This window comes from Myotis daubentonii, chromosome 9 (assembly GCF_963259705.1).
Source record: "Myotis daubentonii chromosome 9, mMyoDau2.1, whole genome shotgun sequence".
Lineage (NCBI taxonomy): Eukaryota > Metazoa > Chordata > Mammalia > Chiroptera > Vespertilionidae > Myotis > Myotis daubentonii.
In genome coordinates, this window is record NC_081848.1 from 23,691,455 (window position 1) to 23,763,543 (window position 72,089).

Here is a 72,089-nt window from a genome sequence, read left to right on the forward strand (position 1 = left end):
CGTGCTTTCATGCACCGCTCACCATCTGATTCTCAAGTGCCCCCGTGAGGAGGGAGGCCAGACATGGCTGCCTCATTTTAGTAGGTGAGAAAACTCAGTGCCAGGGGTCAGAGGCACTTCTCAAGCACCCGAGGTGTAAGGGAGGCTGTAAGGGAGGCGGGAGCCTGGAGTGAAGCCTACCTCTTCCTGACTCTAAATGTCCTTCAGAGCCATCCAATTCCCCGGGGCATTCTACTATAAGTAATCAGGGTTTTACAGGTGGCTGTGAGGAGGTGACTAGACAGAGTTCCTGGGATCCCAATTCAGAGGCGTAGGGGGCAAAGGGATTTGGGTTTCACACGGACTTGGGAATATCCAGCTCCTGGGGACATGCTCAGGCAGCTTCCAGGGCTGAGAGCAAACCACACACTGGGCTGCATCCTACGAACAGCCCTACTAGCAGCTGACCATACATACACGCCCCATTTCACAGGGGATGGAGTCCATTAAACCGGCCATCAGGGACAGCCTCAAAGAGGAACTTAAATATCAAAGAGGCCGCGGGAAGGAGGTGGGGCAGGGACACTGGTAATTGTTTAAGGTCTGATGTCTTTTAAAACTGGCTGACTGGATAGACCATCCGTAAGCATTTCCCCGCCTGTGCCTAGAGACTCTCACCTCAGGCCCTTGCGGATTAGGAGGAGAGGGGAGGAGGAGCAAGGCTGAGCTGGGCCTGCTATCTGCTCTCCCCAGACTTCAGTGAGAAGCTGCCCGAGGGCCAATCTTGCTGCTTTGAGGATTTATTTTTGCAAATCAGAAACAAGTCAAGCCACAGCTCCCACGCCCCTCAGTTTATCAGAGAGAAAATCTCCCGGGCGAGGCACCTTTTCTGCAGCGTGGGTTTCCCCCAAGGTGGCAGCCCATCGATGCTGGCCATGACATTTAGTGCCTCCATCTCCTCCCCTCCATTCTTGCACAGTGTCTGCCAGGCTGGGCCTCAGACAAGAATCCAAAGTGGTTCATGACCAAATGAAAATGGCCAAGTACAATGCCTCTTTGTAGTCTACTCACACCTTTCATCCCAGAATTTCAAAGCACAGTGCAAATGTTAACTTGTCCTCAGACACCCCGGGAGAGACAGGTAGGTGGCATATGCTATCATCATCTCCTGTTTTATAGCAACAAACCAGGCTTGGAGCCATGAACTGTCTTGCTGGAGGCCTTGTGGTGAATAATTATATGTCCTGGGGACCTACATCTAGTCACTCACTATATAATGTTACTGCAGAAATACCACAAATATCAGACCTCTAATTGATAACCATGTTCTTTCCTCACTTTCTTCGTTCTTCCTTTGGAGTCTGAGGTCTCCTATCATTTTCTAAATAGGTCCCACAAATTGACACAATCAGCAACCATCTTCAGTTTCCCTTCTCTTAAAAAAAGCCAGAAGATAAATTACATCAGCCCCTTTGCTACATGCTTGGCATAAACGATCGCTTACCTAGGGAAACAGTGTTGGCTAGGTTTGTGTGTTATCTAAAGTTGACAGTCAATCACAGTATCCATTCTCCCCACTTTCCCCACCTAGGGGACCCACCACCTCTGCCTGGTTGTAACTTAAATGGGGTGACCATCTTTTGTATCACATGGCTGTACCCCCATCCAAGTCATATCTGATTGGATCATAGACCCAAGTAGAACTACTCCTGAGGCTTGTCTGTGACTTATAAGGGAGACAGGTAACAAAGTTCTATCCAAACTGGGAATTGGGGTGGGGTGGGGTGGGATGATGGGTTTCCATTAGGTAGTCAAATACAGAGACGTGGTCAGACTTAGAGGGGAAAAATACCTGGAGAGTAGTGAATCATGTTGATCGCAGAAAACCAGAGTCCAGAGCAGCCATGGGCAAACTACAGCCCGCGGGCCGGATCCGGCACGTTTGAAATGAATAAAACTATTGAAAAAAAAGGCCGTACCCTTTTATGTAATGATGTTTACTTTGAATTTACATTAGTTCACACAAACACTCCATCCATGCTTTTGTTCCGGCCCTCCGAAGTTTGCCCACCCCTGGTCCAGACCTTCGCTATTGTAAGAGCAAGAGTTTAAACGAGTCCTTAGAGCTGCTGTGGATTCCTAATGACCTTCAGGTCCTAGTGCAGCAGTTCTCAACCTGTGGGCCACGACTCCTTTGGTGATCGAACAACCCTTTCACAGGGGTAGCCTAAGACCATCCTGCATATCAGATATTTACATTACAATTCATAGCAGTAGCAACATTACAGTTATGAAGTAGCAACGAAAATAATTTTATGGTTGGGTCACAACATGAGGAACTGTATTTAAAGGGCCAGAAGGTTGAGAACCACTGTCCTAGTGTCTGTGAACCATGGCTGTACCATGGTCCCATTCCTCTTTACACATTCCTACCTCCTTTATTGGTCTTCTTTACAATACGCTCCCATTCTTAGCCTGAGATCAGAAATACCCAACTAAGGATCTCATTCATGTTCTGTGATTTATATACTTGAGTCAATACAAAGTTGAGCAAGCCACTTGCTCCTTATGCTTCAAATATTTCGTCAGCAAAATTGAGATAATTATTTCTTAAGCCATGCCTACAGAGTTGATTAGACTTCATAAATACCTAATTGATTTGAAATGAGGTTTCTCAAGCCATTATAACATCCAATCACTAAGCAATCACTGAATGTCCATCTGATTGGATTATTTAGAAGTTTGAAGTATTAACCAACCTTTTTAAGGCCTTTTGCATAATCCTTTTAAGAATAGAATAATGTCAGCTTTTCCAGGCAAAAGTTATGGCCAATCCTTAAGCGGCAGACCAGTAAGTATATTCATCCTGATGGCCCATAAAACCAGGCCTCTTGAAATACTGGGGCATGAGTTGTGTGATTATGGAAGACATCAATTATGCTGCCTGAATGGTACAAATAAAACTCATCAAAGAGAGAGGGAAATTCAAGTAGACACTGTGTGCTTAGGGGAAAAAATGCAACACACATAAAACATTTCTAAGAAACGAGGTAGCTGACATTTTGATCAATCAACCTTAGCTATTAAATACCACCATCTCTGCCAAGTTAATTACCTGCAAATGAAGAGCCAGCCCTGCCAAGAGCAGCGCCACCAGCATCCAGCTCTGCAATCACACGGTGGGAGGGAAAAATACAGAAACTGAGGGAGGCAGGGCAAAGCCCAAAGAAATGGAAATTGCTGGGTGTGCAGAGCAGCACTTCCCTAAAGGACGCTTTGTTCTTAGCAATTTCAGCACCTCTGCTGACTGGAGGAAAGCTGAAAGCAGAGGCGGGGCCCAGCTGTCAATGAGCTTGTCACCCTGCTCTCTGCACACCCAGCCCAGGTCAGCTCATCCCTCTGAGGAGTAGGTGGAAAACGACAGTTCCCCCAGAACTTCCCTCGGCCACCCTCACTCCAGTGGGCACCCTCACTCTGGGGGCATTCCCATGCTAATTTCAGAATCAACTGCCCTGGGACCAGCTGGCTCTACTAATCCTCTGAAGCTGCTACTCAGTGGGGTTGGGAAGTGAAATCCATAGATGGGGGCAGACGGGTAAGAGGAATAACTATCAGCCTTATGTGGGACTTGGTAGCCAAGATATTTTATTTAGGCAAGATACGGGGAGGCAAGCCCAGGGGAGCCATTTTTTCCAGAGTATATCAGGTCCTTGAACAATGTCATTTTGTTCAATGTCACTTCATTATAACGTTGTCAAGATGCTACAGGAACTTGACTTTGTTTGCATCTCTTAGCCTGTGATAAAGCTGGTTTCATGATACGTTGGTTTGCTTAATCACAGAACATAACAATGACGTTAAGTGAGGACTGACTGTTCACAAATAATAGGGGTAATTCTGACATCTCATTCTGAGCCACAATGACAGTCCAAATGTTCTTCTGAAAGGCAGAGCAGATAGAGGGTTTGAGGAGCCTGGATTTTAGGTCATTTGAGATCAAGCCCCTCTTTCCAAAAAGAATTCAAAATTAAGTATACAGGGTCTTAAAAGGAAAGCCCTGAAGCTTAGGTTTCATTAGCTTCACGGACAATCTGCTTCGACCTAGAAGTACATTTCTCTCTCTCTCTCTCTCTCTCTCTCTCTCTCTCTCTCTCTCTCTCTCTCTCTCTCTCTTTATTTCTCCCTTTCTATCTCCAGCATTTGCCCTGACAGGGCCGGAAACAGAGCAGGTTACATCACTATCCGCATGGGTCTTCTGGAATATTCCTAGCAGCTCTTCCTCTGAGATTCTCCCATAGCACAAGGAAGCCTTTAGGCACTAGGGGAGGGACTCCAGGCGAAGGGACTGACTTCACTGGAAATCACTTTCACTTCTGTGCTCCCGCCAGGCTGGCTTTAGGACTCTGGGTTCTGAACTGGTTGAACTGTGTCCCTCCAAAACTCATATGTTGCAGTCCTAGGCCCCACTACCTCAGCAAGTGCCCTGACTTAAAGACCAAATCTTTAAAGATAGAATTAAAGTGAGGTCATGAGGGTGGGCCCTCATGCAATATGACTGGTGTCCTTGTACAAAGTGGAGACTCAGAGGCAGACACACACCGGGGAGAACGCCATGTGAGCGTGAAGCAGAGAGCGAGGCGGTGCTCCTGCAAGTTGGGGAGCAGCCGGAGGGCCAGCAGACCCTCAGCGAGGCCAGAGGCAAGAAACAGATTCCCCTCGCTGCTCTCAGAAGGAACCAACCCTGCCCATACCGTGATCTTGGACTTCCAGCCTCCAGAACTGTGAGACATTAAATTTCTCTAAGTCACCATTTGTGGCACTATGTCAGGGCAGCTTTCTCAATCTAATATAGTCAACCCGGGTGCCTCGCTCCTACATCATTTGCCATAAACTTAAAACCAAAATAGTGGTCTTCACCATCTAGGCTGCAAGGGAGCAACCAAAACAGGAGAATGAAAGAGCTTTTCTCTGCACTATTTATAGGGAATAACTTATAACCAGAGAGGTTCTCTAAGTAAAGGGCCTCTTATTTGCCTGCCTGTGCTACTAATGGTTTCGTTCACATTATCATGTCAGAGAAATTTTTGAGAGGGAGGTTCAATATATTTTTCTTGAATGTACTCAGCTCTTCTTGCAATCTCAGGCCTTCATCCCAGGAGAGGAGGGATCGCCTCTGTTCATGAAATTTCAGCACGTGTTTATTGGGCACTTATCGTGCAGGTGCTGGGCTCGGGGCTGGGCGACAAAGCTTCATAGGATAGAGACAGGCTTTCAAGGTGGGGAAAGAAACATAGCAAGAGCCAGGAAGGCAGCTTGCATTGCCTCACTGTGATGTTTATAAAGTGCTATGGAAGCTCAGAGTAGAGAGAACCCTGCAGAACAGGTTTAGAGGAGGTAACTTTTGAGTTGGGCTTTGAAGGATAAATAAGAGTTTTCCAAGCAGAGAAGGAGGGGGGCAGAAGGAAACACATGAACAGTTGGAAGTATGTCGAATGAATCTGTGGGGCAGAGGTTAGATTAGAGGGCAGAATGTTAAAGAGAGGGCAGAAGAAGAGCCTGTGGCAGGAGGAGCCAGGAGAAAGGGGCAGGAGTGGGGGACAGAAACTCTAATGTCAGAATCTCTCTTCTCGATCTTTCGAGGCCCGACTTGGGTATCAGTCATAATGCCGAAAAGGTCCTTGACAAGGTGATGCTGTTTTTCACAGTTTGGACTGATCTGTAATGAAAAGACCCCTGAGCCAGAGCTGGGAGGAAAGTGGGAAAGGAGTGGAAGGAGGAGGGGCACAGGGCCCTGTGTTGTTCTCCTCACGTCTGGCTCCTGCTAAGTGCTGAGTGTTTGATTTTCACCTTGTAATTTGTTTCGACAGTTTCCCTTCTTCTGCTCTATTTTAGGTTCTCAGGTAACAGGAGACCTCAGCGCTGGCTCCAAGGCACCTCCGGTGGTCTTGCTGCTTTGGCCACTTAACTAGGTCAAATTAATCCAGTCATTTGCTCAGCAAACACTTCGGGCGTTGTGCTAGGCACCAGGCACACAACCAAACACGCAGGAGCACAAGCCCTTTTTTCCCCAGAGCCAGCTTTAGGGGCTGCGGCTCAGCAGGCAAAGAATACGCAACGGGGAGCCAGAGCCCCAGTTTCGAGGCCTGGATGTGCAACTTTTAAGCTGTGTGACCTCAAGCCATCACTTGGCCTCTCTGGTCTTTGGTCTCCTCAGATTGAAAATTAGGTTTGTGGCTTTATTTTTTTTCTCTGTTAAGAAGGCAGAATGAAATAATGAATGTGAAAATACTTTCTCACCTGAGAAACCCTAGACAACTCTTATTTGTTACTGTGACCGGACCAGTTAGGTGAGTAGAAGCTAAGTGTAGTCATCAGGACTCTCTCTGTGGCAAGTAACAGGACGCCAAGCCAAGCTGGCCAACGCAACAAAGGAGTTTATTGACTTGTTTGCCTGGGAAGATCCTGAAGAAGCTCAGAGTCAGAAGAAGAGCCGTGGGATCCCGGCCTCCAGGAGCCGAGCCCGGTGCTGTCTCTGATGGCCTTCGTTTCTGCTGCTACTTCCACGGAAGCTTCCTGCTCTCTGCCCGAGACCCGCTTTCTCCTTGTAGCGGGCAGCACGGGCACTTGCAGCTCTGGCCTGGAGAGTGGTAACACTATGCTACCAGGTGGAGATGGGGACGTGCCGGGGCAGACAGCAGAGCCACGGCCACCCACTGCCTGCCCTGTAACAGCCTCTCACTCTGAGAACATGGTTCGAGGACTGTCTGTGCCAGATGCTGTTCTAGACTCTGGGATAGAAGTCCGATCCTCTCCCTATGGCAGGGGTCCTCAAACTTTTTAAACAGGGGGCCAGTTCACTGTCCCTCAGACTGTTGGAGGTCCGGACTATAGTTTTAAAAAAAACTATGAACAAATTCCTATGCACATTGCACATATCTTATTTTGAAGTAAAAAAACAAAATGGGGACAAATACAATACTTGTATTTGCATGGGGCCCGCGGGCCGTAGTTTGAGGACCCCTGCCCTATGATATATCCGAGCTCCTCAGTGTGTTCACTCATGTCCCAGGGACATAGCACAGGGACATAGTCCTACCATCATGAACGTGCTCATGGTGTCATAGCAGCAAACGAGACAGATGCAGACCAGCTCCCATCTCTTCTTTCATTGAAGGGACAGAAAAACAAGCAATGAGGGCAAACCAGTAACAACTCAATGTCTGTCTGCTAATGAAAAGGTAAATCAAAGAGGGTACAGCCACACAACAAAACAGCATTTGGCAACAAAAAAGGAAAAAAGTACTCATATTACCTCATGGATGAACCTCAAAAACGTTACTCTAGATGAAAAAAGCCAGTCACATATTATGTGAATCTGTGTATTTGAAAGATCCCAGAGCACGCACATCTTCAGAGACAGAAAGCAGATGAGTGGTTTGTAAGAGGCTGGAGTGTGACGTGGGGGAGGGTGGGCACTGCTCCACTGCTAATGGCGCATGCAGAAACTGTTCTAAAATTAGATTATTGTGATGGTTGCACAACTCTGTAAATATACTAAAATCCATTAAATTGTGTACTTTAACCAGATGCATCTTAGAATGTAGAATCTATCTCAATAAAGCTGTTTTTACAAAGGACAAACAGAAGTGCTATGTAAAAAATGTAAATTGTGTGGTGACACGGGGAGTGACTTAATGGTTACTCTAGAATAAACGGAGAACTCATAAAGGCCTCTCAGCAAAGGCGACACGAAAGCTATGTATGGTCTGAGTGGCAGGATGGAGCCGGTCCTGGAGGTGGCTGAAGGAATACCATTCCAGGCAGCGAAGACGGCTGGTAGCCAAAGGCCCTAGTGCAGAAACAAGCTTAGACCCTGAGGGATGGGGAAGGCAGGTAGGGGTCAGATTACCTGACTTTGTATTCACCAGTGGGAGGAGTGGATTTCCTTCAAGTGCAGAAGAAAGTCATTGGAGGATTTAAGGGGAGTCACTTTTTTATTTTTTAAATCCTTCTGGCTGATTGTAAAGATCAGCTACATTCTGGAGAATAGATTGTAGCTGGGGGAGGGGTGTAGGACTAAGTTTTCATTGATTGGTTAAGGGCAAAGTATAGAAAAAGAAGAAAAAGTAAATAGCATTGAATCTCTGCCTCAAAGGAGCTAGCAGTATAGTGGAAGAAATTACGCATATCGGCACCCATGAACCTCAGAGGAAGCAGAAAGTGTTCAGAGAGAGAGGTGTAGAAGGGGTTATGGGGAGCCAGAGGCAGGCACAGTGGTATCTTGTTGGGGAAGAAGGTTATCAGTCAGGATGGTATTTACTTGGGCTGTGACTGTGATGAGTGAGTAGGAAAGGAAAGGGGGTGGCTTCCTGGAAGCCAAAATAGCATCTTTAAGGTGTGGTGGTGAGAAAGTACACGGAGTATTAAGAGGAAGTATGCCATCCAGATCATCTACAGAGTAGAAGACAAAGAAAGAAGTGATGGGAATACCTGAACTATATAATTTTCTATGTCAACGGCAATTAAAACATAAATTAAAAATTTTTTAAATGAAGTGATGGGAGGTAATACTATTAATAAGAATTAATATTTATTAAGAGCTTACTATTAAGGTAACAACTATTATCATTATACCCTGTATCAGTCAAGACACCCAAAAGAATGGCACACTCTACGTAGGGCAATCCAAGGGCTGTTCATTTTTAAAGGACTGTTTACAATGCTGTGGGCAGAGGGTAGGATAAGCAAAAGGAAGAATGCAGGAGCCTGCATGGCTAGCAACAATAGAGCACTCATAAACCAGGGCCTAGGAATGAGGAAAGAGAGGTGGCCAGAATCTGGAAGCTTAGGAAGTCATATAGAGGCCACCTCAAGATAAGCAATGACCTTTGGCCAAGGGGTATAGTCACCCTGCAGGGACCTTGAAGAGAGAAAACTAGAGGATAAATATCCTGACTTTACCTTCTGCCCTCCCTCTGACCTCCTGCCAGAGCTCCCAACTGGATGAACAGATCCAGAATTCAAAGTGCAGAAGAGCCTTGATGATGTGGTCCATATGCATTGACCTTCAAGGTTGGAAAGTCAAGATAAGAATGGAAAGGTAGGTAGTTAAGTACCTTGCCTTAGGAGGTCTGAAATTACAAGTAAGAGGAATGGTATTAATTCAGGGTGTAAAGAACAAAAAATGGATATATTTGACTAGAGGCCTGGTGCACAAAATTAGTGCACTGGGGGCGGGGGGGGTCCCTCAGCCCAGCCTGCACCCTTTCCAATCTGGGACCCCTTGAGGGATGTACGACTGCCTGTATAGGCCCAATCCCTCTCATAGTCCAGGACTGCTGGCTCCCAACCGCTCGCCCGCCTACCTGCCTGATTGCCCCTAACTGCTTCTGCCTGCCAGCCTGATCACCCCCTAACCGCTCCCCTGCCAGCCTGATTGACACCTAACTGCTCCCCTGCCAGCCCGATTGCCCCCAACTGCCTTCCTCTGGCAGCCTGGTCACCCCCAACTGCCTTCTCTGCTGGCCCAATCACCCCCAACTGCCCTCCCCTGTGGGCCCGGTCCCCCCCAACTGCCTTCCCCTGCAGGCCCGGTCATCCCCAACAGCCCTCCCCTGCAGGCCTGGTTGCCTCTAACTGCCCTCCCATGCAGGCCTGATCTCCCACAATTGCCCTCCCCTGCAGGCTATCTTGTGGCCACATGGAGGTGGCCATCTTTTACCACATGGGGGCAGCCATCTTGTGTGTTGGAGTGATGGTCAATTTGCATATTAGCTCTTTATTATATAGGATGAATTAAAGAAGAAAATGACCAAAAACAGGCAAACCAGTACAGAGACTCCTAATTGACATCTAGAGGTAATGACATAGAGGTGATGGAAGGAATGGATAGAAGGGACAAATTCAAAACTATATTTTTCAGGAGTAATATTGAAGATCAACTCAGTTGGGCATGGTAGGTAATGGGATATGATTGGAGTTGGGATGAGGTAGGAAAGCACTAAAGAGCATAGGGAGGTTTTCAGCCTGGATACTGAGACAAGAGAGTTCTTACTCTCAAGGGAAATAATGCAAAGAAGGTCTGGGTTTGGGGATGTTAGAGACAAGGCTCTTTCATTTAAAGCCACTTATGCTGACTTAATAGAAAAGGGAGCATTTGTTATTTAAAAACAAACAGACAAACAAACAAAAAGAATGGATTAGATCTCAAAAATTAACAACAGAAAGTATACCTGACCCTCATGGAGACCAGAATCAGGAATGAGCAATACATCAGAGGCTGCTCCTTGACAATGCTAAGTTAGCCCAAGTCTGTGTGGTCGCACATCTCTGCCTTTCTTTGTCCCATTTGTGTTTCTTTCACAAACCAGATTTCTCTATCTCCATGCACATGACTGAAGATGGCAGCTTCCCTTTGTATCACCTCCCAGTTCAGCCAGAGTAGCCTGGCGCCCACCACAACACCATATCCTTAGGAGACTGGATCCGTCAAGTTATGGCCAAAGGTGCAGGATCATGTGGTTCAAGTCCATCCTGGGCGGAGGAAGTTCTCAAAGGAGGTCCATGTGCTGGGGGGAAATGCCTAAAAGGTGAGGAAAAGATGAGCTCAGTGTTGGACATTTTGAGGGGGAGGTACGTGCAACATGCACTATCCAGCAAGCTGTGATGATTTCAATCCAAAATGAGAGAGCAAATTAGCAGGATGATAGTCGGGGCTAGTCCAAAAGAAGTGACAATTAGAAGGCAAATGCTGAAAGAGAAAAAAAGGCCAAGGAATGAACCTTGGTGAATGCTCCCTTTTCAGGACAGGCTACAGAACATCAGTAAAGGATACCAATAAAGAACACAGAAAAGCACCCAGCGGAGGGCATGAAAAAGGAAAGAGGAGAAGGCAGAGTCATGGTGTCAGGGAAAGAGCTGATCCACAGGCCACCCGCTACAGAAACCGTGAGCTTCGGTCTCTCTAGGAGTGGATACAATGCCTCGTGAAGAGCAAGGGGTTTGAAAATACCTGTTGAATTGAATAAAGATGGAGAAGAAAGAGAAAAGCTGTAAAGCTTGGCAAGAATGAGGCCCTTAATACTGGCTTTTAAGAAAGCAATTACATTAGCATATAAAGGCAAAAATCAGGATAAAAGGAAGGGGTTTTTTTTTTTTGTTAATTCCCACCTAAGAATATTTTTGTTAATCCCCACCTAAGGATATTTTTCCATTGACTGTTAGAGAGAGTGGAAGGGAGGAGGAGAGTCAGAGAGAGAGAAGCATCAATGTGAGAGAGACACATCGATTGGTTGCCTCCTGCCCGCACCCCAACGAGGGCCAGGGATCAAGTTTGCAACTAAGATATGTGCCCTTGACCGGAATTGAACCTGGGACACTTCAGTCCGTGGGCCGACACTCTATCCACTGAGCCAAAACGGCTAGAGTGATGGCCTAGTCATTTAGCCATTTTGATGACAGAAAGCAGAAATGACTTGAAGAGGAAGCAGAGTTAAAGGAACAGCTTATTATTTATTGTTGTTGTTGTTTTTGTGTTTTATTTTGAGGACAAAAGGGACTTGTGCATATTTGGGAAAAATAGCCAAGATAGGTGTGTTGAACATCCAAGAAATGAGTGATTCATGGAACTGTCTTCAAAAAGAAAGGGAAAGAATTCAAACAGAACTCGTCTCAGAGGTCGCAGTGGAGAAAGGGATCCTAAAGATACAAGGAAATTTGAGACAGAGAAGAGCAAAGTTGAGGAAGCTTCTCATGAGACTTTGTTTTCTCTGTAAAGGAGAAATCCTCTTGTTGGCTTGTCAAGAGCAGGATTGGAGGCTGAGTGTAATGGAGGAGGAGAGTCAGAGAGAGAGAAGCATCAATGTGAGAGAGACACACTGCACTAGTGAGCAAAATGCTGCTCCTGGTTTTTGAGAAACAGGTCCAGGTACGACCCAACAGTAAGAGGCCAGCTAAGTGTGGATTTGGTGTGACCTCAATTAATACAACTGAAAGACGTGCTTCAGTGCAGTTCAGCAGTCTGGGAGCTGAGGCAGAACCGGTGATGATCACCGGGGGTAGAGGGTGAAAGATCAAAAGGAGATAAATGCACCCCTATGTTCCCTGCAGCATTATTTACACTAGCTAAGATATGAAAGCAACCCAAGTGCCCATCAATAGATGGGCAGATCAAAGTGGTACATAGGTAAACAACCCAATCAAAAAATGGGCAAAGGACCTAAATAGACACTTTTTGAAAGAGGTCATACAGAAGGCCAAGAGACACATGAAAACATGCTCAAAGTCACTAATCATCCAGGAGATGTGAATCAAAACAACAATGAGGTACCATCTCACACTTTTCAGAATGGCTATCATCAACAAATCAACAAACCACAAGTGCTGGCGAGGATGTGGAGAAAAAAGAAACCTCGTGCACTGCTGGTGGGAATGCAGACTGGTGCAGCTACTGTGGAGAACAGTATGGAGTTTCCTCAGAAAGCTAAAAATGGAACTCCCATTTGACCCAGTGATCCCACTTCTAGGAATATATCCCAAGAAATCAGAAACACCAATCAGAAAGGACATATGCACCCCTATGTTCATAGCAGCACAATTTACAATAGCTAAGATTTGGAAACAGCCTAAGTGCCCATCAGCAGATGAGTGGATTAAAAAACTGTGGTACATCTACACAATGGAATACTATGCTGCTGTAAAAAAGAAGGAACTTTCACCATTTGCAACAGCATGGATGGACCTGGAGAGCATTATGCTAAGCGAAATAAGCCAGTCGGAGAAAGATAAATATCACATGATCTCACTCATTTGTGGAATATAATGAACAACATAAACTGATGAACAAAAATAGATCCAGAGACAGAGAAACACCCAATGGACTATCAAACCTCAGAGGGAAGGCAGGGGAGGGTGGTGATGGGGGGGAGGGGGGTAAGAGATTAAACAAAGGACTTTTATGCATGCATATTAGCATAACTAATGGACACAGACACTGGGGCAGTGGGGGCTTGTCCTGGGGGGTGGGAGTGGCCGGGAAGGAATTGATGGGGGAAAAAGGAGACATATGTAATACTTAAAACAACAAAAAACAGTCCCAAAAGACAGGATTTCCTAAAAAAAAACAACATAATAACTAGCTTCATTTTTTAAATTGGGTTTATAAGACATCTAGGTGCTGTTGTATAAAAGTATGGATAATTCAAATATTATTCACTTGTCTATTTAAAAAATAAATCCATCCATGCCAGAGGGGGAAAAAAAGTGGTACATATATAAAATGGAATAGTACTTGGCCATGAAAAGGAATGAAGTCTTACCATGTGTGACAGTGTGGATGGACCTAGAGGACATTATGCTAAGTAAATAAGTCAGTCAGAGAAAGACAAATACCATATGGTTTTATTTATATGTGGATTCTAAAGAACAATATAAACAGATTCATAGATATAAAGAACAGACTGATGGTTGCCAGAGGGAAAGGGTGTTGGGGGACTCTCTCTCTCTCCCTCTCTAGAATCAGTATGAATATATATTTTTTAAAAAAGATCACAAGATGATAGCAAAGTGCTGTGTTAAAAACACTTAGCCAGGTGTCCAAGTGGCAAATGAGGCTGATGACTGGAGAGCCTGGGGCACTGGTGATCAGAGAGGTAGGAGCACAGAGTGGGAAACATGTAAAGCTGTCCCAGCCCTACCCGGTTTGGCTCAGTGGATAGAGCGTCGGCCTGCGGACTCAAGGGTCCCAGGTTCGATTCCGGTCAAGGGCATGTACCTTGGTTGCAGGCACATCCCCAGTAGGAGATGTGTAGGAGGCAGCTGATCGATGTTTCTCTCTCATCGATGTTTCTAACTCTCTATTCCTCTCCCTTCCTCTCTGTAAAAAATCAATAAAATATATTTTTAAAAAAAAGAAAAGAAAAGAAAGAAAAGCTGTCCCAGAGGAGAAAGCATCTGCCCTCAAACTCAAGAGTCCAAAGTCATGGTGAAGGGCAAGGAACCAGTGTGCCAAGGAATGGCTCCAGCTGAGGTGTGGGGTGGGGGGGTGGGGGCAGGAGCGGGGAGACACAACTGTTCAAAGCACAAGGGAATGAGGAAGCAGCTAGTGAGCTTACCATCCTGGAGAGGCCTCCTCCTCCCCCCCAAAAGGCTGTTGCCACGGAGGCTTCTAATTTCTAGAGCTATTGTTCCCCCCAAAACCCAATGATAGGAAAGTAGATATTAAAGTTCGCCCTGGCATGTGATGAAAAGTGGAAAGGAAATAATAAACAAATAATATATACAGTGTGATTACAACTATGGGGAAATACTTCATAGGAAAAGAAGAAGAAAGAATTGGGGGAATGGGGAAAAATCACCAAAAGCTAATGCTTCTGGTCCTGGAGGGAATGGATAATTTGGTGATTTTCTTTTTCTTTTTCTTTTTATAATCCTTTTACATTACTGTGCAAGAGGGATTGTTGTTCCAAGGAAAGCTCAGAGGTTTGGAGTCAGGCAGCACAGTTATAATTGCCAGCAGTTAGACCACCCACCAGGAGCGGGAGGCATTGTGCTTGGTGCTTTACATATATTACTTCTAATCCTTCTAGTTACCATTATGCCCATTTCAGACGTGAAAATGAAACTCAAAGTGATAAGGAACTTTGCCCATCTGTATTATGTCTATTTTAACTCACAGCCACCTCGTTCTATCTCTGACTCTTAGTCAAGTCTAACCTTGGGCAAAATATTTAACCTCTTTGAGGCTTAGTAGTTTCAATTTACTATCTGCTCAGCATCTGTATTAGAGCCACCAAAGTAGAGGGGATTGAATCAGCTCCCGGCAGTGGGCAGCAGAAAAATGGGCTTCCCAGAGAAAATGAGAAGCCTTGTTCTGTGACCCTGATTATGCTGTTCGGCTCAAGAACCCGGAGAGCCCAGTGTTTGCAAACACTCTCTTTACTAGAAATACAAAGGTTGTTAGTTTAGGGTTTTGTTTTCTTTTTGGAGATGATGTTGTAAGCCCAAGTATAAAAGGGCAGTGGTGGGGCAAGAAATCAGCTGTTTTCCCAACTCAGAAAGGACCTAATTGTGCAGCGTGTCACTGGTAGCCGAGGTGTCCACAGGAACTTGTGGGCAAAAAGGAAGCTCAGCAAGGTGGGCTGCACCTGCTCTGGGGGTTCTGACCGGTTCCGTATCCAGGGTGAATAAATCACCCTGTGGTGGCGGAGTGCACAATGTCCTCCCACCAAGCTGTTAACTCACCTGAAATAGTACAGATGCCTGCCTCCCAGAATTGGACAGTTAAAAAGATCTCTAAAGTACCTGGTGGTGTCTATCGATGAGTGAAGTGATAAACAAAATGTGATATATCCTTACAGTGGAATGTTATTCAGACTTAAAAAGAAAGAAAATTCTGTTCCATGCTACAATATAAATGAACCTTGAGGACACTCTGCTAAGTGAAAGAGCTAGTCACAAGAAGACACATGTGATATAATTTCATTTCTCTGAGGTATCCGAAGTAATCAAATTCATAGAGACAGAGTGTAGAATGGTGTTAACCAGGGACTGGGGGAGTGGAAGAGGGGGAGTTGTTTAATGGGTATAGAACTCCAGTTTCGAGAGGAGAGAGAGAGAGAGAGAGAGAGAGAGAGAGAGAGAGAGAGAGAGAGAGATTAGGAAGAATTGGCTCACATGATTATGGAATCTGAAAAGTCCATGATCTGCCTTCTGTAAGGTCCAGCTCCAGGGAAGCCAATGATTTAATTCCAGTTCCAGGGTAGGAGAAGACCAGTGTCCCAGCTCAAGCATGTAGGTAGGAAGGAGACAAATTCTCTTTCTCTGTTTTTGGTTCTGTTCAGGGCCTCAACAGATCAGATGATGCCCATCCACATTAGGGAGAGCAGTCTATTACTGAGCCCACCAATTCAAATGCTAATGCCATCCGGAAACACCCTCACAGACACACCCAGAAATAATGTTTATTCAGGACACCCCACAGTCTGGTGAAGTTGACATATAAAATAAACCATGACACAGGATAAAAAGGTTCTGGAGATCTATTTCACAACCATATGAACATACGTAACACTACTGAACTGCACAGTAAAAAAATGGTTGATGGTAAAAAAAAAAAAGCTAACAGATACAATTACCAATAAATCATGTCAACAGATCTTTACAAAAAGGAAGAAATTGCCTTAAATATGTAAAAAATAAATTTGAACCATTAAAAAAAGATGCCAAAGTAATAAAACCACTAAGAGCAGAAAGCAAAGGAAGAGGAATTGGGGAGAAAGCTGTCGAAGCAGCCAAAGTGCTGCCCACATCACCCAGGTGATGATAGAAAGAGGATGTGTGGGGGCGGGCGCCACGCCGACCGTGAGTGAGAGTTCAGGCCTTTTTCAGAACAGTCAGCAGAGCACCTTCCCGTCTTCCTGCCCCTGACTCCGAGTTCCAGCTGCCTTATTGGTGTCTGTACAAGGCACCTGCAGCTCTTCAAGTGCATGGAGTAACCGGCCCTACTAGAATGTCAGCCCACAACCAACCCCATTTGCCTAAACCAAATGAGTCTTGGTCTTGTTTTTGTGCATCACTAAATATCACCTGCTGTCTCTGAAACTTGAGTCTAGGACAACTCAACCTATACTCTGAGAGTCCAAATGAAGAGTCTTCATCAAGAAAATGACTAAATATACCAGTGAAAAATGTTGCTGAGAAGATTGAAATAAGAAAGGTCATTAGCCAGGATGCTCTTGACTGCAAATAACAGAAAGATCTGAGTCAATCTAGTTAAAAGATAAGAAAATGTATTATTATGTAATAAGAAGTCAAGTCAACAGATACATAGGCTCCAGGTGTGGTTAATCAGAAGCTCAACGTTGTCACCAAAGACCTAGCTTGCTTTGATTTCAACTCTGCCATCTGGCATTTGCTTCATCCTCTTGCTGGTGGCAAGATGTCTCTACAGTTCCAGCCATCATATTCAGAGAGAAGATACCCAGAGGAAGAAGAGCAGCTGCCTCTTACTGTTTTCTCTTTCTCATAACAGGAAACCCTCCCCATAAATCCTTGGCATACTTCCCCTCTGATCCCATTGGCCAGAAATTGGGGCCACATGCTCATTGCTAAACCATTCATTGTGAGAATAGTTTTACTATAATTAGCTGATTTTAATTATTTAGGAAGACCATGGTGTTCACTATATGATGTAAGTAGGTCATAAAATAAACATAGCTATTATATCAAAAACTTGCCTCAGTACTTTTTAGAGCATAACTATGATCGTCCCTCTGACCCACCATCTCAACTCAGCTACAATGCTCTAAATTCTCAGCATTAAAATCACTCATCTGTGAGAGGAGGGAAAAAGATCTTGTGGTCAAGTATGATTGGGAAATGTACACTTGACATCTTTGTTAGAGACTCATGGTTATCATTAGTACATTTATTAAAAGCTCTTAGGAGTCCTGCAGATGACTTCATCTACCATTTTCCATATTAATCTGGCCAGCTATGCTTTTCCCCAGCAAGTGATTTAAAATTAACACTCTATGGAATTAATGCTCCTCAAACTAAGAAATCTCAGTTAAGACATGGTCTTTCTTGGAAACAGGCTATATTTTATTTCTCCTTGTCCCTAAATCTCAGTTTAAAGAGCAATTCTTGCCCAGCCAGTGTGACGCAGTGGTCAAGCATCAACTCATGAACCAGGAGGCCATGACTTGATTCCAGGTCAAGGCATATGCCAGTGGGGAGCATGCAGGAGGCAGCCAATCAATGATTCTCTCTCATCATTGATGTTTCTGTCTCTCTCTCCCTCTCTGAAATCAATAAAAATATATTAAAAACAAAACAAACAAAAAGAGCAGCTCTTCTTGTAAACACTGTGCCCACCCAGTAGGAAGGACTAAAAGCACTGATCCCACTGTGTTGTTATTCAAGTTTTCTCCCCCAAAAATCTGTGTGTTCTTTAAGGTCAGGAACCATGTCTTGTTCATGGCTATATATCCAACACCCAGCATTGTGGTCAGCACAGAGAAGAAAGAGATTGAAAGTTTCTTAAAAGAATCCAATGGCCTACCTACGGTGTTGCCCAAAGGTGAGGGAATGAATGAGCATGAGGACAAGACAGACAGATACTGATTTCAGCATTTCGAATCCACTTGGCCTCTAGGTGACCACGGAGCCTCTCCAAGGTTGCTGGGGAGCTAACTTTTCTCAGAAACTCCATTCGGCACAAAGGAAGCCTTTGTTAGCTAGACCACACCCCTGCACCCAGAGCCCTCACAGGGAGTCTCAGCCCTTCCAGGCCTGTCACTCCTGTTGGAGAACCAGGTTCTGTTTCCAGATTGGTCCTTCAGGGTGGGGTGACACTCATACCACCTCCACCAATAAAAGATAATATTCTCTGGGCAGAGTCTGTAAAGTGCCTGGAGCTATTGAAAGAAAGGCCTTTCCTAAATACAAATAAAGGTTATTAAAACTAGCATAAAAAAATAGGCCTCCAGCTGGCACACTCCAAATGTGTCAGTTGTGGGGGCCTCAGGGTAGGGCTAAGTAGGGAAGACACAAGGGTTACTCACTCCTCCTCTCTAAAGGTACAGATAATACTGAACCTGTGGGAGCCAGATGATAAGCTGTGGAGAACTCTCTTGGTTGCCTATGGGAGACCATGGCTCCCCTCTCTTCTTCCTTCGAAGTAGAAAATAAGTTTGAGTTCAGGTACCCACCCCCTTTCACATAGCTATGTGCTTCAGGGGAAGCTGTTGACAATCCTGGTTCCAGATGGTGACTCTGGTTTGTCTATAAGCCAATCCTGGTAGCCAACCACAGTAACCCAATTCCACTTGGCAAGGCTTTGTTTAGGAATGGGTATGTGACGCAGTTCTAACCAATTAAACTAAGGATGAAATCTGCTAGGAGTCATTTGGGAAAGTTTCCTTGTTTCTGAGAGAGAGAAAGAGAGGGGGGGGGGAGAGAGAGAGAGAGAGAGAGAGAGAGAGAGAGAGAGAGAGAGAGAGAGAGAAGTGAAAATTATTCTTCTTCCTCTTGTCAGTACTGGCCCAGGATTAATGGCCAGGACTGCAGCAGCTATTTTGTCACCAGTCTGAAGATGAAGCCAACGTCAATGTGGCAACGTAGATGAGAAAAGGAATCAAATATTCTAGGTCTTTGATGATATTGTCAAGCCTGGGTTATATAGCTATAGACCACTCCAGACTTCTTATTGTGTGAACAAACTTTTTGTCATTGTTTCACTTGTGGTTTTATATGTACCAGGCCAGGTGTTGAGCATTCCATGTTCAATAGGTTTGTGGGGGGTTTTTTCTCCCCAGTGTTGGGCAGTGGACACCGCCAACCAGTGTGAACTGAGGCCATGGCTCTAGAAGAAGCTGGTTGGGATGTGTTATGTCACAGGTAAAACCCTCAGACCGCAGATCCCCGAGGCCTGCACAGTGCAATGCAATCCCTCCTCCTGCCCAAGAGGTAAAAAGCTCATCTACCCCCTCTGCTTGAGAAAAGACAAAGCCTCCACCCAATGTGCAAAAACAGCTCTGTCCTTCTCAACTGACTTGGGGAAGGAGTGTGTTCAGAAAAATCTTAAGAAAATGAGCTAGACCAGAGTACAGAGACTGGTCCCAGCTCAAGGGTGGGCAAGAATGATGCATTTAGACTTAAGTTACTGTTGCTATTATTTTGGTTCATTCCAAGGACAGCTCATTTGTGTAAAATGTATAAACTAGGTAAAGTTTAAGGTAGATGGACAGGGCTCTCCACTGACCTCCTTATATCTTATGGACTCTTGACTGAAAGTTGGTGTCTTGGCAATTAACCAGAAATCAGGCATCTGATCAGAGCTGCATGGACCTGTGAATGCACTGCTGATACATCCCCGGTCGTGGAAGCATCCAGAAACTATATGCACTCTGGGTAATTCAATAATTCTGTCCCTCAGGAAGCCATACTTCCTGTCTACATATCTGTGTAATGGGCCTTAGAATTCTTATGTGCCAGCACCAGGCCATCTTTCCTCTTCTGTGCCTGCCTTGTTAGGGAGATTCCCACTGATGTCTACTTGGGGGTTCTTGTGAGCCTGGTCATGGCCAACCACGACAGGCACATTGCTGTCTGCCTCTCACTCCAGCGCTCACTATCGGTGTGAATGGGCAGGCTACCTCATCTCACTAAGTTCTAGTGTCTTCATTTTCGTTTCCCCACTAAAGTGTAACCTCCACAATAACAGGGGCTTTTTCTCTTTTTATTCACTGATATATCCTAAGACCCTAAAATAGTGCCTGCCATATTAGTCAATAAATATGGGACCAATGAGATAATCTCTATGGTGGAAACAAAAGTGCTGCCGATTTCATATGATTGTTCAAATATTAAATGAAATAGTGTGCAAATGCCTGGCACACAGTAAGTGCTAAATTATTGTTGTTGCCATTATTATACGTTGTCTTTTCCCTACTGCAAGGTGACTTGTTCCTCCTGAATCAAGAACTGGTAATTCAAGATCCATAAAAAAGATAATTTACTGACTAACTACTGTGTGCCCACGGGTAGGAACAGACAGAAATAGGGTTTTTGAAATATTTTTAATGATATTTTTAAATTTTATTTTCCAATTATAGTTGACATACAATTATATTCGTTTCAGGTGTACAGCATAGTTATTAGACATTCATATAACTCATGAAGTAGTCACATTGATAAATCTAGTCCCCATCTTATACAATATCCCGTGGGTAGAGGCCAAGGATACTGCTATATTATCACAATATTATTGACTATATTCTCTATGCTGTACTTTATATCCCCATGACTACTTTTATAACCATCAATTTATACTTTTAAACCACTCTCACATTTCTCACCCATTCCTCCAACCCCCTCTCATCTGGCAGCCATCAATTTGTTCTCTGTATCTATGAGTTTGTTTCTGTTTAATTTGTTCATTTATTTTGTTTTTTGTATTCTACATATAAGTGAAATCATGGTATTTGTCTCACTCTGCCTGACTTATTTCACTTAGCCTAATACCCTCTAAGTCCATCCATATTGTTGCAAATGGCAAAGTTTTGTACTTTTCTATGGTTGAGTAATATCCCATTGTGTGTATGTGTATATATTATATATATACTAGAAACCAGGTGCATGAAATTCATGCACTGGGGGGGGGGGGGCGGGGGAGTGTTGTCCCTCAGCCCAGCCTGCACCCTCTCCAAACTGGGACTCCTTGAGGGATGTCCGGCTGCCCAGTGGGATCGGGCCTAAACAGGCAGTCGGACATCCCTCTCACAATCCAGGACTGCTGGCTCCCAACCACTCGCCTACCTGCCTGCCTGATTGCCTGATTGCCCCTAACTGCTTCTGCCTGCCAGCCCAATCACCCCCTAACCACTCCCTGCCAGCCTGATTGATGCCTAACTGGTCCTCTGCCAGCCCAGTCACCCCCAATTGCCCTCCCCTGCAGGCTCGGTCACCCCCAACTGCCCTCTCCTGTAGGCCATCTTGTGGCCATGTGGGGGCGGCCATCTTGTGTGTTGGAGTGATGGTAAATTTGCATACTGGTCATGACTAATTAGCATATCCGGTCGTGATTGTTGAGGGTGTCATGACCAATTTGCATATTACCCTTTTATTAATATAGATTAGAGGCCCAGTGCACAAAAATTTGTGCCCTTGGGGGGAAAGGGGGCCCTTCAGCCCAGCCTGTGCCCTCTCGCAGTCTGGGACCCCTCGGGAGATGACCACCTGCTGGCTTAGGCCCGCTCCCCGGGGGATTGGGCCTAAGCTGGTAATCAGATATCCCTCTGGCAGCCCGGGAGCCCTTAGGGGATGTCCACTTTCCAACAGGGAGCAGGTCTAAGCTGCAGTCTGACATCCTTAGTGCTGCTGAGGAGGCAGGAGAGGCTCCCACCACCATCACTGTACTGGCAGCCATCAGCCTGGCTTGTGGCTGAACAGAGCTCCCCCTATGGGAGCGCACTGACCACCAGGGGGCAGCTCCTGCATTGAGCGTCTGCCCCCTGGTGGTCAGTGTGTGTCATAGTGCCCGGTCATTCCCAGTCCTTCTGCTGTTAGGGTCAGTTTGCATATTACCCTTTTACTATATAGGATAGAGGCCTGGTGCATGGGTGGGGGCCAGCTGGTTTGCCCTTCAGGGTGGGGGTCCCCACTGGGGTGCCACTGGGGTGCCTGGACAGCCTGGGTGAGGGGCTGATGGCTGTTTGCAGCTGGACACACCCCCTTCAGGGTGGGGGTCCCCACTGGGGTGCCTGGCCAGACTGCATGAGGGGCTGATAGCTGTTTGCAGGCTGGTCAAGCCCCCCCCTCCAGCAGTGGGGACCCTCACCCCATGGAGGTTTGGCCAGCCTGAGTGAGGGGCTGGTGGCTGTTTTCAGGCTGGCCACACCCCCTTTAGGGTGGGGGTCCCCACTGGGTGCCTGGCCAGTCTGGGTGAGGGGCTAAGGGCCATTTTCAGGCTGGCCAAGCCTCCCTGGTGACGGAAGCCCCCAGCCTCTCCTTTTCTTCTTTTTTTTTCTGGGTTTATTTACCTTCTATAATTGAAACTTTGTAACCTGGAGTGGAGCTCAAAGCCGGCCAGGGCTTGGCTTCCTCCATCACCAGGAGCAACCCAAGGCTCCAGCTCTGTGGCCACGGCCTGCTGAAAGCAGGTATCTGGGGTTTATTTACCTTCTATAATTGAAACTTTGTTGCTTTGAGTGTAGCTTAGAGCCGGCCGTGGCAGGCGGGGAACCTTGGCTTCCTCCATCACTGGAGCAAGCAAGCTTCCTGCTCGCTGCAGCTCCGTGGCTGCTAGCCACCATCTTGGTTGGTGGTTAATTTGCATATCTTGCTGATTATCCAGTGGGAGGTGTACCAAAGGTATGGTCAATTACCATGTTTGTCTATTATTAGATAAGATACACACACACACACACACACACACACACACACACACATATACACCATGTTTATCTGAAGAAATCCAAATGACTAATTCAAAAAGATATATGTATCTCTATGTTCATTGTAGCATTATTTACAATAACCAAGATATAGAAGTAACCTGTGCTGTGTCCACTGTTAGAATCTATTTTTTAAAATGTCCTCCTCCTCTTCCAAATCTCCTTATGTAAATCAATGATATGCTTTTTACCCAATAATCTCCCTCTCATTCATCTGATTCCTCTCTGGTTCCTCCTGACACATCCTTATTGTCACCATTTTAAATGTCCCTCATTAGTGTCTCTCACATCCAGCCTCTCCCATCCAATCTTACCATTTCCCTCTCCCTGAGCTCATGCCACCTCCCATCTTCTGCCCTTGCTCTCTCCCTCTTTATCCCAATCTCTATACTCCTGCCAGGTTTCTCTTTCTATCACCCACCTCTTCCCAAACCTCATGCTCTCCTAGTTACCTGCAAAATCAAGTCCAATTGATTAGCAATATGGTTAGCAAGGTTTTAACTTGGCTCTAAACTATTTCTCTAGTCTTTCTGCCCACTGTATCCCTCTCCTTACCATGCTGTGGACACCATTATCAGGCATACCTGGGCAGAGTCATGCCTCTGTATATTCAACCAAAGGAACCCTTTTTCCTGAAGCACGCTTTCCTCTTACCTCCAGCTGTGCCAGTGGTTCTCAACTGGAGGCAAGTGTGCCCCCAAGGGAGCACTTGGCAATGTCTAGAGACATCTGTGGTTATCACAACTGGGGTAGGGCATGCTACTAATACCCTATGGGGAGAGGCCGAGGATACTGCTACATATCCTACAATGCACAGAACAGCCCCACAGCAAAGAACTAACTGTCCCCCAAATTCCATAGTGTTGCCGGTGAGAAATCCTGGTCATGTGACTGCCACCCGTGCTTCAAGACCCATCCAAACGCCATGCAGCTTCTCTGTAAGAGTCTAAAATGGGAGTGCAGGGGCCTTCGCTCTAACTCATTACAGCTTTGGCAACCCCATCAGCTCAGTCTTGCCTTTCCAAAACCACAGGCCCATTCATTGGCTTTCAGAGAATATCTTCTGGCCTTGAGGAACTATTCCAAATTCACTCACACCAAATCACAGCCACTATGGAAAAAAGTATGGAGGTTCCTCAAAAAATTAAAAATGGAACTACCTTATGATCCAGCAATTCCACTTCTGGGTATTTATCTGAAGAAAATGAACACACTTAACTCATGTTCGTTACTGCATTATTTATAATAGCCAAGATATAGAAGCAACCTAAACGTCCATTTGTAACATGCATGGACCTTGAGGGCATTATGCTAAGTGAAATAAGTCAGACAGAGAAAGACAAATAACATATGATCTCACTTATACATAGAATCTAAAACAAACAAACAAAAACAAAAAACCAACCTCATAGATACGGAGAACAGATTGGTGGTTGCCAGCGGTAGGGGTTGGGAGTGGGTGAAATGGTGAAGAAGGTCAAAAGGTACAAACTTCCAGCCCTGGCCAGTATGTTTAGTGGTTAGAGCATCAGCCTGTGGACCAAAGGGTCACGGGTTCAATTCCCAGTCAAGGGCATGTACTTGGGTTGCAGGTTTGTTCCTGGGTTGCAGGTTCGTTCCCTGGCCCTGTGGGGGTGCATGCAGGAAGGCAATCAATTAATGTGTCTGTGTATCTCTCATGTTGATGTTTCTCTCCCCCTTCTCCCTCCCTTTCACTATCTCTAAAAACTCAATGGAAAAAATATCCTCAGGTGAGGATTACCCCTCCCCCCCAAAAAAGGTAAAACTTCCAGTTATAAAATAAATGTTATGGGATGTAACGTGACTAGTATAGTTAATAGTACTCTTGCAAATTTGAAAGTTGCTGAGAGAATAGATCTTAAAAGGTTTCATCACACACATAAAACGTGTAACCATGTATGGTGACAAATATCAACTATACTTATTGTTTTATATTTCATTTAATTTTTTATTAAATGTATTGGGGTGACATTGGTTAAAGGGACCATATAAGTTTCAAGTGGACATTTCTATGATATGTGATCTGTATGTTGCATTGTGTGCCCAGCACCCAAAGTCAAATCATCTTCCATCAGCATACATTTGGCTCCCTGTACCCTTTACTACTCCCACCCGCTTCCCTCTGGTAACCACCATACTATTATCTGTGCCTATGGGTTTCAGTTTTATATCCCATATATGAGTGAAGCCATGTAATGTTATGTCAATTATACATCAATATAAAAAAAGGAACCCACAATATTTGAAACTATCAAAATATTTTGTGAGACCAGCAGGATGCCAGAAGAAAGTCCTGTTAAAGGTTTTTTTTTTAAGCTCTGGCTGGTGTGGCTCAGTTGGTTGAGCATCAACCCATGCACCAAAAGGTCACCAGTTTGATTCCCAGTCAGGACCCACCCCCACCCCCCACAAAAAAAATTGTGTGTTTTCTAAAATCACTGCCAGATAAGATAGTCTCTGATTGTCACAGGTCAAAATTCATTGTAACTCTAGTTTTGCTGCCCAAACCCATTGTTTGCATGTACTTGATTCTGCATCTTGCTGGTGGTTAACCATTTTGTCTCTGCACGAGAAAGGGACTTCTCTGTCCCTCACCCTATGTACCAAGCACATTGCCTGGCTAAGATGGGTGTTCAGTGAATGTTCAGTGTCATTGAACAAGTCTTGACTATATGGTCTATATACCCAGCTTCCACCGAGAAGGTTCTGACTGAATAGCTTTTGTCTAAATCAAGCTGTCAGTTATATCCCCTGGGATATAACATAAGGAAGAATGAGTCATTTCTTGGGTATTCTTTGTCATTTTCAAAAAGGGAATGTCGGATAATCCAGCCCGTTCCACTCCTATGTCAGGTAAGTCCTACTTCAGAGTTAACACAGCTGCTTGCCTGACTTGCTACCTTTGCAGGACCAGATGGACAGGATACCTTTGTGAGAAACAGCCAAAATAGTAAAGAGCAGGGTGTTTCTAAAAGAGCCACTTACATTTAAACTGAGGCACAGTCACAACCAATAATTTGCTGTAAATGCCAGCTGACAAATACCCCATGTTGAAACCAAATGCCCCAATCATTTCCTCTAGATGCCACTGAACTGGACCATCTTTAGTAAGACAGCTTTAGACTTTGGGGCAAGTCCCTGAGCATGCATTCAGCCCCACTGCCCTCCTGGTGGCTGGTACAATCTGCTTCTCTCTTTGGAAGTGTCATGTTGGCGTGGCAGCCCAGCATTCTTCTTCCTGCTTCTCCTGCTGCTGTAAGTCAGTAAGCACAATGCTCACAAGAAGCCATTAAGAGACAATTTACTTGATGAAAAATAGGCATTTCGGAGTACATGATGATTACTGATAAGCAAATTATAATGTTCCCAGGTTAGTCACCAATTCCCTCCTGGCATGGGGCCACCCACCAAACTGGCTGGCCCTCTCAGCTGTGGCTTTGGGGACTTCAGGTTCTTTGTAACTGGGTTCCAAATGTGAATTCCCCATCCAAACCCAAACTATAGACCCCATAACCACAGTTCCTTGCTTGGCTGGGTTCCATTCCATCTACCCATAAACAACCTCAATTCCTGATGACTCACAGACAGACTGAGCTTAACAAATGATTCTTTTTAAAAAATATATATTTTTATTGATTTCAGAAAGGAAAGGAGAGGGAGAGAGAGATAGATACATCAGTGATGAGAAAGAATCATTGATTGGCTACCTCCTGCACTCCTCCTACTGGGGATCGAGCCCACAACCCGGGCATGTGCCCTTGACCGGAATCAAACCCAGGACCTTTCAGTCACCAGGTCAACGCTCTACCCACTGAGCAAAACCAGCCAGGGCAACAAATGATCCTTTAAGTCCTCTTTTGCCTTCTCTCTAGGCCAGTGGTCGGCAAACTGTGGCTCGCAAGCCACATGTGGTTCTTTGACCCCTTGAGTGTGGCTCTTCCACCAAATACCGACTTCTGCGCATGGGCCATGAAGTTTCAATCGCACTGTACATGCGTGCCCGCACATGGTATTTTGTGGAAGAGCCACACTCAAGGGGCCAAAGAGCCGCATGTGGCTCACGAGTTGCAGTTTGCTGACCACTGCTCTAGGCCAACAGAGTCTAACCTGTTTTAGGTTAAGAAAATGATGGTGTGTGCCTATGAAGTCATTTAGAGTCTCTTGCTTTCGTTGGATTCTCAAAGCCACTCTTCACTCTAGGTTTCCTGATCCTATCAGTTTCTTTGCTTTTTACCATTCAATATGTCTCCAATCCTTGCTGTTAGTCAGCCTGTCTTCTCTCAAAACTTTTCTGTTTCGTATCAGATCCACCATACTCCTCCCCAGTTTGCCCTGCCTTCTCCTAGTCCATTTATTGTCTGGCAACCCACTTCCAGGTCATTTCAAAATCATCCATGATTACTCCATCCATGAAGTAACCTTTGTCTGCAGTAGAAAAGGACACAATTCCTAAAAAACTGTGGTACCTCTACACAATGGAAAACTATGCTTCTGTAAAAAAGAAAAATCTTACCATTTGCAACAGCATGGATGGAACTGGAGAGCATTATGCTAAGCGAAATAAGCCAGTCAGAGAAAGATAAATATCTCATGATCTCACTCATTTGTGGAATATAATGAACAACATAAACTGATGAACAAAAATAGATCCAAAGACACAAAAGCATCGAACAGACCATCAAACTTCTGGGGGAAGGTGGCAGGGGGGTGCGGGGGGGGGGGTAAGAGATCAACCAAAGGACTTGTATTCATGCATATAAGCATAACCAATGGACACAGATACTAGGGGGGTGAGGGCATGTGCTGGGGGTGGGGAGGGCTGGGGAGAGGTCAATGGGGGAAAAAGAGACATATGTAATACTTTTCACAATAAATAATTTTTAAAAAAAGAATGGGACACAATTCTATTACACATAATTAGGGCAAGAGACTGTTCATTACAATCTTACATCTCTATATAAAGTCAATTCTTAACTTTACATTAGTTCCCATTGTGGACCATTAATCCATATAATTCAAGATAGCAAAGGGACCCTGTTTGGGGGCAGCATCCGGGAGGCGGTGTGGAGTCATGAGAGCCACCTAAGTGGCCGCTGGGTGGGGTTCAGTCCTCGATGGGTCTCCCAACCATGGCCACGAGGTCCCTGGGGCAGCCCCTCCATGGGAACGGCTTGCTGCTCCGCCTCCCCTCCCAGGTCCTGCCTCCGGAGCCCTGGGCACAGCCCGGCAGGACTCAGTGATTGTGGAGAAAGTGCAATAAAATGTGAAATGTGGGCCCTGCAAAAAAAAAAAAAAAAAAAGGATAGCAAAGGGATTTTTTTTTTCTAATTTCCAGATTGGTTTTTCCACGCTCAGAAAGGTGGCATAGAAAGGACACTGGATTTTGGACCAGAAGACTTGTATTCAAATGCAAGCTCTGCCACTTACCAGTTTGTGTGACATTGGAAAGATGTTTAAACTCTCTAAAGCTCAGTTTACTCACCTGCAAAATGGGAATGATGGCACCTGGTCTGCACAGATACAGTGAGGTTTGGATGACCTGCCTTACCTGCAAGCACCCAGCCCCGTGCTCAATCAGTAATAGCCTCGTGGGTCTCCATGAGCAAACTCAAACAAGAAAAAACACTGGATCTGAAGATTTCCCTTTGCCGCACAGTAGCTGAGGAATCATGGGCAAACAAGTACCTCAATCTCTCAGGGATTTGATTTCTTCATCTATAAAATGAAGATTAAACCCTGTCCTTTGCTTCCCTTCTATACGACATTTTAATTTCAGAATTGCTCTGTAAATTGAAACACATCGTAAAGTGACAATGGTGCCTGTCCTTCTCAGGGAAGATGTAGCTGAGAAATTTAAAGCAGATTCTTCCACCAACCAGCTTTCCCGTGGGCTGTATAATCCCCAGGAGAAGATCAAACAAGGAGACCTTGGCTGGCTCCTGTCTCTGGAAAGTAGGGCAGATTCTAGTAGCCCAGAGGGAACTGGGCCTGAAATTAAACCCTGAGGCACTTCCAGGACGAGGAGATGCCAAATCATCAACCTACCATTGCATGGCCTAGCTGACATCTCAGCTCCTTAAAATCTCCTAGAGAAACTCAGCAAGAATAAGGATTATTCACGCTATCATTTTTATCCAGCATTTGGGGGAAACTGGTGTGCTTAACATACAGTTTTTATTTAATGCTGTGTTTAGCCTTAGTCCGTTCATGCGAGTGTTTAGTGTCCGCGCAGGTGGAGTTGATCTGTCACCCACCCCCATCAGACACTGGGGCCTCAAAGGTACAGTGTTTTCACCCAAAATGCTGAGCTGAGCACAATTCGTGTCAGCCCTTCCCAGGAGACAAGCAACTCGGTGAAATAATAAGGCGTAATCATTGCCTTCAGGAATGTTTTCTTCTGAGGAGGAAAGCAAAAAAGCCTGCAACTCGCTAGGACTCCTCCCAGGCCCTAGACATTGACCCAGCTCTGCAATTGTCTTATTCCCAAAAAGTTCCGGAACTGTGTATTGGCATGTTCTCTGAGGAAAACAGCCTGACTTCCGCCCGCCCTTTATTTGGTCCAAGCCTTAGATGTCACTGGGAAGTGCAGGAAGGGGTGGGAGGAGGAAGGGATCACATTTTGTTTTCTGATAACCGTGAATTTTCCTTGTTTCATCTGGCTTTCCATGTTCATCAAAACAAGTTGTTTACCGAGATTAATGTCAAGGATAATAAAGGCCCCAGATCGCTCCACCTGTGGGCACTGAGACTCAATAGCGCTTTCTCAGATTACACTCTCTCTGTGTCTGTGGGGCCGCTTCAGTGTGTTATTGTGAGCTGCTTTCTGTTGATTTAAAGTGAGATGACACAGAGACCGATTAGTGAAAGCCACAGACATTATAAATTGCAATTTGGTCTCAAAAGATGAATGAAGAAGAAATGCTTTGATCTGTGACTCAGAGCTGAGCTGCAATATTTACAGAAAAACATGTCTTCAGGGAAAGAGAGCGGGAGGGAGAGACAGAGAATGAGGCACAGAAAAGAGCCTTTGCTTATTGGAAATCACCTTTTCTCGAATTACAGATGACCTAAATGAATAAGAGGGTTCGGGCAGAGAGTGCGGGGGTTTTCTTGCAATTGTGTGAAGCCTGGAAGGGTTGATATTGAGGGGATTTACACCATAGGACATCTGGTCTGATAAAACCTCGCAGTACCTAATCCAATTCATAGCTGGCAATACTGAATCGCAGGGCTGCAGAGAGACACACGGACCCATGGGGCCTGGGTGTCCCTGTGCAGTTCTTTCTCTTGGTCTTGTTTCCCCAGGGGTGTTTCACAGATGCTGCATGGCCAGACAGTGGCCCCAGGGCCAACCAATCTCCCTGCCCTTCTCCCAGTGCAGGGCACACAGTCATCCTGGGGACTCTGAGGACCACGACCTCACACAGATCTGGGAGGACCTCAGTCCACCAACTCACCCTCCAGTGCCCACCTCTTCCCCCACTCCCATCTCAGCCCGTGATTGATTTAGAATTAGTGGGTCGTGGAATGTTAAAGTGGGAATGGCTATTTAGAGAATCAGTTCTTCCAAACTTACAGATGGGTAAACTGAGGCTCGGAGCGGGATCCTCACTTCCCCAAGTTCACACAGCTGGCTATTGTGCTCCCCCTTAGGGAACATCAAAACTGTGTTATAGACTTGGAGCTATGACAGAATACCCTGATGAGAAGAATGCTTAGGAAATGTCTCTCCCATCCAACTTCCTGCCTTGCTTCCTAAGCAGTAAGGAATGCTCAGAGACCCTCTTAGCATTTCCCTCCCTTGGGTGGAATCAGCTAGTAAAATGTCAAAGCATGTATTGTATATAATTATTATTGCTGATATTTATTGAGCATTTACTGTGTGCCAGGCACACAGTAAATATGCAGTGAAATCTCCCCTACTGCATATATATATATATATATATATATATATATATATATATATATAGTGAAATCTACCCCCACCCCCCCACACCCGGGGGTAGTACATTTATTTTCCCCATTTTTACATATAAGGAAACTGACAGTTAGGACGCTGCCCAGGTTGCACACCTGGTAAATAGCTAAAACAGGACTTCAGCCCAGGCAGCTCCGTGGAGTGCAAGTCCCAGCTCTTTAACCATGACCGTCAGTGTTCAAATCTTGGTGTGTGTCCACACCACCTGGGATGCTTGTGAGCAGTGCAAACAGCTGGGCCTCGCCCCCGGATTCCTCGCAGCACCTCTCAGTCCAGTCCCTCCACCTCTAGTTTCTCCCCATGTTTCTCTCACCCTTAAAGCATTCCCTTGCCTTTCCTGGGGCTTATCTAACAGCTGATCACGCTCCTCCCAAACCAAGCCCTCTTGACTCTTCATTGCTTTTGTGACCTCTCTTTGAAGGCTGCTCTAGATCACTTTTCATCACAGCCTCCTCCTCCTCCTTCCCCTGAATTCCCACACCTGGGCCTCCCAGGCTCCCACATCCCTCTCCGGTCTCTTTCCTCCACCGCCCCCAACAAATGTCACTTGATCTTAAATCTTGTGTGCATTGCCTGCCCTGCCCATAATTTTACTAGCGTAGACACTGTTGTCGTATAAACATCAGGGTACGCTGACCCTTGTCTTCACGGTATTCTTATTTGGGGGTGGGAGCTGGGATGAGGGGAATTTGTGCCAAAGTATATCTCCTTTCAATGGTCTCGTATTTGCCTAACAAATATTCATGGAGCCATTTCTGTCTGCAGAGCATGCTGAGTGCTGCCCACGTGAAGCTCAAGAAGACATAGGCCCTGGCCTCACGACCTCACAGTCTAGCCCTTCCATCTAAAGGAGGAGGGGAATACCACCTCCCCGTCTTCACGTGACGGTCTAGCATTCATTGACTCAGTTACTCAACAGATATGTAGTAAGCACCTTCCACTCTGCAAGCAACTTTTAGGATCTGAGACCAGGGGCTTTGCTCTCCTGAACCGGTCAGGGGGAGAGATTCACAGAGGATCCTCCTGCAATGTAATTGTGGGAGCCAGAGGAAGACTTACACCCACCTAAATGAGTCGGGGGGGAAAGGCTTCCCAGGCACCCTGGAGCTAGATCTTGAAGCAGTAAATGGCTAGGTAAGGAGAGGAGAGGGAAGGGCAGGCAGGGAATGACAAGGGCAAAGGTAAGGAGACATGAAAAGTAGACTGTATTCAAAGAATGTGCACGAACTTCTGTGGCTCTATGGCGGGCCTATGAAGGGGAGGATAGGAAATGAAAGTGGAGAGTTGTCTGGGGCCAAAAATGTGAGGGCCCTTCCTTTCTGCTGGGCCTCAGAGCCCTTCTTCCTGGCCCTTTCTCACTAACCTAGGATGCTAATGCTGTCTCTCATATGCTTGGAGGGAAGCGGCAGTCTGGGGCTTTCTCCCCACTCATCCCTTACCCTACATTTCGCTGGCCCATCCTTGCCTGTCCCACAAGAATTCTTCTGTTTAGACAGTGACCTTGGCACCACCTTGCCCCAGGACCTCTGGATGAGTCATCAGCCCAACACACAGACTGCCAACCATTACAGCAGGAAGAAATCTCAGGGCCCAAATGCTATACAAGTATTTAATTATGGGTGCACAGCTTAATTACTTAGTCCAGCTTTATGTGACTTAATTTATAAATATAATTTACAGTTCCCTTGTTCCTTTCTCAAGCCACTTAGCTCATTAATAGTGCTGACTATAAGAGCTCTTCAGTTCTTTCTTGCTGGGCTCCAGGCCAATGGTGTACCAAGATAAGGGGGAGGGGGCAGGGGTGACGGGAGCAGCCCGCCCTGCCAGAAGCATTTTATCACTGGGATTAAGAGCTTCCAATGTATGGTGATAATAAAAAGAAGATCGACTTGTAGTTGGTTTTATTATTGTTTTTAAATCCTATAAAGCCAATAACCTCCTACTCACCTCCCCCACCCCCGTTGCCTGCACCAGAACAGACCATTTGCCCCTCTGACTTCCTATGCCTTTTCTCCAGGCACAACCTTTAGTTCCACACTGAAACCAGGTCTCTGCAACAATCTGCTGGGAGTTTCTCTAGGCCTCCCCAAGCAGTATTCATTTCTGCAACCAGCATTTATTCAGCCCTACTACGTGCAAGACATTGTTGGCAATGTTGTGAAAAACTGGGGGGAAATAGAATGCAATAATTAACAGTTATTGCACAGTCACTATATACTAGGCACTGTGCCAAGCTTTCGCAAACATAGCATTTTTTTTTTTTTTCAGAACGACCCCAGAAACAAGGCTCAGATTGTTTCAAACAGTTGCTCTGGACCTTGGCTGCATGTTGGAGTCACCTGGGAGTTTTGATGCTGGATCCCATGACAGTTTCTGGTTTCAATGATTGGGGGTATGGCCTGGGCGTCAGGATATTAAACAAACAAACAAACTTCTTCAGGCAATTATAAAGTATTGCCGTGTTTAAGAACCACTGATTTAAGTAATTTCCATAAGATTCTACAAATACAGCAGGAAAGGCAGGCAGGCTGGCCGGCTGGCCCTCTGAACCCTTACTATGTGCCAGATCCAGCACTAGGTTCTCTCATTACTAAGGATATAATAGACGGCATGTACCATAAAAAAGATAAAACACTAGTACAGTTCAAAGGACAGTGAGCACAGGGAACTCTTCATGAAAGAGGTAACTCATGGGTTATGCTTTTAAAGAATTTGCAGACTATGCAGAGGTGGTCAAAATGGTGGGACTTCGAGGCAGAAAGAACCACATGAGCAAATGTGTATAGGTCGGTGAATGCGTAAGGAACAGAGAACAGACACAATATGTATTGAGCAGTTGAGGGAAATTAAGCAGGAAAGGTTAAGTCAAGGACAGGTTGTGAAGCACAATGTTTCCCGAACCATTTAAGGTTCAGGCACATGTAGAATAATGGTCATATTTATAGATATACCACAATAAATGGACAAGGCTGCTTATGGCAGGATTACCATCTGCCTTAGTTTCTTGGAGCTGCTATAACAAAATGCATAGACTGGGTGGCTTAGAAACAACAGAAATTTATTTCTCACAGTTTTGGAAGCTGGGAAGTCCAAGATCATGGCTCTGATCAGTGCCTGGTGAGGTCCCATTTCCTCATAAACAGTAGTCTTCTCATTGCCACCTCACATGGTTGAATGGGCCAGGGATTTCTCGAGGTTTCTTTTATAAAGGCACTAATCCCATTCATGAGAGCTTCACTTTCATGACCTAATCACTTCTTAAAAGCCGCACCTCCAAACACCATCACATTGAGGATTAGGTTTCACATATGAACTTGGGAGGGACACCAACATTCAGTCTGTAACACCATCTCAGCATATCCGGCATACACACTGGGAAACTTAGACATAAGGCCTAGACTATGATCAGAGACGTTTGAACTTTATTCTGTGGGTTATAGGAAGCCAATGAAGATTTTATACTGGATTGGGAACATTGTGATAGGATGGAGGTTGTGCTTTTAAACATATTTTTATTGATTTCAGAGAGGATGGGAGTGGGAGAGATAGAAACATCAATGACAAGAGAGAATCATTGATCTACTGCCTCCTGCACACCCACTACTGGGGACCGAGCCCGCAATCTGGGCATATGTACAGACCAGGAATCGAACCACAACCTCCTGGTTCATAGGTAAATGCTCAACCACTAAGCCACACTGGCTGGGGTAGAGGTGGTGCTTTTAATTCAAATCTAGGCATTGTCACAATGACTTCCTAAAGACAAAGCCTTGACCTAAGGAACTTTTCACCAAGCAGTACTAATAGAATGCTCTTATAATCTATATATATAAAAGCCTAATATGCAAAGTGTCCCCTCAGGAGTTCTACCAACCAGGAGTTCGATCACTCACTATGATGTGCGCTGACCACCAGCGGGTGCTGCGGAACTTCGTGCACTGGGCCTCTATCTAGTGTATCATAATGAGCTACATAGGTGGTGTTTTTCTTGCTAGACTCAGCTCTTCAATAAGAGGTATTGGGCTATCCTCTACTTTTTCTTTTGAAATTCCAATGTCTAGTACAGGGCTTAGCACACAATTAGGTACAGCCTTTGGATCACTCATTAAATTCTGTTTGGCAAGCAGCCATCTATTCCAGGGTTAAGGAGCGAATGATGATGCAAAGGCATGTACAGTAGAAGGAGAATGGATGGTAGTCAGAGGCCCCTGCACGGCATGGAGGCCCTGGGCAGACACAACTGGTTCCCAGGGGTAGTTCCCTTGGCCCCTGCTTTCCCTGTAACAGGATCAATAAACCCCACCTAGCAGGATGTTGTGAAATAACACATGAGAGGCACATAGCAAAGGCCTGGCATGCAGCTGGTACTTGGAAATGTCCATTGGCCCTGATTCCTTTGACCATATTTAATTTTCAAATGCTTCAAATCAAATCATAAGGATTGCACAAATGTTTCTAATTTGTATGTGTTGTACTGCCCTTCAAATATCTGTTCTGTTGGATGTGTGTGTGTGGCAGGGGAGCTGGATATATAAGCCTGAAGCTTCTGCTATTTATTGTCTGTATTTAGCCTTCAACACAACCACCAGGTGGGAATCATCATACCTATCGTTTATTGAGAATTTACTATGTTTTAGGTCCAATGCAAAGCATTTTCTATATGTTATCTCATTTAATCTTCACAATAAGCCAAATCTGGCTCTGGGCCTGTGTTTGTATAGCCCTCAAGCTAAAAATAGTTTGTAGATTTTCAAAGGTTTATAAAAGAAAGAATATGCAACAAAGACTCTATGTGCTGTGAAGCCTGAAATATTTACTGTCTGGTCCTTTACATTAAAAAATGTGCCCATTCCTAGCCTACCAGATGAGTACTATCACTATGCCCACTTTATAGATGAGAAAACTGAGTTTTAGAAGATGAAGTAATTGCTCAATTCCACACAGATCATAGTAAATGGCAATTCTTGGCTCCAGGCCTAATTCCATACCCATGGTGCTAAAACCAGCTATATTGCTTTCAATTATATTTAAAATGTCCTTTCCCTTTAACATACACACAAACCTGACCCATCCACAGCTTGTCCCTAACAGGTCTGTGACATGCCTTCTCCAGTGCCTACATCCCTGTCCATGCTCCATCTCCCCTCCCCTGGATCAGGTTCCTCTCTCACACTCCCCACAGAGTTTTCAAAGCAGCAGAGGGTCAAGGGCTGTTGGGAGAGTTACAATCCACAGGAGAGCCTGCTGTGAAGGAAATACAGTTCTTTGTCTTCAGGGAGTCTGGTTTCCAGCTGTGGGGGGGAGGGAGAGAACTAGAGCTTTCCTTCCAAAGAGAAGCCAGGCCAGAGGTTTGCACGTAAGCACAAATTGGAGCAGCCTCCTTGTCACTCTGTCTGGGCTTTTGGGGGGAAGCCACCTGAAAGACACTCTGCTTTGCGTTCCAGCAGCTCACCAGCTGAGAAGAGCAGCTGCTCCCGTTTCATCTGTTCCATATTCAGCAGGGGGATTAGTTTAAAGTTCTGACCCCGAGAGAATGGTGCCTACAGTAAGCGCTCTGTTATCCTGTCCAGCTGGGGAGCGAGGTGTCCTGCTTTGTCAAATACGCTGGTTCATGGAGAGTTAGTTGCCATGTACACCCTCAGCGGGTGACTGGTGTTCAAAGACTCCGAACGCATAAAATACACTTTGTGCTAAAACTATCCAGGACATAATTCCATCTTTCTTAGATGTTTCAGCAGGCATGAGGCTCGGGGACATTGTCACAGAAAGAAGAGTGTGCAGGAAATGAAACCCACATGTATTGAGTTCTATGCTGCTAACAGTGAGCTGGATGCCTTAAATCAATATGCCATTTAATGCTGTCCGTGGTCCAGGGTTTGTTATCTCCATTCTGCAGAAGAAAACACTGAGGCTTGAGATGGGTTCATTCATTCATTTGATATTTACTGGGTGCCTTCTATTGACCTGGGAATACCTGTCTGTGACCTCTCAGAACTTTGTTCTTATAGGGGATTGTCAATTAAATAACTACAAGTAATTGATCAGTTGTTGTCAGGATAGGAGCCTCCACGAAGGACAAGTGAGAGTGCCCTGAGAACATCTTACAGAGGGAGATGACTCAATCTGAGGATCCAAGGAGATATCTGTGAGGAAGCAAAATTGAAGGTGATACCAGAAGGGGTTGCCTAGGAGAAGGGTACTAGAGCATCCCTGGCACCATGGAGCCCCACAGTGGAAAGAAGGACGGTCCCTCAAAGAAGTGCAAATACCCAGGAGTGGTCAGAGCAGAGAGGGAGAGGTGGGGACTCACACAAGGGGAAGCTGTGAGATTGGCATAACCTAGAGCCACCAGGGCCAGCCTCCCAGACCAAGCAAGGATGTTGGACTTCATTCCAGTAAATCACAGAGGGATGCAAACCAAGGAGAGACATGGCAGTCCTGCAGGTCAAACTCTTAGAAGTAAATAACAAGCAAGAGTTAAAGTGCAGGTTCAACTCTAAAGTCCATGCTTTTTCCACCATACCCAGCACTTTTATGAAAGCCTGCAGGTACAATCAAAGTTGATCTTCCAGCTGACAGAAAGGATGTCTGACGTAGAAGGAAAGCCCTGAATCAGGAGTCAGAAGTCTTGGATTCTGGTTCTGGTTTTGCCCTTTTCCAGTCATGCAGTTTGGCCAAGTTTTTTTTAACCCCAGAGGCCTCAGTTTCCTTACCTCTAACAGGGAGGGACAGACTATGTGCTCAATGGGTTACTAGGTATAAAACACGTAGAGCCATTCAGAGCCCATGGTAAATGCTCGGTAAATCTCAGCTGTTGGCTTCATCAGCTTCTTTGAGCTCCAATACTTTACAACTCTTGTATAAATTCTGTTACTACGAATGCATTTTCTCAGAGTCCTCCCTACCCATCCACAATAATCAATCTTGGTTATTTCTAGAGAAAGATCATAAAATTATTCTTCTGGCATAATCCTAGAATTCTCCAATAACACTTAGGAACTCTTGTCTTCCTGGGTTTTATAGCTCACTTAAATGTTCGTATAATTGATTCGCCCCTCTTACAGGATTTACCCACATAAGCCACAGGCAGAAATTTAATTACAGTTCTGAAGGGACTTGCTGTTTTAATACTGGCAGGGCTTTCATAGGTTAAGTGATAATTAAAGTTTAAATTCCACTGGGGCCAAGCAACTTTTAAATGGGTCCTCTCCCTCTCTCACTCCATATCGCAACAAAGGTAATTTGGCTTTTAAAATACAGGAGGAGCCTATAAGAAATCATGTTGTACACTATATGTGAAACGCTACCTGCTTTTATTTGGTTCCTTGATCTAGTAATAATAAATGTTCACCTGTGTGTTGTGTCCCTACAGCATATTTATGGAGGTTGGGGGGCGGTACTCATCATTGTTATGGAAAACGTTGAGCCCTTGGCCACTTCCTTTACAACTATACCAACCCCATCACCCAGCAAGATTTTGGTTCTCTCCTTTCTTTGCCCAGCTGGTGTGTGCTTTCTCTGGGAATGCAAACTCATTTTAATATTAGCCTGAGTAAGGTGTAATTAGAAACGCAAATCTGCCGCAAGAAAACAATGCAATTCCGACAAAAGCCAAGATTCGATGACTTTTGGATCATCTGCTGTTAGGCTTTTTTTTTTTTTTTTTTTCATCCTCATTGCTCTCCACTCCAGTAATCGAACACTATCTGTCTGTGTAAGCATGCAGCTGTAATAGGTCTGCTAATACTCTCTCCAGGCAAGCTCTGTTGTTTGGCAAGAACAAGAAATAGGATAGCTCATCTCCCTTTTGCAGACTTAGTAGAGGAGGATGAGGTTCTTTCTAGATTCCTCCTGTGACAGATGAAAGAAGGTAATTCACTCTGCCACGGAGCTGAGTCACACGCCAAGGGTATGTGGGTACTGGTTCTTACTTTCCTGAATGATCTTTTCGTGAGCTTTGTCTTCATGCTTAACTAGCTGCCTTCTCCTTCAACAGATTCATTTTTCTTGAGACCGGGTTGCTTTACCCACTGTCAATACTGCAAAGTTAAAACAAAGAAATAACCAGCCACCTGTGAATTATCAACTTTTTTTGTTATTGGAAGTTCTTATTTATATAACTGTGTGTGAATTTGTGCGGGTATGTATAAACATGTAGGTTAGCAAAACCTAAAATCAGAAATGATTTTATAACATATCACAGTCAGAGAGTCACACCATGACTAGGCATTATTTCAGGCAGAGGACCCTTGGGCCTATGCCTCAAATAACTGCATCATGGTAGGAAGGCTAACAAAATCCTGCATGATTTAGCTTCCAACTGTCTTTCCAGGCTCATCTCCCACCATTTTACTACCCAACTGTGTTCTCTATGCTCTGGCCCTACTAGCAGAATCAGTGCCTTGAAATTCATGCTCCTTGCTCTTTGGACTTTTACATATGTTTCGCTCTACCTGGCACCTTCTTTTACCCTATCTCTAAACTATTTACTCCTTATCCTTCGGGTCTCAAGTTCATTGTTTATAGTATTTACAAACAAATTGATCCCTAAGACTCTCAGCTGCTAATATTCTTGCATTATGAAATATCTAATTTTCTGATTCTCTATTCCATTTTATACAAAACTTTAATAATTCTAAATTCTAAATTCCATATGAACAAAGTCTATCTTGCTTTCAAACTACCTAGCACTATAACAGTAGGGTGAACACATAAGAAATACCCAACAAATACCATTAATTAATTAATTACCTGTTGACATGTCCTTGGAACCACTTCCTCAAGTCATTTATCAACATGGGGGAATGTTCAGGAGATTGTCAACTGCCTAAGGACAAAGACCTTGTCTACTATGTTCAGCATTTTCCTAAGTCCTTACATCAGTGGTTCTCAACCTTGGCTGCACATTAGAATCAGCTGGGAATCTTTCTAAAATCCTGATTTCTGGGCCTCATCCTCCGGAAATTCTTTTTCTTTGTTATGGGGTGGGGCCACAACATTAGTAACAAAGAAACAGAATTTCCGGAGGATGAGGCCCAGAAATCAGGATTTTAAAAAGATTCCCAGCTGATTCTAATGTGCAGCCAAGGTTGAGAACCACTGCCTTACATAATGCCTGTCCCATTGGCTCTCAATCAATACTTATGAAGTAAATGGGTGAGTAAATAATGACATAAAGGCAATAGTGAACACATGTTCTATCCTAAGGGAACTTGTAGACAATAGAAAGAGACTTATACTTACATTATCATCTCTCCTCCCCAGCTCTTTTCTTTGGACATTATTTACATTCTCTTCATTTCTTCTGAGAGATCTCTTGAAATGGAGTATTTTTTCTTAAGTAAACCTTGTAAGATGAAAGAATAAACACATAAGCAGGAACCTTCTTCTGACAGCTTTAGAAAACAAGAATGACCTGTGATTGAGATGACCTGTCTACTTCATAAAGCTTCACAAAAATAAGGTTAAAGACAACACTTTTAGTTTATGACCTTCTTTTCATTACATACATCAATAACAATCGTGAAAAGTAAATGCAATTCAACTTAAGTCAACAAGTACTCATTCTGTGTTGGGTATTTGAGATAAAAGATTAAAAGATGATTACAGCTAGAGCAGAGTGAGAGATAATGCAAACAACTATCGTGCAACATGGTAATTGGTATGCTAGAGGAACACAGTGTTCAGGGAATAATGAAGATGGAGCAATCAATTCTGTCTCAAGCACAGAGAAAATTTTCACAGAGAAATTGTTCACTGAGCTAGTCCTTCAAGATGGTAGGATTTTTCAGGTAGAAGAATTGAGATGAGCATTCCAAGTACAGAGAGCAGCATTAAGACATCAAGCATGCATCATGATCCAGGTGATTAAAACAGCCTGACTAAGATAGAGTTTCCCAACAATTTTAACACCAAAGAGCTTTAGCATCCACTGATTGACAAAGCATAGCACAGCAAAATCTACCATGCATTTAATAAAGCTCTTGAACAAATGTGTGTTTTATTAATCTCTACAGCATCTATATACAGGCTAAAAATATTAGCATATGAATCAAACTTAAAGCTCACATTTACCTTCCCTTCCTCTAACTGTTGTCTAAGAAAAACATGATCTTCCTAGAAACTGCCCCTGATGAGGGTATCAGAGTTTGAGAGAGAAGACTAGGGCTTTAGGTAGCTTTTGAACCCCACACAAGTATGCAATAGTGTGCCTGGGGAGAGGTGATGTTGGTGGGAGGAGGGGGCAAGTTGAGAAGGAATGGCACCTCTGCCCAGGAGTGAAATCCTGCCTTTCAACATTCTCTATCATCGAAGTAGAGCCATCCTCCTTTGCTAGTATAGGGATCCCCAAGCTGCCTTCTGGAGGAAATACTACTTGCAAAATTCTACTCACAGGCAGCCCTTTAATCCATAAATCTCTACAGCTGCATAAAAGTAACATATCTAACAGCCTAAGCCTCACTTGCAAATATAAATGGAATTATCAACAGACAGCGGAAGAAAACAAACTGACCCCAGAGGAAACAGAGATAATCCAGAAAAGAGCTGTTTAAATGAGAATCCTCAGAGATTCAAGATTTTGCATCAATTAAACAAGATCAGGGTGCTATAGAAAAAGGGATAATCAGCCCCAAACAGGAAATAGTTCTTAGAATTTAAAAATGACAAGAAATTTAATAGGAGGCTGAATAATACCCTGAATACAACAGATGACCAAATTAGATACTTAGGCAATGAAGTAAGGAAAACTCCCCAAATTTATATATATATATATATATATATATATATATATATATATATATATATATATATATTGCAAAACAAGAGAAAAAGAAGAGACAAGGAGAAAAGGGAGTATGAGTGGGTAGTGGTATAGTGTTCATGTCCTGATCTTTCATAACAAAGGGTCAGTAATTCTCTCCAGTTGGTAATAACAAGAAATAGAGGTTTAAGTCTCTTACTTAAGGTCATATGTTTACCAACAGAACTAAAAACACAGTCTGTTAACTGTGACTGCCCCTAGGACATAGAACTGGTTTGAGGAAACTGTCTCTGGGATGAGAAAGTTCCTTTTATGGACTCCTGTTTTCTTTGGAAAAATTAATTTTCTACATAGAGATACAAGTTCTTCTAATATTTTTCATAAATTTATTCTTAAAATTTATGACCCATTAGCAGAATTGAGATACCATTTCCATCTCCTCCAAACCTATTCTCTGGCAATGTACGTGTGTGTGTGGGGGGGGGGGGGGTCCTTTATAAAAAAAAAAAAAGCTCCAGAATGAAAAGCAGTTTCCACTTATTTATTCAGTTAATCATTCAGCAAATATGATTTAAATGCCTGCTGTGTGTCAGGGACTATTCCAGCGTTCCAGATAAAGCAGTTACTAAACAACAAAACTCTTGTCCTCACAGAGCGTATGTTCTTCCCTTGGTACAATAATGCTAGGGTTATTACTTTACAATTAATAGGCTCAGTGCTATTTTAACAGAGGAACGTGTTTCTTAAGTGCGAATAGACCATAGTATCTTGGTAAGAAAAAAATTAAACATTTTACAATGATGATGTGTGTTTACTGTTTGGTAAATTCAGGTGAAACCCACTGTCCCCCAACTTCATCCCAAGAGGAGTGGGCCACCAGATGTGAAAGATTTAAAGAGGGCAGCTTGTGGAAATGGACAAGATAAAGATCAAACCATGAGGGACTAGGAAGTTAGGTATCTTTGAATGATGCCTGGGAACAAATTAGCAAAAAAGTCGCAACTCCCAGTCATCTGGCTCTGTATTATCTGGGATGCTTAGTTGAAAACCTTTGAATGTAAGAAATGCTTGCCCCTCCCTCAGATTTCACTGAGACTTTATTCCGGGAAAGATTGACCTGGGGATACTCAAGAGCAAGCATGCTCCCTGACCACAGGCCACTTGATAGGTTAACAGAAAGAAAGAACAATACCTCAAGCTTGGGAGCATGTCAGTGGCAGGACAACTCCATGCTCGTTCCCTCAATGGGTCTCCTGACACTGACTCTCACCCCAACATGACCCCAAAGGAAGGGCACCTTCTACATGAGCTAATAGTTATACCTGCTACCGGCAGATGGGGAAGAGAGTAGAGGGAATGATCATAAAAGAAACTAGATTAGATCTAGACAAAATTAAGAAGCTCCATTTTCTCTGCAAATCCAAGGAGAAATGTGAGTTAAGTTTTGTGAACATACAGCATATGTTTAAGTGACATTACTTATCCAAGCTACAGATTTCTTGGTGTACATATGGTTTTTCTGATCTTTTGAAATAATTCCATAGGACCTCTGAGTACATGAGTTGGAAACATCAGGGTTAGGATGAAGGGTGCAGGTTTGGAGGAAGTGAGAAATGAGGCCTGAGGGGCAGATTTGGAATATCACCTCTTGGGCCATACCAAAAGATCATGGGACAGACAAGAGGTATACAAAGGAATGAAGGGTGCAAAGAAGAAAGGAGTGAAAGAAGAGAAGGTTTTTTAAGGGAGGGAGTGCTATCATCAGATGTGAGTTTTGGAAAGATGATCCTGGCAGTATCTGGATAGTGAACTTGAAGAGAAAGAGATTTGTAGACAAGGAGCCCAGTTAGGAAGATACTGTAGTTATCCAGGCAAGAGATGCTCTAAACTAAGGCTCTTGTGCGCTACTTCACATCTCTCCTACTCCACCCTTTACTCCGACCACTGCTGTGGTCGCCAACTCTACTCAGACTTCAAGTAGCTCTAGGCAGGTGCAGAGAGCACATTCCCCCAGCCATGGGCCAGGTATTCCACGCTTCTCAGCCAGAGTCTTTCTGCATGGAGTACCCCGGGAACCCACTCTGCAGTTTTGCATGCACCACCCAGAAGTAGGAGGGTGTTGATGCCCATGGGGTCCTGCTTGAATGATGGTGGAGGGGGCCTCCTGCATGCCCAGTTCTGAGATGCATTACATAAGGCTCCTCAAAAGATGCTGTGGGATCAAGAATTCATGGCGGTAGCTAATTCAGTAACACAACCTTGATTTGGCTTCTGTTCCTTCCTCTTCGCTCCCCCACCGCTCTCACCACTCCCCGGGTCATCAGAGGCCTTGTCCACAGCAAAGTGTGTATCAGGATGTCAGTTAGTGAGTTGTGTTGCAATGAGACTCTGTTTCACATTATATAATCACAGTGACAAAAGTGTGACTTTCAACAAATATTTCTTGAGCAACACTTCCTTACAATGCCTAATTAGACTCATTGGAGAGAAATTCCAGGCCCTTTGGGTTATGTGAAGAACCCGTTTCCTGACAATTCATAACCCAAAACTTGAAGACAAATGAAAGTATAGAGGCCAGTGTCCTCTGTGGATGTCTCCATCCCTTTACAAATGGCAACAAAACTCCACCCCCCCATCCCATCCCCTCCTCCCCCCACTACATACCCACCCTTTACTCTCCCTTTCCAGGTTACAGAAATCCAGTTCCTTTTTTTATAATCTAGAGTACTTACCCAAAGAAATTGCTATGTTAAGAATCATACTTTTCAAAAATGTCCCTGTCCTTACAGCAGCTCTCATTTTTCATTTCCTTCTAAGCCAGACACCACCTCTGAGACACACTTTTCACTGATGTCAGCAGAAACTGACCTCTTGTTGAGCTGTCCTGAATCCCTATTTTCAGCTCACCTTTGACCAGATATATCTCTATAAGCAAAGAGGGAATGAGAGCATTTATCACTTTAAAAAATTCCATGTTCTGGGTTCAAGGTCAGTTTCCCAAAGATCCACTCGGGGAGTGGGGGTGGGGGTAGGGGTGCTGGGGCACCCTGCCAATAGAGCTGGGTAGAAAGCAGCCAGAGGAGATGTCATATTTTCACAGGCGAACAGTGGCAAAAATATTTGTTTATGCCTTGTCATGACTAGACAGCCCAAATACCATCAAGCCTGCATCAGCAGTTGGGCCTGGGTTTTGTCATTGTCAGTCCCTCTGGTATTCAGAAAGAGATGCTGGCTCAGGAGGACCAGCAGAGTTTAATTTCTAAATGCCTCTGAAATCCCTTAAGCCCTTTGTTGGAGCCATTGCAAAACCATAGCGGGTATAAGCCTATTTTTCCTTCAGCGGTTGCATCACAGTCACTAAGACAGGCACTACTGATGCTTTCTCCAGAGAGATGTTGGCACTCGCAGTCCAAAGGTTAGGCATGCTGGGGCCTGACTGGTTGAATTGCGTTTCATTTGGGAGCCGAAGTGAGTGCAGGCTGAGCCCCACGCCTGCTGGGACCTGGGAAGCAGGCTGTTCTTTCTCCAAGGAAGGCGAGAGGCAGATGGTGTTCTGCCTGTGACACAAATGGTTAACTTCCACCAGCTTTTCTGTAGTTTCGGCAGCTCTGGGATTAGGAGGGACAGGTTCTTTGCAATTCCTTCCAGCCTTCCTCAGAATTGCCTTCCAAGTCTCTGATTTTGTTCTGCTGATTCTCTTTCAGCGGCTGGGTTTGGCTGGGGAGGTGAGCACTGGGCGTGGGACTAAGGGGGAGTTAGCTGTTTTGATTCTACAGCCTTTACCCAGGGTCTCCGGAACCATTATTTCAAATCTTGAGACAAACTAAGTGTTCCTTCACTGCACGCATATGAGAACACTACGCGCGAGCACACACACACACACACACACACACACTTTTCTGTGGAATATTTATTAACTATTGTGGTTGTGGAAATATGATGGTCCACATGGAATAAGAATCAGCTGGAGCAAAGAAAAAATATTTGATAGATTTGGATTTGGTGGTGGTGGTGGTGGTGGTGGTGGTGGTGTGTGTGTGTGTGAGGGAGGGAGGGAGAAAACTAGTAACATTAAAAGCAATAATAATAGCTGTCATATATTGAGAGCTTTCTATGCACTGGGTACATGGCTCAGTATTTTACAGGCATTCTTTCACTTAATTCTCTCCAAACCTTACAGATGCAGGGATTGTTACTATCCCCATTGTACAGGTGAGAACATTGAGGACTAATTTGCTAAGGACATGATCCCAAATCCAAGCCAGATTTTTCTGACACAAAAGCTATGCCTAATCTTGAAGTTATAACTCCTGTCAATAGCACAGTCCCAAATCATTTTCTCAGAATTCTGTTTTATAATTTTATCACTGATTTTTTGTGATAAACCCTGAGAGCCACATTAATGATAATAGTTATAATTATTGGTAAGTCCTGTATCAGATAAGACTTGAAGCTTTACATCAATATTTCATTTAATGTTCACACAAACTTACATGCATGTAAATAATAATTCATATTATTCCCACTTTACCAATGAGAGAACAGAAGGGAAGACTTTTTAAGTAACTTGCCCCAGGTCACACAACCAGTAAATGATATATTGGAATTCAAACCCAAACAGGCTGATTCCAAATTCCTAAAAGTTTCCAGAGCCCGTTCCTTTTTTCTTGTTTTTTTCTTAGGAAAGAACACAAGATGAACATAGTTGTTTGATGATTTTCCAATTTATCAACCTGTGAGTGCCCAGATCTCATTTCTAATATATATATACAGATTCATGCATTCAACACACAGTATGAGGAAATTTGAAGAAATAAATGCTTTAGAAAATGAGAAACAAGCATTTATTAAACTTCTACTATATACCAGGCTGGGCTCTAGAAAAATTAACATTCAAAAGAACCCAACAATATCACAGAGAGAGAGACTCTTAGACAAATACTTTCAGTAGAATAGAGTATAGCGAAGGGCTAAAAATATACTTCCAGAGGCATGCCTTAATGCAATCAAAGCTCTGAGAGGCCCTGGTACCATACACTCATTGTTTTCAGATGCTCAAGTTTGCACCATTATAATTTTAAAGAGTAAATGTGTTGTCACTAGTTCATGAAACTGAAAAACAAAGCAACAATAAAAAGAAATTAACTCAAAAACTTCCCCACTGCCTGTTGAAGGATGGAGCAACCCAGCCAGGCCACCTCCCTCCGGGTCCCCAGCCCTGCCCACCTCATTGAGATTCCTTCCAAGGAAACAGCCCAGAGTTTTCACTAGTAGGCAGCAACCCTGGGATGCCTCCCTCCAGGTCCCAGGTGACTTGACTAGGGTGGATATATTGCCTAAAGAGTCCCTCTCTTAAAACTTTGTAGGAGGATGCCTAGAGATGACTGTCTTTGTTTGTTACCGGATTTGAGAGATGAGTGGCTATACTGGGCTGGGCCATGAGAACAATAAGTAACTAGTGAGAGAAAGAAACGAGTGGAGCAGACAAGTAAGGAGAAATAGAGGCAAAACCTCACTGCCCCCGGGAGGTGCAAAGAGATCCCTGGAAACATCCTAGTTTCCTACAACCCGTTCCCGAGTGGGGCGGGGGGGGGGAAGCAGCTGTCCTTTCCTTCTGGAATTCTGTGCAGTTTCCCTATTTATTTTAATAAACTATTTTCTGTGTTTTAGCTGGAATGGATTTCTGTTTCTTCCTACCAAAAGATCCTTGACAAGAGTGCCTTCAAATCCTTCCCTAACTGAGTCATAAACTTATCTTTTTAATCCACTATCTTTAACCAGAGATACTCATTATCCCACAAATGCATCCAGCCTTTTGCTGCCTTTGTATTTTGGTTAATAGGTCCTCTTCACTTGGAACACCCATCACCTATGTCCAAGTGTTTTCGGTGGAAGTGGAGTTCTTGAGGTGCTGCAGGGACAAGATTATTTCCTAAGGCCCCCACATTGCTGGTTGTGTAAAATTAAGAGAGTTCCCTTCCAATGCCCACTCCCTCCATCTCGCCATGGAAAAAGTCCAATCTTGTCGTCAGCAGGCCAGAATGAAGGCCACTGCCTGGAGTTTCTGCTCCATGTTTAAGTCCAGTCCAGTCCGGCATCTGGCTAGTTTAGCTTGTGTTCCCAGCTGCAGTTCATTGCATGTGGGGTCTGCATGGCCATGGCCCATGTGGCTGCTTGAGGCCATATGGTTATGGAGAGACAGGGGTGAGTGTGGGTCATAGAGCACAAAAGAAGAAGGAACAAGGAGAACAAGAGAGAGAGGGAACTCTCTGGGGATTTTACCCTCCGAGATTTTGTGCGCTTGCAGTGGCTTCATCCTCCAAGCCAATGATCTTTTCCTCAGACTAGACTGACAAACTAGCACCTCCCTATGTCACCCTGACTTCACTCCGCGTGTGCCCATCTCCCCCTTTGTTCGATCCCTTCCCACCGTGATCTGCAGGGAATGGACCAGTGAATCCCTGAGTGGCATGAAGCAGTAGCTTCCAAAGGACCATGCTTACAATGTCTGGCCTCCCCTTTGCTCTTTTTCTATTATTAATGTTAATAAACTAGCTAATTATGATGATAACACAAGTGTCTACATCCCAGCCAGCTTTGAACCCCAGCTGGAAACTTCCTCCAGACGGAACCCTCTTGGTTACCCGTAATCTCTCACTCCTTCTCAGGATCCTCTATGTAGGTTTCCTGGCTGTGGTGCTTTCTGCCTTACGATAGAGCTATTAGTATTACCCAGCTCATCTTTCCTAATAGATTGTAAGCTCCTGGAGGCAGAGACTTTTGTCTTGTTCTTTGCAAACCTCATTAAAGTTTAGCACACAATAGACACTCAAATGTTATTTATAGATTTAGTAAATAAATAAGTAAATCTGAATTACCAGAAAGCATAATTAACTGAAAAGTATCAATACTTGAATATTAGAGAGGGGGGAAAACAAATAGAGAACTTAGATCATATCAAACATATAGTCAAAATACAAACTACAGTATGCCAGAGGTCAGTACAAATTCATTCAAATCTTGGCCTTAACCTCTAAGGTTTCTTCCCCTAAACAAAACGCGTATTTATGGGATTCTGTGTTTTATAGAGCTGCAGTATTCCAAGCCTTAAGATGCAAAGCATTTTCAGTGACTAAAAGACAGCCTTGTTAAGAAATACTGAACCCAACAAAGAATTAAATTTTACTTTGCTAAGAGAAAATGTCAGTCCTACTATCCATCTACTATAGTACTTAGCACCATATCACCTGGTATGTAATTATTTCTTATATCTATTTGTTTATTATCTCATGAGCACCATAAGGAAATGATCTTTGTTTTACCCACTGATGTATCATCCCATATGCCTATAATAAGTGGTTGGCCTAGAGGTGGCACACAATAAATAATTACTGAAATTAATTATGAAAGGATGACTGAATGATGGATGAATAGGAAACAAAAATATATACATATGTGCTATAGCCTCTAGCTATCTTTAGTGTAGAAGACTCTTTCAGTGCTCCGCCCAGATCCCCTTTACCAACCAATACCTCTAACCCCCAGCTATTGCAAGTGGCTGCAAACAGCTGGCAGCTTCCCTCTTCTTCTGAGAAATGGCCTTAGTGGATGGGAACATCTCTCCCAGAAAGGCCTGCAAGGGTGCACACTGACTCTAGAGGTGTCCTGTAGCCAATGACTGACTGAAAAAGGAATTCAAAAAGTACCGCCCTTGCCTTGCTATGGAAAAGTTCTGTGGTGTCATTTTTCATCTGGAGTTCCCCCTGAGATCAAGCTACCGTAGCCTTCAGCTGCACACACACCTTCCCTGGCTCTTCCTCATTCTGCTTCTCTCACTACTCCCTCCCTTACAGGCTTTACCTGACAGCGCTCCCCCAATAAATCACCGCCAGAAAAACCCTTGTCTCAGGGCCTGATGGGATTGTTTATTATGTGTCATGCACTATTTATGAGATTTCATATTCACTTTGGAATTTAATTTAATCTAATATTACCTTCACAACCAATTTTCAGGACAGTTATTATCATCTGTAAATTGCTCAATCTGACATATAAACGTTGAATATATTCTATGTGGTCAAGGTGAGATTTGAACCCTGACCTACCTACCTCCAGAATCTCTGTGCCTCATATTACATTACATTAGGGCAGGAGTTCATTCATATATTTCAGAAACATTTTTAATGACAAAAAGAGAAGTACATAAGATTTTGTGGGTGATCTTTGGTTAACCAAAATATGAAATTAATCATAACCACCCAATCTCTAAAATGCAAGCTAATCAAGTAGTCTCTCTTTCCTCAAACTGTCTTTCCCATCACATTCTGATGAGAGTCACAGTAGACACTCAAATGGAATTTACATTTTAAGGAATCTTTCAGTATTTTTCAATGCATCAGACCTTTAAGTGAATTCTCAGCACCATGGGAAAGCAGATACATGTTTACCTGTTCTGTTGGTTGATGAAGACATCCAGATGTTGAGTGATATCCCTTGAGGCCATGTAACACATCTGCATCAGCACCAAGCATTTCAAATTCCTTCCCCCTGCCTCAGACTTGTACATTTTTACCTCACACGAATCCACCATTTCTGCTTTCACCATTACTGAAAGAGATGAGACCTGTTTTGACTCTTGTTTGATTCTATTAGTCAAGAATGGAGCAAAAATTTTTATAAGACAAGAGCAACCATTGTTCCAGGACAGAGTTGCAGTCTCAAAGATCAGATTTAAATGGAATTTGCAGTGGATAATATGTAAAATTTAAATATTTAAAGTATTTAAAAGAAAGAGAAATGGACAACTTGGACATTTCTCTACTTGAAATACTGGGACTGCTTTGCTTCCAGAACCTATCTCTTTTGGGGGGGTGTTGTATTCTTATAGAGAAGATTTTGAGCTTCTAAACACGTTAAAAATGTTTTTGCTGATCTGAAAAAGAAGGGAAAAATAGCAGATAAATGTATTTCAGGAAAAATGTGAGTTAGAATGATAAAATACAAGCATAATACCCATAGAATGGGAAATTATAATGAAATTGTGCTCATAGATGCTGCTGGTTCTTTCAATGGAATTTTTTAAAAGTATATGAGTTAGATATGGATTTCTGTATTCTTTTCTTTATCACTGGTTATGTTTTTTTCTATCAAAACAATACTATAGATTTTCAGACTGACCTAGATTTGATTTGCGTTGGACAATAGACTTTGAAAATACAGAAGGGAGATTTCAAATAGGTCTCCAGTGTAAAACAGGAGAATTGCAATGTAATCTCCAGTGCATAAAAACCAAAATCTGCAACTGCATTCTCCTATGGGTATAGCTTTTTTCCTTATTTTGAATGACTCCATTCTCTAAAATTGAATCTCCCAAAACAAAGATTTTCAAAAACATTTTCAATTCAATAAGGTATACTTGGATATCAACTTCTCAAACAATTATTACAATGTGAACCTCAAAGGTGGTGTCATAGAGTGGAAAGACCAGGGCCCTGGGTGTTGGAGCCTATGATTCCACCCAACACAAACTAATTTTGTGATACTGGACATTTTACTTATTCTTTCTTGGTTCCCATTTCCTCAATTGCATATTGAGAGGATTGAACGAGACAACTCTTAGGGTTTCTTTCAGCTCTATCTTTATGTGAATTCATAATAAAATTAGTTTAAGTACTTTGGAGAAGGAACTCAGAACTTCTATAATAATTTTTCCAAATTAGGTGAATTATATTTCTTGGAGCATTTCATCTTAGGCTGTGGTTATATGAGAATACATAGCTTTCTCCCCCAGAAACATACGTCATGTTGAGATCTGTTCATATCAAATATATTGATATTGTTATTGAAAGTATGTTAAGACCAGATATGTAAATAAAGAAAATATGATAGGCATGGAGAAAGGAAATTGTATAAGAGCAAAGATCTGGGTAGTGATTCTGGAGAAGTACTCAAGACTAAAAAAGCTAGACAGACAACATAAATCTAGATAAGTCAGAAGTCAAGTCCAAACAAATCAGCCAATGCAGAAAGGGTAGAATATGTGCTGTAGGTCAGAATAGACAGTCTGGGATTGGACAATGAATTTTAATATTACCGAAAAACAGAAAATATCAAGGAAAGGTAAGATTTTAGAGCATAACTTATTTCCTCTCTATGCTGTTCATATTTATAGGTAGCTGTGCCCAGGGATGATCATTGTAGTCGGAATAACGTGAGAAGTAATGCTGATGAAGTAAGATACTGCCTCAAGTAAGATACTGACAAAAATTTTGGAGGATTACTTTCCATCAAAGAACATCAGAAGATTCCGATAATTTAGAGATACTGGAGGCAGGAAAGGAGATGAGATAAAAAAGGAGAAAGCAATATGTCTTTCTTTGACATGTATTTTGTTTGGGCCCTGTATGGAAAGAAAACAAGCCACTCCCTGCTTCCCTTTCATTCTCATACCATGCTGAACCAGTAGAGCTAGCACCAGGGAACATGATCTGGGTAATGAAGGCAGGGCCACAACCCCCACTCTGATAGAGGACTCCGCACAATAGCATAGCCTTCAACTCTTTTACAGCAACCCCTCTTGGCTGCCCACAAGAGATCAATGTAGAAGTCCAAACTGTATAAAGACTTTCTCTTATCCATCTGGCTCTGTGGGAAAATGCTCTGACCCATGCTTCATAAAAAAAGAAAAAAAAGATTTAAGAGAATAGTTGTTATGTAAATACATGGCAACACAAAAGTGCTGTGGACACAAGAGGGGTTTCTCTTCTAAAAGGGAATTCTTCTTGTGTACCAATTGACTAGTTGGAGAGGGATATTATGATTTATATTTTAAATAAATCTCCTAGTTTCTTTATAAAGAGTGTATTTCAGGAGTGAATATGGAAGGAGAGGAATTAGGATACTTTTTTGGAATCCAAGTGCAAGATGGTGACTTAGAATTCTGATGTTCATATGTATCTGTTTTCCTCACCTTCTACCCACATGGAAGAGTTATACCTCCTTGTTCCCTTTGCAGTTGGATGGTGCCATGTGATGGTTCTGGCCAATGGACTGGTGGCAGAAGTCGTATGTAACACTCCCAGACTAGAGCCCTTGATTGCTGGGTGAGACCTTCCTGGACTACTTATCGCCTGCAAGTGTATATGTAGCCCAAGGAATAGATAGCCCAAGTAAGAAATAGACATTTGCTGTTTAAGCCACAGAGATTCGGGGGTTATTGTTACCATAAAATAATCTAGTATATCCTAACCTAGTATATCCTAACCAATAAAGATACTAAGAAGAGCCTGGCTGGTGTGGCTCAGTGGTTGAGCATCCACCCATGAACCAGGAGGTTCCCAGTTTGATTCCCAGTTATGGCACATGCCCAGGTTGCAGGCTTGTTACCCCAGGGGGGCGCAGCAAGTGGGAGGCAACCAATCCATGATTCTCTCTCATCATTGATGTTTATATCTCTCTCTCCCTCTCCTTTCCTCTCTCTCTAAAAATCAATAAAAACTTTAAAAATATATGTATACTAACAAGAAATGGTGAAAAGTAATCAGATTGAGGATATAGCTCACAGCTTATAGGACTTTCTGACAGATTGGAGAGAAGAATCAAGGATGACTGCAGCACTACAATGAGCCCATAGCTGGTTCAGCTAATCAATTATCATTCTTGTTCCCACTGAGCTCAACACAGTCTCACAATCCTTGTTAACACAATGCTATAGCAATGTCAGAAGGAGAGATGAATCGCATGAATTGCCATATCTGGGATTGTGTGGTCTCTTGCATCTTCTAGTTAGAACAGTATTTAACTCTATGAGGGGCTTATAGGCAGGTGGTGAGAATTTTTTATCATTGGTTTGAGATGGAGTAAACAAAAAGCAAATTCATTTCAACTTCCCCAAAAAGTATAACTGAGGACACTTCTATATCATCACCAACTACAAAGACAGTAAGGAAATAACTGAAGCATTAGAAGAAATCTACCTCAGATATTTTATAACTAGAGGCCCAATGCTTGAAATTCATGCAAGAGTAGGCCCTCGCAGCCGTGGCTTCATCCAGAGGGTTGTATGGAAGGTCCTCTGGGCGGTCGTTCCGCTATTCAGCCATCTGGTCTAATTAGCATATTATGCTTTTATTATTATCGATAACCAGAAATCAGAAAGAAAGAACTAACTATTCTTTGGTATTACCTGTTGGTAAATTTAGGTATTCAATATATTTTACCTTAAAACTTGTATTTGATCGGCCTAGATTTAAAAGAGAATTTCAAAAGCCCTTTGTTGAAAAATCTTGCTGACACAAACCATGTGACTTTGGACAAGTCACTCTACCATCTCTGAATTTTAGCTTAGTCATTTATAAATCAGGAGTAATCATGAGGGTTATTTTGAGAATCAAATGAAATAATGTGTGTGAAACTCTTTGTAAACGATACAGTACTAGTCTAATATGCAAAATTATTAATATTTTTAAAGAGTGAAGCACAGAGGCTTCTCTCTCCCTTATTTTTGAGCTCATGTCTGATCCTGATGAAGCTATGCAAGGGGAAATTTGATATCCAAGTGCACATCAGCAGAAGAAAGGATAAAAAAGCTGTGGTGCATTTACACAATGGAATACTACGCAGCCAGAAAAAAGAATAACTCTTACCATTTGCATGGATGGACCTGGAGAGTACCATGCTAAGTGAAATAAGGCAGTCAGAGAAAGATAAGTATCACATGATCTCACTCATATGTGGAATCTAATGAACAAAATAAACTGATCAACAAAAAGATCCAGGGACATAGAAGCATGGAACAGAAGCAAGGCAGGGGTGAGGTTGGGTGGGTGGGGATGTTTAACCCAAGAACTTATATGCATATATGCATAGCCCATGGACACAGACAATAGAGTGGTGAAGGCCTGGGAGGGGCAGGTGGAGGGTGGAGGGTGTCAATGGGGAAAAAAAAAAAGGGGACATCTGTAATACTTTTAACAACAAAGATAAATTTTTAAAAAACTAGGGCTCAATTAGTTGTTAAGGAAAACTAATGGCTTCATGATCATTTTAACCTTTTTCACCTCATGGCACACATAAACTAATTACTAAAATTCTGAGGCACACCCAAAAATATATTTTTTGCTGATTCGACAGAAAAAAATATAGGTATAATTTTGAATCATTCACACTGGACGACTATTGTTATGTTGGCTGTTGTCATTTTTTAATTTGAAAATCTAAGGAAAAAGAGGTCAGTGGCCCTGACTAAATAATCAGGTCCTGCATGTTTTAAAAATTCTTGCTGCAAAAAAGAAGGAATTCTTACCATTTGCAACAGCATGGATGGAACTGGAGAGCATTATGCTAAGTGAAATAAGCCAGTCAGGGAAAGATAAATATCACATGATCTCACTCATTTGTGGAATATAATGAACAACATAAACTGATGAACAAAAACAGATCCAGAGACAGAGAAGCGTCGATCAGATCATCAAACCTCAGAGGGAAGGTAGGGGAGCGCGGGGGTAAGGAGGAGAGAGCAACCAAAGGACTTGTATGCATGCATATAAGCCTAAGCAATGGACACAGACACCAGAGGGGTGAAGGCATGAGTGGGGAGGGGGGTACTGGGGCGTTAAGGACACATATTAATCAATAAAGAAAAAAATAGCACTATGCCTAAATGTTTGTGAGGATCCTCTAGATTCTACTGCATTAAAAGAAAGTTACCAGCTTAAAAAAAAAATTCTTGCTGCACAATGGTTGAAAATCTCTGCCTTAGAGAACAGACACCTTATCTAAGTTATTGAAAATCCAAAAGAGAAGGAAGTCAAGATGTGGTCACATTTGTTTAGAATCTAATTAGAGAAACTCTTTAAAATTGTACACACCCTTTATTAGAGTTGATCACATTCCTAAACTGTGCCAGGAGTAGCTTATTTTTGCTTTTCACGGCAGCCCTGTAGTGGAGCTAAGGCATGTCTCTCTGGCTAATCTCAGGATTAAATGCTATTGTGTGCTTGCGTTACATTGAAAGGTCACTCAGAGATTCGTCTTGATGGGCTCTCCTTCTTCCTTCCTCATTGCTTCTATCTCTAGGTCTACACAACACAAAGCAATGAAAAAGCAGAACAAGTATACAGTAAGTCTGGGAAAGCTAACTGGTAAGGTACTGCCTAGAGTAGACTGTTCAAAATGACCCAAAGGCCTGTCTGTGGGATGAATTCACATAATAGTTTCTGGTCCTCCACTCTGATAGCAGTTTTAAGAAATATTTATTGAGCACTTATAATGGACCAGACACTTGTGTCAGATACTAGGAATGCAAAAGTGATTTAAACTTCCCTACCCTTCAGGTGCTTAGGGGCTAATGGGAAAGACAGATATACAAACCCTATCAGCACAATGTGTTAAATATTTAGAAAGACTTACAGGTTATGAGAAACATTCAGCACACCTTGACTTTCTCAAAGAGATGGCACCTGAGTTGAATTTTAATGACATATAGGAGTCAGCCAGGTGAATAAAGCAGAGAAGGTCAGGTTTGGAGACAACAAAGAGGTCAGCTTAAGATGTATTGTGAAAGAATGAAGTAAACTAAGGGGGCATTTTTAAGAAATATTTTTATTGATTTCAGAGAGAAAGGGAGAGGAAGAGAAAGTTAGAAACATCAATGATGAGAATCATTGATCGGCTGCCTCCTGCACACCCACTACTGGGGATCAACCTGAGCATGAGCCCTTTACCAGAATCAAACCTGAAACTCTTCAATCCACAGGTCGACACTCTATATACTGAGCCAAACCAGCTAGGGCCTGAGGAGGCATCTTGATATTAAAAAAAAAAAAAAAAAAAAAAAAAAAAGCTTACAGGTGAGTTATGAGTTGGGCCTACAGATTTGGGAGTCATCAACTGATGGGACTGATGGGGACAAAATGAAGCCAGGAAAACATATGAAAATAAAATTTCAGAAGGTGAATTGGGACTCTGAGGGACACAGGCTTAAGGGGCAAAACAGAAAGAGAGAAAGACTTCTTGAAGAGACAACTGGAAATGGTAGAAAAAGAACCTGGGAGGAAATTTAGAATGTTGAAAGTTTCAAGCAATGGCCAACTATGACAAATATTCAACAAATATCAGTCTAAAACAGGTGTGAAAAACATCTGGCCCATGGGCCATATAAGACCCGTGAGATCATTTGGTCTGGCCCTGCCAAAGTATTAGGGATGAGTTAATTAAATGTTTGACCAAATATAGCAGGCTAATTTTTAAGTTGATAATTTTGTATGGCCCACAAATTATGTTATAAATAACCAAATGGCCCTTGGCAGGAAAAAGGTTCCCCACCCCAGGCCTAAATAATATGCATTTCATTAACAATATGAAGAGCATTTGCTTAACAAGAAGTTTCAATGGTGTGGGGGTTGGAGGAGTAAAGAAGGAGCTAGAATTTAGATTGTGCTTCTTGACTAAGTAGGGAGTTGAAGGAAATATAGGTCAAGGTAGGATAGTTTCAAGTTGGAGAAATTAGAGGGCATTATAAGCTAAGGAGAAGAATCACTAGAAACTAACAAATTAAATGCGTAGAGAAGATAGAAGGTAGTGGAAGGAGTGGGAACGCTGTGGAAATGTGAAGGGGTGGGGATAGGGGTCTTGAACAGGATGATGTTTTTAATATTTTTTACCATGATCCACTATAAGGAATATACCTCACTCAAGATCCAGTACACACACAAAGATATACACATGATCATATATGTAAAATAAAGTTTATGAGCTAATATCTGTCCTTACTATATATTTTATACCCTGAAGTCCTATTCTATTCTATTCTATTCTATTCTATTCTATTCTATTCTATTCTATTCGATTAACAAATGCTGGTCACAATTCACTATGTTGATCTCATATCCTACTAGCTCATTTGGGCCTAAAGTTAAAAAAACAACAAAAAAAACCCACAAAACACCCCGCCCAGCATTGCTCAATGATTGAACTAGGAGGTCATGGTTTGATTCCTGGTCAGGGAACATGCCAGGGTTGTGGGCTGGATCCCCAGTGTGGGGTATGCAGGAGGCAGCCGATTAATGATTCTCTCTCATAATTGATGTTTCTGTCTCTCTTCCTCTCCCTTCCTCTCTGAAATAAATAAAAATATATTTTAAAAAAACACACGTAGGGAATGAGAGACTCTTTAATGTCTAACTCTTCCAAAATTAGAAGAAAATAAAGTTGAGTAGAGATGAGGATAGATATACAGTGATACAGAGAAAGTTGACGCATTCCAGGCCTTATGGCCTCACATTTCTTCAAGTAGGAGTTGAAACCATCTGTTGAGAATGGGTTGAATGGAGTCAGAGTGGAGGGCACAAGTGGAGGGGAGATTTGGAAAAGTCACTGAGGACAATGGAGGAGGATGCTCAGCAAAGAGAAGGACAAGACTGCCCGGCAGGAAAAAGAGAAAGGATTCTTGAAGGGAAATGGTAGAAAAAAGAACCTGGGAGGAAATTTAGAATGCTGAACGTTTCAAGCAGTGGCCAATGATGACAAATACTCAACGAATATCAGCCTGAAACAGGTGTGGGAAACATCTGGCCCATGGGCCATATAAGGCCTGTGAAATCATTTGGTCTGGCCCTGCCAAAGTATTAGGGGTGAGTTAATGAAATGGTTGACCAAATATAGCAGGTAATTTTGTATGGCCCACAAATGATGTTATAAATATCCAAATGGCCCATGTGAGCCAGAAACCAAAGCGTGTGTTGCAGCACCGGCTTCGATGGCTCTGCAGAGCAGACTCTCAGTTCCACCAGGCTTGTCATGTTTGCTTTCTACTCTGTCACCAGGGGATCCAGTAAATTCTCAATAAATAGTTACTAGGTGAATGTGGAATCAAAGATACTCTCTCTAGATAAACTAATTCACTGCCTGAGTCTAAAATGTTACATTGATTACTTTAATTCCTCCCTCTCATGCTGAAAAGATACGGGGCACGCTCCTCAGATTCTATCCCCATTAAGACTTTCCTTGGATGCTTCTGCACTCCGAGAATTCTTCAGCTGTCAAGTTGATGGCACCAAACATGGCACTTGGCACCCTGTGTATGCCAGTTGTTTGTTGATTGGCATCCAGCTTGCAATGTTCTGTGGAAATATGCCATGTAACCAGCCTTTTTGTTTATACTGTTTGTCCGACCGAACAATCCTACGGGATAAACTGTGACTGTTTGGAATAATCTGGCTCCGCTCATTCATTCATTTAACAAATATTTATTGAGCACTAACTACATGCCAGGCACTATTCTAGGACTGGGGAAGAGAGTGTTAAGGAGAATGGCATGGCCCTTGCACTCAAGGAGCTAACATTCTTTCTGGGGGAGGAAGGAAAATGATTTTGTTTTGTTTTTTTTGTTTTGTTTTGTTTTGGGGGGGGGAGATGGTGGTGGGGTGGACAATAAGCATGCAGAAAGAGAGAATAGCTTAAGGCTAGGTATGACATGGAACCTGGTGATGGAGTGTTCCATGAGCTGATGTGGCTACCACCTGGTGACCGAGAAGACAGGGCCCAGACTGTTGGCCTTGTGGGCGTGTTAAGGATATTCTTTCTCCCAAGAACAAAGAGAAAACCCATTTTAGATGGGAACGATGAACAGAGTGCCATTCCTGGATGGACCTCAAAGTCTGTATACCACCCAATTGTTTATCCCAGGCAGGCACCTCTCAGCTGGCAGACTCGTTCCAAGATCTGGTTTCCCTTTTGCTTTGTTTTGCCCTCGCCCCAAATGTAAGCGTTGTTGAGCAGGGTCTGCCTTTTGACCCACTTCCCTTCCACCCTCACATTTCACTTTGTCTGGGGCTGCTTCTGCTTCTACCCACTTCAACTTTCAGGTCAAATGTCAACAGGAGTCTTTGGGGAAATTTGACCTTTCTAAGAGCAGGTACCACTGAGCACTCAGAAAGAGTTGCAGGGGACTGCTGGAGTTTCAGTATCACAACGTGGAACCGTGTGGCTAACGGGGGAGGGTTTTGCCTCCGCTCCACTCCACATGCCTATTTCCTTCCAGAGGGGAAATCTTAGAACTGCCAACTCCATTTTGCCTTTGGGGTTTCCTTCTGGATGTCCTGTTGCCCAGGAGCCTCAGAATCCACGCGAGCAGCCCTCCCCTTCCCTCAGCTCCAGAGGTGACTGCAGGCCCCGGCTGGTATGCCGAGCTCATTCTGGGAAGTGCACCAGGCCGGGTGTGGCAACAGAAATGCCAGCTCCTATGTCATGCACAGGGCTTATGTCTGGTAACTGCAAATCCCTGGGCTTAATGATTAATTAGAATGACAACAGAGCCCTGCTCAAGAGGGCTGCCCAGGATTCAAGCACAGCTGCACCTCAGGGACGCCTGACAACCTTGCCCCTGTGACCATGAACATGAGACCAAGGTACTATGTAGATTTTATTCAAAATATCCCTTGCCAGGCAGACCATGAAATCAGTCTGAAGCCACCACCTCCACCTGACTGGGAGGCGGCGGGGAGCTATTGTCTGTCACCCTAGGAGAAAAAGCCAGCATCACCATTATTTTTGTAATTATCTCCTTCCATTTGCTGACCTTTGGCTCTGCCCCTTATGCATTCTGATACTTTCCCTCCTACTCCACTAGATTCTAGGAAATTTGCATTTTTTAAAAAATCAGTTCTTTCTACTAAAATCTTCTTAAATAGAAATTTTCCTATGGTTGCAATGAAATGCAATTAACTCAACAAACAGACCTGGCTTTGAGTCCAAGCTCTGACTACTTTAACAATCTAACCTTATTTTCTCAATTATACAATAGCAGGGACAATAGAAGCCACTGCATTGAGTTCTTGGGAAGATTACATTAAATAAAATAATGCAGTGTCTGGCATATAGTATGTGCTCAATAAAGGTTAATTGTTATCATTCTCCTCCATTAGTCCAGGCAGGAGGGAACCACCTGAGGGTTGAGCTGACATTGACATCACAGACACCCGAAGAAGGTGCAGTTTGTCCGTTGCAGCTCAGTTCTGTGTGGCGCAGAATTTAGCCAGGATTTCTAACAGCTCTGACCTCCAAGCTTAGGAGGCATGGACGGGGCTGAATGCCACCTGCTAAACACAGTCTGTGTTATTCAGATGTTCTTCAGGACTTGTGCTCTTCCAAACAAATACATTCATTTTATGGAAGCACCAGTTTTCTTTATTTAGTCAAAATGCAGAGGCAGGCTAGTCCCAAGCCAATGAACACAGGGTTCCAAACTCTTAATTTTCTAGAATTTGGTAAAATCCTCTCAGACATTGTGGGTGTGTGGCTTTGAAAACAACACACTAATCAATTTCATGCTTCATCCCTTGTCTGTAGCTAATTCCACAGCTGAGTCCTCTCTCCTTCCTCCTGTGGCTAAGCAAGCTCTCGCTGGGCCTTCTGGATGCTCATGTCTCAGCCCTCCATTACAGTGACTCACAGCTTGTTTACTAAACCTTGGATGGGCTTCTGGGTTTTGTGCAACATGTTCCAGAATCATAGTCCTGGATTTAAGTTTCCTTCAACTTTTCTATTTGCTAGGAGAATTGTACTTCTCCTTGTCCCCAAACATACCTGATTCTTTCCTGCCTCCAAACTTCGCTCAGACCGTTTCATTTCCTGGGAAACCATCCCCATTGCCTGCTCTCCCTCCCTATGGCCATGACTGCTGCCTGTCAATATTCTTCCTATGGATTTAAGCTCAATGTAAATATCACTCCTCCTTAAAGCTTTTCTCTTATCCTCCCATGTCCCACTTCCTCCTCTGAATTCTTAACTTACAGTCCCTATCTTATTTAAATAATTACTTACAGTATTATTTTCTATGTACACATTTCTCTTCCCTAATCCTATATAATGAAGAGGTGATGTGCAAATTGACCATCACTCCAACACACAAGATGGCCACCCCCATGTGGACACAAGATGGCCGTCAGGGGAGGGCAGTTCGGAGGGACCAGGCCAGCAAGGGAGGGCAGTTGGGGGTGACCAGGCCGGCAGGGGAGCAGTTAGACCTCGATCAGACTGGCAGGGGAGTGATTAGGGGGCGATCAGGCTGGCAGGCAGGCGAGCAGTTGGGAGCCAGCAGTCCTGGATTGTGAGAGGGATGTCCGACTGCCAGTTTAGGCCAGGGTGTGTGTCCCACTGGGATTAGGCCTAAATGGGCAGTCGGACATCTCTCGAGGGGTCCAAGATTGGAGACGGTGCAGGCTGGGCTGAGGGACACACACACACACCCCTGTGCATGAATTTCGTGCACTGGGCCTCTAGTTTAGCATAATATACTAGGAAAAGAAATCTATGTTTTCATCACTGTGTCTCTCACAAAACTTACAGAACTTGACAGTAGACACTAACAGTTGAGCGATTGATTACATGAATTTATTCATTTAACAAATATTTATTGACTGCCACTGTGAGCCTATAGAGGTGATTAGAAAGGCAAAGCCCTGGTCTTTGGGGAGCTGTATGAATAAATTATGAATAGATGTATGAATAATGATGTATGTATTTTTTAATCACTCTGAAAATAATTTAAAATGAGATGTTCAATTTAAGAACATTGACCTTGCAGGTTTAAAAAAGTAAAAGAAGAGTTTGATCCTGGCTCTACTACTTAAGACCTATGTTGTCGTGAGGCATCCTGCAAGTGAATAAACTGCTTTGCAGTTGCTGTAAAATAGGGATAATATTTGGCTTAACTATTGAGAAGAAAAAATGGGATAACATGGTGGAACACCCAACATAATGTTGGTACATGGAAGGTTCTCACTAATGTTTCTTTCCTTAAAAAATAATAATGATAATAACAATTTAAAAAAAGACTTGGTTGGGTACATTTTTTTAAAATATAAATAAAAAGAGCCAGATTAGGTCTGGGGTGAATTCTTATTACCTTTGCTTTAAAAAAATCTTGTCATTTGGAGGCACGGGTGCTCATAATTTTAAAAACGCCATTGATGGGCCAAAGGAGTGCTGAGTTAGCCTACTTCCCAGGAAGTTTGCCTGTCACACATTATCTTGCACTGGCCAGGTAATTGTCCTGCTTGAAATACCTGCAGGATTCACAAGAAGACTGTAAGTCAATTTAGCCCTTTAGCTCTGAAAGCTTTATAATGGAGGGAGTTTCAAGTGACCAGAGTTCCCATTATCCCACAGAGGTGAATGTTACTCTCATTTCCTGGAGGTTTTCAGTCTGGTGATCTGATCTACTATCTCAAGATATCCTAGGAATAAGGTGAGCAAGATCTCAAGAAAACCCTCAAGAGTGTTTGAAACATGAGAATGCAATGTCAGCTCATTTGATTTTTCCCACCCAGTTCCATGGGGAAAGCTATGGGCACAGTAGCCAGGTACATAGCAGACTCTCAGCCAATGTTACTTCCTCTCCTAACTCTTCTCCTAGGAAAGGTCCTCATTTCACAGCCACAGTATTTGGGCAAATCCTAAAAGTTGATTAAAGAAAGATAAACAAAGGAGTAAGCACATCACCATGGATTTAGCAGCTACCAAGCCATGGAATGTTTTTCACTTGCCATTTGCAAGTAAATTATCTTTCTAGTCTCTTATCAGTTCTGTGAGCTAGGTATTGTTATCGTCATGGTTACAAATAAGGACAGTGATTATCAGAAAGGTCAGAAAGTTCCCCAAGATCACTCCGCTTGTGAGAGTTAAAGTCTGATTAAAACAGAGGTCTCTCTGGACTGCAGATATGGCTCTCTCCATACATCCAGCCTTTGGCTCTAAGGTTACATCTTTAAGATCTTTTCCTGCCTCTAAATACCTACATGATTTATTATTTCATTTACTCAAAAAATTGAGGTCCTACTACTATGCAGGTTCTACCACCAGGAAGAATAAAACATGAAATGTAAGATCTTGTTTGACACACACACACACACATAATGGTCATAATACATGATAGAAAGAGAAACAGTCGTCAAGGGCTCTAAAACAAAGGGGCTCAGGGACTTGGGAAGAGAGAGGAATTGATCTTGCGGAGTGAGCCAAGAGACTTCCTGGTAGAGGAAGAGCATGATCTGGACCCCAAATGTCCATTCACTGTTCAAAGCAAGAGACCCTTCTATTGCCCAGGGGTCAAAACTTCTAAGGTTTTCCTGCTTCTCCATTAAGGTTGGAAGAGCTTGGTATTATTTTGGACAATACAAAGGCAAGAGAACTTCAAGTGCCAAAATAAAATACATTTCAAAGTGCTTGATTTAAAAAGCCATGACATTTAAGGTGCAGTTCATCATCTTTGTCATTTCTTCTACAAACCATGCACACATGGACATCCAAAGAATACAGAAGGCTTATTGCCATGTCTCTCCTCTTAGAGCCCAGGGAGAAGGATTAGATGTTAAACCTTTGACACTAAACAGAGCTGTACTTGGTTAGAAGTCACACTATGGCAACAGCAAACACAAGTACCACTCACCACATGCTAGGCATGGCTCTAAGTGCTTTACATTATAAATATTATTCTCATGGAATCATCCTATGGGACAGATACTATTAATATTCCTATTTTACAGATGGAGAAACCAAGATTTCAAGAGGTTAAATAATTTACCAAAGGTGCCCAACCACACTAGTGTCACAGACGAGGTATAAACTGGTAAAGCCTGATTCTAGAGACTATGCTCATCACCGCTATTGCACATGACACCTGGTTTAAAGCACTGAAAAAGGAAAACTAACCCTAGCTTAGTGGTTGGCAAACTCATTAGTCAACAGAGCCAAATATCAACAGTACAACGATTGAAATTTCTTTTGAGAGCCAAATTTTTTTTAATTAATTAATTTTTTAATTGCTTAAAGTATTACAAAGGGTATTACATATGTGTCTTTTTTTTCCCCGCCCTTGACTATCCCCTGGCCTCCCCCACCCCCCAGCGTCCCATGTCCATTGGTTATGCATATATGCATGCATACAAGTCCTTCAGTTGATCTCTTATACCCCTCCCTCCTGCCCCCCAACTTTCCCCGGCCTTCCCGCTGCAGTTTGACAATCTGTTTGAGGCAGCTCTGCCTCTGTATCTATTACTGTTCAAAAGTTTATAATGGTCTCTATTATCCATGAATGAGTGAGATCATGTGGTATTTTTCCTTCATTGACTGGCTTATTTCACTTAGCATAATGCTCTCCAGTTCCATCCATGCCGTTGCAAATGGTAGGAGTTCCTTCTTTTTTACAGCAGCATAGTATTCCATCGTGTAGATGTACCACAGTTTTCTAATCTATTCATCTACTGATGGGCACTTAGGCTGTTTCCAGATCTTAGCTATGGTGAATTGTGCTGCTATGAACATATGGGTGCATATATCCTTTCTGATTGGTGTTTCTGGTTTCCTGGGATATATTCCTAGAAGTGGGATCACAGGGTCAAATGGGAGTTCCATTTGTAGTTTTTTGAGGAAACTCCATACTGTCTTCCATAGTGGCTGCACCAGTCTGCATTCCCACCAGCAGTGCACAAGTATTCCTTTTTCTCCACATCCTCTCCAGCACTTGTCGTTTGTTGATTTGTTGATGATAGCCAGTCTGACAGATGTGAGATGATACCTCATTGTTGTTTTGATTTGCATCTCTCGGATGATTAGTGACTTTGAGCATGTTTTCATATGTCTCTTGGCTTTCTGAATGTCCTCTTTTGAAAGGTGTCTATTTAGGTCCTTTGCCCATTTTTTGATTGGATTGTTTATCTTCCTTTTGTTAAGTTGTATGAGTTCCCTATAAATTTTGGAGATTAGGCCCTTATCAGATATGACATTGGCAAATATGTTTTCCCACATAGTGGGTTTTCTTGTTGTTTTGTTGATGGTTTCTTTTGCTGTGCAGAAGCTTTTTATTTTGAAGTAGTCCCATTTGTTCATTTTCTCTTTAGTTTCAAGTGCCCTAGGAGCTATATCAGTGAAGAAATTGCTTCGGCATATGTCTGAGATTTTGTTGCCTTTGGATTCTTCTAGAATTTTTATGGTTTCCTGTTGTACATTTAAGTCCTTTATCCATTTTGAGTTTATTTTTGTGTATGGTGTAAGTTGGTGGTCTAGTTTCATTTTCTTGCATGTATCTGTCCAATTTTCCCAACACCATTTATTGAAGAGACTATCCTGGCTCCATTGTATGTTCTTGCCTCCTTTGTCAAATATTAACTGAGCATATTGGTTCGGGCCAATTTCTGGGCTTGAGAGCCAAATTTTTTAAACTTAAACTATATAGATAGGTACATTGTTATTAACTTAATTAGGGTGCTCCTAAGGCTTAGGAAGAGCCACACTCAAGGGGCCAAAGAGCTGCATGTTGCTCGCGAGCCGCAGTTTGCTGACCACTGCCCTAGCTGGTTTGGCTCAATTGATAGAGCATCAGCCTGAAGACTGAAGGGTCCCAGGTTTGATTCCAGCCAAGGGCACATGCCTGGGTTGCGGGCTCGATCCCCAGTAGGGGGCGTGCAGGAGGCAGCCAATCAATGATTTTCTCTCATCACTGATGTTTCTATCTCTCTCTCTCTCTCCTTTTCTCTCTAAAATCAATAAAATATATTTTTAAAAAAGACAAACTAGTGTTATTGTAATATTTAGGGGAAGCCAAAAATGTTATTAGTTTGTTCACGTATACATTTTCAGTTCAATACATTCTCATAGTTTAATGGTCTGAATTTTATAGCCTTAGATTTGAAATTTATTGTTAGAGTATTTATATTGCTATTTTCATAACTGTAAATGTAAATCAAGGTCACTGTGGAAAAATTTAAAATACAGGATAAAAAAGAAAACAAGTTACTTATAAAACAACCACTATTTATATATTGAAGTATTGCTTCCTCCATTATTTTGTCCTATGTACAGCTATGTATGTGCCTGCTCAATATGAATATTGGAGACCACAGTGTACCCGATTTAGTATCTTCATCTTTGTCCACAGTGGATCTTATTAAAAATTCTTCTACAGCCTCATTTTAAGGGCAGAAAAATATACCACCAAATGAGTATTCTAGGACTTACTTAATCAAGTCTTTATTGTAGGCACTCAGGGTGTTTCCATTTCCCTTATTAAAAAATGTTTCCATAAATATTTTTTTCAATAAATACATTTGTACATTTTTATAACTGATATTACTTTTGCAGGCTTTATTAGGATTATAAGATTTAATTAATTTATTCTATATGTGTTTACTAACTATCTACAATGTGCCAGCTATAGTTGAAGGGTTGAGGATACTATGGTGTTGTTACCCGTGGAAGTGGGGTTCGTGGGATACGCTATGGGAGGATGAGATATTGCAGAAAGCTTTATTTCCATGGAATTACACCCCTGGGTTTCCAAAGTCCCATTTCACTTAGTCCAGTCATAGAAGAAATGTAGTAGGGGCGTCAGGAGTGCTAGAAGCAAAGCCAGTGTCCATATGGCTCCATGTGCGAGCTGGGTCCAGTTCAGCATCAGGCTAGTTAAAGTCTGTTAGTCCACTGGTCCTGTGGGGTCCACAAGGCTGTGGGCCATGCGGGCGAATGAGGAAAGCAGGGGCAAAGAGCCCCATAAGCCCAGAGTCACACAGATCCCCAGAGAGCAAAGAGACCGAACTCCTTTGCAGTTTGTTCTCAACCTTCTGGCCCTTTAAATACAGTGTCTCATGTTGTGACCCAATCATAAAATTATTTGCGTTGCTACTTCATAACTGTAATGTTGCTACTGTTATGAATCGTAATGTAAATATCTGATATGCAGGATGGTCTTAGGCGACCCCTGTGAAAGGGTCGTTCGACCCACCAAAGGGGTCGCGACCCACAGGTTGAGAACCGCTGGAGGGGGTTATGTATCCTAAATCTTCTCCCTGCCCCTACCCTTGCAGTGGCCACACCCATTCTGACCAAACATTTCTGTCCTTAGGTGTGATTGACAGGAAGCACCTTCCCTAGTCCCCCCAACTTTGCTGTATGAGGCTACCTTCCCTTTGTTGGGCCCCGGTGGAGTGTAAAGTTGTAGCTTCCTGGTGAAGCTGCCCAAATGACATGCCTGTCATATCTGGCCTTCCCTTTGCTCCTTTCCTAGTATTAATAACCAGCTAATTACAAAGATATCAGTGTTACTGGGTCAAAAGGGAAGAATATGATTAAGAATCTTGACACATGTGGCCAACTGCTTCATTTGAAAGGTTGCTCTACTAATTTATCCTGCATGAGCTGTTTGAGACTTTGCATTTCACTAATTCCGCCACAGATTAAGAATCATATTTCTAATTTGAAAGGTGAAAATTTATATTTCATTGTTTCTTTTGTGCTTTTTAATTTCTAGTGAGGTTATACCTTTTGTATATTTATTATTCATAAATGTTTAATTTTTAAACTCTTGTTCAGGCCTCGTCTAATTGAAGAAATTTCTCATTTCATACTTCTTTATAGCTAGAGAAAATGCAAAAATATTCCCTGAAAGCCTTAATGTTGCCGTTTAGTATCCATAAAAGTCAAGGTCAGGCTTTTAAGACACTCAGCTCTCAGAAATCTGGGTTATTGGGGAACATCAAAATGGGCCCACTGTGTGAACTGAGGGCTTGGAATGACCTAGGCAGAGACATTAAACAAAATTGGGCAGATGATATAAAATCTGCTGGTTTTCTGGCTCAAGGAAGTTAAACACATGCTATATCACAGTTGGAGTTCTTCTTTTTAAAGACTATTTTTATAATCCCAGGTTTGTTTCTAGGACTAATTGTTGGCTAATATAACTTCATGTAAGTTAATGTATTGTTATTTAATGTCACATGTACATCTCATTGAATCTTACAGGCATAAAGTACTTCAAAGCCCACTAACAAGTATTTTTGCAACCCAAGCTCAGAAATGACATCCTTTCATCTTTACCATAGTCTATTAGTTTGAAGTGAGTCACTAGGTCCAGTTCACACTCAGGTGATCACACAGGACCTGAATATCAGAAGGCAGAGCTTATTGGGAACCATCTCAGAGGCTGCCAATCACACTCTCTATCCTTTTCCATATTTTCTAGTTTCCATAGCACTTACCATTAGCTAATATTTGCTTATGTTTTTATAGTCTGTCTCCCTCCTCTAGAATGTAAGCTCCATGAGGGCAGTGACTTTATCTGGCTACTAGAGGCCCAGTGCACAAATTCATGCACAGGTGGGGTCCAGCCAGCCCGGGGCCCAATCAGGGTGGATTGGGGCCGGGCTTATCGGGAGGAGGACATGGTGGTGGGAAGTTGACCAGCCCACCTGCCCCATTGGGGCCTGATCAGGGCTGGGCCAGCTGGAGGGAGGGGCCGAGGATGATTGGCTGGCGGGCCCTGCCTCCAATTGGGGGGGGGGAACGATTGGGGGCCAGTGGCCTGGGGGAGGGGCCATGGGTGGTTGGTTCAGTTGGCCAGTTTAGTTCAGTTGGCCAGAACGAGTGTGGGGGGGGGCTGATGGGGGTAGAACTGACTGGGGGGAGGGGCTGCGGGAGGTTGACCGGCTGACCCCACCCCCAAATCGGGCTAGTTCACTGGCTGCAGTGGGTGTCACAACAACCAGTCATTCCGGTCGTTACCATGTTCCAGTCCCTAGCTTTTTACATATACAGATTTGCATGTTACCCCTAAACCTTCAACAGCAACTGGTATAGAGTAGGTTTTAAATGAATATTGTTTAGTTAATTAATTTATCAACTTGATAGGCTGCAATGAACTGGGAAAGTAGAATGTTTCATAGTCAAGAGCAAAGTTTATGAAGTCAAACAGACCTGAGATAAATTTCTGGTTTTGCTCCTAACTAGCTGGGAACTTGCACACATCACCTCAATGTCCATATCCAGAAAATGGGGATAGTAATAGCTACCTTGCAGAATTATTAGAATTCACTTCAGTCATATACATGTGATCACACCGGGAGACATTTGCTATGAACACCAGCCTGGAGAGCAATGTGCGCCACTTTCCAGGAGGCTTTATCTCCTCTTCACCCACAGGCCTTGGTTGACCAAAGTCAGCCATGGAGAAGGAGACGGGGCGGGGGGGGGGGGGCGGGGGGCAGACCAAAGGAGCGACCCATTGCACGGACCCACAGGCCCTCCCAGCTCCTGACCACTATGCTCTCGCCCAGCTGCGGACCCTCGTAGTGAGTTGGTCCCTTGGATTTCCTGCTCTATCTCCTGAGTATGCAAAGGGGAGGCCCTGCCTGCAACGTTTGCTGTGCCTTACCCCAAGTGAGGGCAGGATAAGTCAAGAAGCCCACCCTTGGCACATGTTCTGGCCAACTGAACTAAACTGCGATGGCCACAGTCCATGGAAACAAGACAAGTTGACCAAAGTAAGGCTAAACTTTTCCACTTACAGCAGATGACTCAGAGTTTTGCCCTAAGTAAGCAAAAAAAAAAAAAATGCACACAAACATTTACAATAATAATATGCCCATTATGTACTTGTCCAGATACCCCCACAAGCATTTATTTAGTACTCATGTGCAAAGCATCATGCACCGAGCTAAAGGACGCATGGCTGAGAGAATTGACATAAAATTGTCACAGGGCAATGAGAGCTGCGAGGGAACTCCCAGTTCAGGTATCCATTTAGGGGGAAGAAAACCCTTTGAAATAGGTCTTGAAGAATAAAGGAACCCTTCCTTTAACTCATACTTATCAAGCTCTTACTCTATGCTAAGGAAAGTCTAGGTATTGGAGAAAAAAAACAATGAATAAGACACAGTTCCTGCCTTCAAATTGTTCACTATCTTGTGGGGGAATAAAAGAGTAGGGGGAAGTTTCTGGGGAGTAGATGGTGCAGGATTTTAGAACAGGGAAGTTCACAGCTGTTTAGGAGACAGTATTTTAGTGTAGCAAGAATATATAAATAGAATATGTGGGGTGAGAAGAACTTGGAGGGCATTGGTGGGAGACAAGCCTGAAGGCAGAAGTTTGGTCTAGACGTGAAGAGCCTCACGTCAACCTCAGGAGGGAGTTGCAACATTGTGCTGTAGGCTGTGGAAGGCTGCAGAGGGCTGTGGGAGCATGATGTTATCAGATCGGTGTCTACAGGAATCCCTCAGGCACGTGTGTGATATATGTAGGTTGGAGGGGAGAATAGTTTTGCAATTTTCCAGGCAAGAAAAGAGTGGGCCCTGAACCTTATCGGCAAGTGCAGATGGGGAGATAGAGAAAGATTCAAGATCTAGATCAGAGGAATAAAAGCTATAAAATATTGAGAGAGAACAGCAATATTCTCAAAGGATTTCAGCATCTTTTTGAGTCATCTACTCCAGCCATTCTACAGAGATAAGGAAAAGTTCTTCCAGAGAGGTTGAGAAATTGGTCCAAGATCTCACAGCTGCCATCTTTACCTTGTATGGAGTGATAGCAGTCATTTTTTTTTTATTGCTGTATATGTTAGCTTTTTAGGGCTGCAAAGTACCAAAAATTAGGTGGCTTAAAACAACAGAAATGTACTGCCTCACAGCTCTGGAGGCTCCCTCTGAGACCTCCAAGAGAACCCTTACCCCCTCCTGGCTTCTGCTGGTTGCTGGCAATCTTGGGCAGCCCTTGGCTGGTGCGTGCATCATTCCAGTCCCCTGTCTTCACATGGCCTTCTCCTCTATGTGTCTGTCCTTTTCATACTGTCATTTTCCTGTAAGGACACCAGTTATATTTAAGGGACCCACATTACTCCTGTATGACCTCATTTTAACTGAAATAACTGCATCTGCAATGAACCTTTTCCCAAATAGTGCCACCTTCTAAGGTGCTGGGGTTAGGACTCCAACCTGTCTTTGTGTGGTAGCGAGGGAAGGGGCACAATTCAACCCATAACACTATGTCAGGTTATTCTGACAGAAAATGGCTTTCTCTGGAAATAAATCGGCTCCCCCTTAAACAAATACACATAACAATCTGGTAGGACCTATATACCAAGGTGCAGTCATTAAAGAAACAGTCAGGTCTTGATGCTTAATGAAAGCTGCAGGTACAAATTTACCTATTTCTAACTTCTCCACTTGGACTTGAAGTGCTGCGAGATCTCAACTTTCTGTGGCATTGTTTCCCTCCTCAGCATCTCTGTCCTGCTGTCCCAATGTGGAGCGATGGTTCACAAACCCCTGAGCCTGCCCACAGCGATCAGTGTATCTCTGGGACGCGGGAAGAGGCAAAGAGGCAGTTTCCTGATCCCTCTTCCGTGAGGCAGTAAGCTTTGCGTGAACAAGGCATTTAATCTGATACAACAAATGTATTTCTCAGGAGAAAGGAAATAATAAAATGTTACCATGTCCCACATCTTCTTGACTGCTGACTAATAAGGAACCAGAGTCTAAAATAGCTGATTGGGTCTCGCCCAGGAAGTACATCTCCCACCACTTCCTTCTGCCTCCCCTCTGGCCATCACAGCTGCTCTGACCTCGAACCT